General features: G+C 37.6%; 2 protein-coding genes across 2 annotated transcripts in view; both read right to left on the bottom strand.

The window, feature by feature from the left end:
* Window positions 1-17,215, bottom strand: part of LOC114512112 (membrane cofactor protein-like) — a 20,216-nt gene extending 3,001 nt beyond the window's left edge. Inside the window, exons 1-5 of the mRNA XM_036015745.1 lie at window positions 16,993-17,215; window positions 10,437-10,625; window positions 9,692-9,794; window positions 4,128-4,213; window positions 3,096-3,293 (exon numbers count right to left, since the gene is read on the bottom strand). Coding sequence (XP_035871638.1) covers window positions 3,096-3,293; window positions 4,128-4,213; window positions 9,692-9,794; window positions 10,437-10,625; window positions 16,993-17,215 — 799 coding nt within the window. The remainder of the gene's footprint in view (window positions 1-3,095; window positions 3,294-4,127; window positions 4,214-9,691; window positions 9,795-10,436; window positions 10,626-16,992) is intronic.
* A 37,296-nt stretch (window positions 17,216-54,511) lies between these two features.
* Window positions 54,512-71,326, bottom strand: LOC114512111 (membrane cofactor protein-like). The gene is made up of 5 exons (XM_036014971.1): window positions 70,996-71,326; window positions 70,252-70,354; window positions 62,691-62,776; window positions 61,658-61,855; window positions 54,512-56,254 (listed from the first exon to the last, which is right to left on the bottom strand). The coding sequence occupies exons 1-5, from the start codon at window positions 71,219-71,221 to the stop codon at window positions 56,046-56,048; spliced, it is 822 nt and encodes a 273-aa protein (XP_035870864.1). The 5' UTR covers window positions 71,222-71,326; the 3' UTR covers window positions 54,512-56,045.
* Window positions 71,327-72,089: the final 763 nt, after the last annotated feature.

The raw sequence follows: 72,089 nt of genomic DNA, 5'->3' as shown, positions 1-72,089 counted from the left end.
ACTGAGCAACTTTGCATGTACTTTTTGCTATCCATATATTTACTTTGACAAAATAAGTGTAGTCAAATATTTTTCTCATTTAAAAAAATTGGGTTGTTTTTTAATGATTGTGTTTTGAGAGATTTTTCCATATTTTCATACATATTAATTATCAGGTATGTGCTTTGGCAATATTTTCTTTCAATCTTTGGTTCATTTTTAAAAATCCTTATAACAATATCTTTTGAGAGCAGAAGCTTTCAGTTCTTTAAAGGATCACAATTTTGCACTTAAGAAATCTTTGGCCAAGTCATGAATATGATCTTATTTTCAAGTAAAAGTGTTATAATTTTGACTTTAGGTTAAGTCTAAGATCTATTTTTAGTGCATGCTTGAACATGGTGCTAACATGGGTTGTGGTAGTCTTTCATGGCATATTGATGTTCAATTGTGCCTGACCTTTACCTTTTATTTCACTGAATTTGTTTGTACATGTGTGATAAAATCAGTTGGGCCCATATGAAAGGGGCTATTCTAGATTCTCTATTCTGTTGATTCTTTTCTATTATATGCATTGTAGTGTGTTGTATAAGGCTTGACATCAGATAGAATGAATCTTTTATTTTTTTCAAAATTATTTTGACTCTTCTAATGCTTTTATTTTTCCATATAAATTTTAGAATCAGTTTATCAATTTGTATAAAACGTATGCTGGAGCTTTTATTGGAATTATACTCAATTTATAGATCAGTTACAAGGAATCAATATCTTTATTATATTGATTCTTGTAACCCATTAATGATGAATTGCTCACTATTGACATCTTCTTTAATTTTGTAAGTGTTTAGTTGTCCTAACCATTCAAATATTGCATAAGTGTTGTTAGATTCATTTGTATCTACTTTATGTAGTTCAGAGTTATAAATGATACTTTTTACATTTCTAATCATTTATTGCTAGTTATATACATACCGTTGATTTCTGTACATTGAGCCTGTGTCTTGCAACCTTGGTAAGACTTTGTTCACTCTTTCATATTTTCCACACAGACAATCATGTCATAACCAAATAAGTCCATTTTATTTCTCCCTTTCCCTTATGTATGCTTATTTCTATATCTTGCCTTATTGTACTCAATAGAACCTTCAGTACATAATGGTGGATAGAGTGGTAGGAGTAGACATCCTTGTCTCATTCCTACCTCAGTTGCAAAAGAAATATTTTGTCAAGTGTATTGTCTGTGTGATTCTTGTAGGTGCCTTTTATGAGGTTGAGGTAGCTAAATTCCTTCTATTCCTAGTTTGCTTAGAAGCTTTACCATGAGAGATGATGAATTCTGTCAAATTCTGTTATGAAGATTATGTGTTTTTTCTTCTTTAGAGTCTCTTTAGAAGGTAAATTATACTGATTAAGTTTTGAACTTGCATTCATGGAAAAACTCTTACTTGATTATGATCCATTCTAATTTTTCTATATGACAGAATTTGATTTGTTTAATGGTTTTGGTTCTATGTTCATAGTGGATATTGTTTTTAATTTTCCTGCAATGTTTTGCTTGGTTTTGGTATCAGGGTAATGCTGTCCTTATGGGATGAAGTGAGAACTATTTCCTCTTACAGTATTTTATTGAAGAGTTTATGTAGAGCTGTTATTATTTATTCCTTAAATGTTTAGTAGAATTCCTAGTGATGACATGGGCCCTGCATTTCTCTTTGTGAAAAGGCTTGTATGTCAGATTTGTTGGCAGAAAGTTGTACGTTATTCCTTTATTGTCCTTTAAGTGTGCAGAATATTTAGTGATGTTCTCTTCTTCATTGTTGATATTGGTGGTCTGTATCTTCTGTGTTTTTTCTCAGACTCACTACGGGTTTATCCATCTTACTGCTCTTCTCCAAGAACCAGGTGTTGGCTTTCAATGATTCTCCCTACATTTTTCTTTTTTCAATTTTATTGATTTCTGCTTTGATTATTTTCTTCTGTTTCCTAGGTCTGAGTTCAATTTGCTCTTCTTTCTTAGTTTCTTAAAGTTGAAAGCTTAGATGATCAAATCTGAAACTTTTCTCTTGTCCTAATATAAGTATTTCATGCTGTGAATATCTGTCTTAGCAATGCTATTGCTGTACTCCAAAAACTTTTAAAATGTTGATATATTCTGTTTTCATTTTTATTCAATTCAGAACATTCTAATTTTCCTTGTGACTACTTTTATTGTGGTTTAGTTAGAAGTGTTGTGCATAGTTTTTAAATATTTGGGGGTTTCACAGATATCTGTTTTGACTTCTACATTCATTCCATTGTAAAGATACTCTACTGTGAATAATTACAATTTTTGAAATAAAGAAATTTAAAAATATATTGCCTAGCATATGGTACTGAAGATTGTTCCATATGCACTTGAAAAGAGAAAATATTTTGCTGTTTTTCACTGGTTCCTTTTGTTCAAGAGTCAAATACCCTCCAATGTCTCCCTGTTGTTGGCCATGCTTAAATATCTTTAACATTGTTGTTTAAGTATAGGCAAATTTTTGAGATATTATGGGTTTGTTTCAGACTATAGCAATAAGTGAGAATCCAAGTAAAGCCAGTCACAATTGTTTTTCTGGTTACGGTATTGTTTTCAACTTGCAAAAAATGTGATGTGTGTAAAGCACAATAAGGCAAAGCACAATTAAACAAGATATGCCTACATGTGTGGTCCAGAGTTTATCAATCTTGTTGGTGATAGGGTTAGTCTTTTACAATTTATTCTCCCTTTTCCTTTAGCCAGATCTCACAAGTATAAAGAGCTGTCCTACTTGTTTTATAATAACATAAAACTTTCTTAAAGCCAATGTATGATTTTTGATGTTTTTGAACCAGAAAATTATAAGTCACGCATATACATAGTAATTAACAATGTCTAAACGGGAATACCAAAGCACATGTGGGGTGAAGAGTGGGAAATTCTGCAACTAGAATTATTTTTATTCTACTTGACACATATTCAATTAAATTAGAAGCCAATTTAACAGGGAAAACAAGCAAAATGTCTTTTTAAAAAACTTGTTTACCAAAAAATTGGTAAAATTTTCTATACTATTTATGAATGAGATGGAAATAAATGGAACTATTTTTACCTTTACATGCAGGAGGGTCACTGCTCCACTGGTTATGCCCAGTACAGACAAGCCTGCTCTCTCCAACAAGGGAATATTCATCTGGTCCTTTTGAAGGATTGCAAGCATAAATTACTATTTCATTATATTCAAATGTGTCCTTGTGGCTATTGGTGTATATTCCATTTGCTATTTTTCCAGGTGGTTGACACAAAATTTCTTAAGGAAAAAAATGGACATAAAAGGTAAAATGAGAAAAATTAAATGTGTATTAGTAATGTCCTATGAACTACCTTCAATAAATTCAATAATATAGGATTTTTACAATCTAGTTGTGAATCCAATATCTGGTTAAAAGAGAGTTTCTTTGAGAAAATGTACCATCTCAACTTAAACCACTAATAGAGAAATAAAATTTTAGAATAAAACCTGTTTTTTTAAATACCCATATAAGATACCTAAATAAAATACCTGTATTTATCTGTACGGCCATGCTAAGTTTTTTTTTTCTCATCAAAACAGATGCTGACAATTTAATGAGAATATATACTTCTGATTAAGAAAAACTCAGTGCTAGTTGAGAAATGCTAACATCCCTTCTTAAACCAATAATTTACAGGTAGGCCAAGACTTTATTGTCTCTTTTTCACTGTCATCCAGAAGAGTGTACAGTGACATTTTCCAGTGGCTTCACACTGTTTGATGATGCAGTGGAGAGAATCTGGAGGTCTTCCTTTAAGTCAGGTACTGAAGAGATTCAAGAATGTAAAGCAGTGGCATTCTTTTCCATGTTTGTTTTGGAAATTTTGATTTTACACAAAAAATATGTTGCATATGTTAACATGTATTGAGTTTACTGTTTTTAAAAATGAATTAGTAAGTGATTATTTAGAAAACTTCTCTTTTAATTCCAATATAAAGAATATCAGTAGCACTAACCGACCTGCAGAAGAGCTCCGTGTGGGTCTTTGTTCATTGTAAGGCATAAAGGAGTCCCCAGGGGACAGAGTTTGAGCACTGCTGCTCTAAATTCTCAAGACAGCATATACTTACTTTCACACTGTGGGGGATTTCCACTCCATTCCACAGTAGTTCCAGAAAGCACACAGTGGAGAATTTTTTTCCCAATTAAGTAATAACTAAATGAGAAAAGAAATGATTGTTTTCTTTCTCAGTTAACAAGAATACATAATACCGAAGAACTTTTTATGGGGTTGATTTTCTGCACTACAGTAGCTCCAGGAAGAAGTTTCTTAAGTGGCATTTATAGGACGTGCTAACCACATCTGCAGTTTTTTTTTAATATTTTATTTATTTATAATTAGAGAGGGAAGGGAGGGAGAAAGAGAGAGAGAGAAACATCAATGTGCAGTTGCTGGGGGCCATGGCCTGCAACCCAGGCATGTGACCTGACTGGGAATTGAACCTGAGACGCTTTGGTTTGCAGCCCGCACTCAGTCCACTCAGCTATGCCAGCCAGGGCCACATCTGCAATTTAATGAACTAAAGAGATTCTTCACATGAACACATATTGGCCTGGAGCAAAATGTCTGTAGAAATCTGTCATGCCTGACAGACTGGGGCTTGCTGCCTCTGGCAGTCAGATCACACGTCCACTTCTATGTCCTTGCTCACGCCATTCTGCTCAGTCAGGACAACAACTGAGAGGAGAGATCTGGCCCAAGAGCTCATCTTTCTGGATTTGAGTCCCAGCTCCAAGACTGACTTGTTTTTTGAGCTTAGGCAAGTCCCTTAATCTTTCTCGATCTTAAATTCCTCACCTGTGGAAATGGTATATATATTGTGGGGTTGTTTTGAGTAGTAGGTAAATTAACATTTGGAACACAGTGAGTGCTAGGCAAGTTTTGGGTATTATGCATATTCTTCGGTTTGGAGTATCTTCTTAAGAATGGCTCAGGAAGACCCCTACCTGATGAAACTTTTTATTTGACAGTCTAAGAGAAAACAGGTCAGTGCCCTTGTCTAAATAGCCAGGTATTGCATGCTTTAAATATCCTCGCAACACAGCAGTGTGCCTCTTGTGGCACACTGGTTGAAAATGCTGGTCTGTGTATGTTAATTGCTGTGTCTGTGTTTTGGTGCTTCACAAGATGCCTCACAGGCTCTCTCTATATTACTAGTGATGGGATAGTCTCACTTGATCAAATTAAAAAATAGTCAGTAAAACTGCCTGTACTTGCTTCCGGCTGAATTTTCCCCCAAGGCTCATCATCGATTCTATATTATAATATATTAGGAGAGAATTCTGGGATCATGGCAGGATAGGAAGCACCAAAAATATGTCTTCCCAGCTAGACAATAACTCCACTGTTAGAAGCTGCCTGATGTAACTATTTGGGAACTGTGGAGTCTGCTGAAGGCTTGCAACTTCCAGGAAAGACCTGGACAGGCGAACTGCATTAATATTGGTCACTTTCAGTTCTTAGCACAGTGGTAACTGCCCATCCCACTCTCACAGCAGGCAGCTGTGCCTGTGTTTCTGGAGCAGCTTATGAGCAGCCCGAGGGACCCAGGGCAGGCAAAATGGACTGTGTCCTTGGGGATCTGTGCTCTTATATTGCCTGCTGTTTCTGATCACAGAGAAGCAGACAGAGAGGTGGGCAGACACTGTTGTCCCCTCCCCCAAGTTGCAAGCCCCATAGTTCCTTCTTACATTTTTCACTTTTTCCCCTTTCAGGAGACAGACATTAAAAACTGTAACATTTGAAACCACAGCACAGGCCTAGAAAAATCTCAGTTTACATGTTGGGCTGAATCTGAGCACAGAGGCACTTTCAACTATCAAAAAATTAATAAACAAGCAAGGAAACAAGAAACCCTAGGATATGGTGAGAATCTGATACCCAGAGTTACCCCCATTATTAGATCCTAATGTCCAGTTCAACCAAAAATATTATAAGGCATATAGAGAAAAAGGAAAGTATGGCCCATTCAAAGGAAAAGTAAATCAACAAAAATGTATTTCTGCAAAAAGATATAAGAGGACATGTAGTATAAAAAGACTTTAAGATAGTCATTGAAACTGCGTGGACTTCTTTTGGAGGCCATCTTGGTGACAAACCTGCATTTTCCAGTGCCACAGTCTTCGTTTTCTTCATGAGACAGCTGAGTGGCCATTGCAGAGATGTGGATATTTGTGAATACCCAGACGGGCAAGACTATCTATCACTCTCAAGGTGGGGGGCCCAGTGATACTATTGAGAATCTCAAATCCAAAAACAAAAAGAAGGAGTGCATCCTCCTGACTAACAGCATCTGATGTTTGTATGCAAAAGCCTGGGGGTGGGGGGCACCACACTCTGTCAGACTACAGTTCCAGAAATAGCCTACCCAGCACTGGGAGCCTCACCTGTGGGGTGGCATCAATGAGCTCCTCCTGCTCCCCAGGAATACACCAGCCAGAAGTGCTACAAGTGTTGTGCTTGACTGCGCCTTTCTGCTGTCAATGATGGCAATAAGAAGTCAGGCCATCCCAACAATTTGTGTCCAAGAAGAAGTTGAAAAGAGGGCTCTCCACAGCCTACTCCAATGTAAACAGAGGGGTCTCTGCCAGAGATTCATGGTCCTGGGGCCTCAGTAAAATTTGAGAAAAATAAATGTCTTAAGGATGCTCAAAGAACTACAGGAAGAAATGTATAAAGTGAGGAAAACAATGTGTAAACAAAATGGAAATATAAATTCAGAGGTAGAAATGCTAAAAATAACACCTTTCCAAAAAATTCTGGAGTCCAAGGTTCAGCTAAAATAAAAAATTCCATAGATGAATTAAATACAGTTTTGCGTAGGAAGAAGGAAGAATCAGCAAACTTGAAGATGGACAATGAAAATTATTTCATCTGAGAAACAAAAATGAGAGAAGACTGAAGTGAAGGGAACCTAAGGGACCTGGGGGACCTGTGGGACACCAGTAAGCAGACCAACATTTATGCACTATGGGAATCCCTGAAGGAAAAGACAAAGAGAAAGGCACTCAGAGAATTTTAAAGAAATAATGACTGAAAGCTTCCCAAACTTGATAAAAGGCATGACTATACATGTCCAAAAAGCTCATCAAACTCCAAGTAAAATGAAATCAAAGACCCACAGTAAGACCCATAATAATCAAACTTTCCAAAGGCAGTGATGAAGAGAGAATTCTGAAAGCTGCAAGGGAGCAGTGAATCATCAGGTACAAAGGATCCTAAATATGATTATCAGCAGATATCTCATCAGACACCTGGGAGTCAGAAGACATTGAACTAAGAGACTCAAAAGAGCCCTGGCTGGTGTAGCTCAGTGGATTGAGTGCGGACTGTGAACCAAAGTGTCGCAGATTGGATTCCCAGCCAGGGTACATGCCTGGGTTGCAGACCATAACCCCCAGCAACTGCACATCGATGTTTCTCTCTCTTTCTATCTCCATCCCTTCCTTCTCTAAAAATAAATAAATAAAATCTTTTTTTTTTAAAGGAGACTCAAAAGGGATTGGAAAATATGGTCAACCAAAAATCTTCTACACAGCAAAACTGTGTTTCAAGAGTGAGAGAAATACTAAGACTGTCCCAAAAATAAAAAGTTAAGAGAATCTGTTATAATTACAACTCACTTGCAAAAAATGCTCCAGAGTGTCTTAAAAGGTGAAATTAAAGGACACTAGAGAATAACTCATGCTGAATAGGCCAACATCTCCCTATAGGTACATACACGAGTAACTACTAAAGCTAGCATTATTGTGACAACGGTTTATAAACATGTATTATTTTCTATGTGATTAAGAACCTAATCTTACAATGAAAATAAATAATGAAGAAGAAGCCAGTATTGCAATTATTATAGAGGAATGAGATGGAGCTGATGGAATCCATTGTTGTAATTTTTTGAAGTTAAGTTGGTATAAATTCAAAGTGCAGTGTTATAACTCTAGGATATTAAATGTAATCCCTATGGGCACCACAGACAAGATCACTATACAATATACACAAAAAGAAATGAGAAAGGAATTCCAACATTTCATTATAAAAATCAACTAATAAAAAACAGGGATACACAAAATGAAGGGCAAAATAAAAAGCTTTCAGAACAAATAGCTCCCTTCTTGTCAGGAATTACTTTAAATTTCAATGGATTATACTCTATAATCAAAAGGCAGATATGGGTAGAATGGATAAAAAACAGAAGATCCAACTTATGCTGTCTACAGGCAACTAATTTGAGATTCAAGGACATGAACAAGTTGAAAGTGAAAGAATGGAAAAAGATGTTCCGTGCAAATTATAACCAAAAGAGGGCAGGATGGCTATACTAATTCATACAGAACAGAATTTGAATTGAAAAAGGGTATAAGACACAAGAAGCACATCATATTTTAATAACTTTTATGTACTTTAAGAAGATATAATAATTATAAACATTTATGCACCTACTGACAAACTTTCAATATATATAGCAAAAACTGACAACTGAAGGAAGAAATATACATTTTTATGTAACAGGCCTATCTCCAATAATAGTTAGAGACTTTAATATCAAAATCACAATAATAGATAACACAAGACTGAAAATAAGGAAAGAGGACTTCAACAACACAGTTAATCAGCTAGATTTCACAGTCATAAAGCACCATAGAACAGAATACACATTCTCCTCATGTGCACTTGGGACATCTTCCAGGATAGACCATAGGATGAGTCACAAATTAACATTAACTATCCAAAAGGATTGAAACAGATAGAAATCATATCAAGCAGCTTCTCTGACCACATAGGATAAAGTTGTTCAACATAAACCTTCACATCCGGAAGCTTTTCTGAAAGAACAGATTCATTGAGTAGCCACACGCTAGTCAGGGAAAAACACAAACAAAAACAAAACAAACCAGGTCCTGGGACATGTGGTCTGAACTACCAGCAGCAGGGACAGATGCAGAAGGCAAACATTTCTGCCATCCTGGGTTTAATGGGGTTCTTTTTATAGTTTTAAGGAGAAAGATATAAATTATTTTGAAGGAATTCACACTTGCTGTAGATAAGGGGGTGCAGAAGAGGAATAAGTGGGGTAGTTCTGGGACAGGTGCAGAGTCTGTAGAGGAAGAAATGATGGGAGCCCTTTGAGTGTTGCATGGCAATAATCTGAAAAGTTCATGTGCAAGCAGGATGTGGTGAAATCTGGTGGTCAGCAACTCCTTTTGAAATAAAAGCTGTAGCAGCTCTTCTATTAACACTATTCTGAAATAGCTCTGGAAGTTGATTCGAAGTTTCAACATACATTCCAGAAAGGGAGCAGTCTTAGTTTCTGCCCTTGGCTCACTCCCTGTCTCTCCTACCCACCCTCAAGCCTTCTGTAATTTAATTTGGGACCATGTCACTATGATTACTACATTTTTAATGCCTACAATAGACTTATTATTACATATAGTATTATATGACTTTGCTTTCCTTTCATTTAAATTTCTATGTATTACACACTGATCTCCACAAAGAGCCCAAGAGTTGATTGGCTGTAAATACAACTTGTCACACAGAAAGCAAGATGAAATCAACATTATGGAAGTGCTTAGGAGAGAACCAAACAGAAATAAAACTGGTAACATTTACCTTATCTCTCTAGGAGTAACTTACCCGTCATTACAAACATAGTGAGCCTGTGAACCAAACTCGTGAGTTCCATTTACATAGACCACTTTACCATTTGTGGGATCTCCTAGATCTAGGCATAATTTTTCTAAAAAAAAAATTCAAATTTGTTGTTTTACACCACTGTCAAAACAGATTTGAATCAAAACAAAAAGTCTACATTGTTTTATTTAACTCATGGAAATAGTTTCTTATTTGCTTTTATTAAATTTATTGGGGTGACATTGGTTACTAAGTTTATATAGGTTTCAAGTGTACATTTCTATGGTACATGATTTGCATATTACATTGTGCGCCCACCACCTAAAGTCAAATCATTTATGTCGCCAGGTATTTGGTCCTCTTTACCCTTTACTACCTTCCCCCACCAACCCCTTTTCTCTGATAACCACCAAATTGTTGCCTGTGTCTATAAGTTTCAGTTTTATATCCCACATATGAGTGAAGTTATATGATTCTTAGCATTTTCTAACTGACTTATTTTTGCTTAGCATGTTATTCTCAAGTTCCACCCATGTTGTCACAAATGGCTGAACTTAAGAATCACATTTCTCCAGACAATCGATAGCCAAATTAAAAATGTCCTGGAGATTTTCAAAGCCTGAAAAAATACATTGCTATTTAAAATCTAACTTCACACAAGAAAACCATCATTTCAGTAGAGAACTATGAAGTCTAATATATGTGGAAGTCTCTAGATCAATAAAAGTAAACGGTTTTGTGTCCTTACTTGCACAAGCCTCATGGAGAGGTTCCCATGTGTTATCAGACCGACAAACAGAAGACAAGTATAGAGGAAAAGAAATATGCATGTATCCTGGGCGACACCGATATTCTACATGGTCCCCGGGTTGATAAACATCATTAGGATGACCTTGGAGCATCATAGATACATATGTTGGTGGAGCACCACAGGCATCTGGACATAACAGAATGAGAACATGAAAGTAAAGCATTTTCTCCTTTTCACCCAGCCTTGGATTATAGCCTGGCAGCAGGCAGGTAGGACAGAATAAAGAGAAAGGTCGTTGGCAAGGTTTTAAGTGATTGTTGTGCGCTTTTACAGGATGATGTGCCACACCTGATTTAAATAACATTCCATCAGCTTTTAGTTTCTCAGAGAGTAAGGTGAATATTCATTCAACAGTAAATTGAAGAGACAGCAGCAATATTTTTGGTTTTAAAAGATATTTATAAGTATGCAACCTTCACCGTTGTTTTCTGAATTCATTTCACACTTGCCTCTCTCCTAAGAAGACTTCTGTAGTATATAGCCCCCGATCAGATTACCCTTCCACAGTTTGAAACACAAACTGATGATGATAACAACTTGTCACTTCAGGCACAGACTTCTCTTGGAATGCCAGTGCCTGAGGTCAGAGACAATAGGCCTTCTTTTCCTACTATACTCTGCACCTAGTGGGTGCTCAAGAAATGCTGTCATAAGCACTGACTGTTAAATAATCATTGCACATTTCATAGATCAAAATCTGGACTAAACTATTTCGAAATGTAAGACTTCATATGTTTCGTATCAGTGAACTGAGCACTTTGTAAGTGAATAGATGCCAATTAAAGATCAACATTTATAACTTTAACATTATTTTAAATATAATTTATTCTTCCCTCACTAATCAATGGGTCATACTTGGCCTGAAAAATTCTCTGAGACCGCTGTTTGGTCATATCATTATGCCATTAGAATTTTTTATTTCTTATTTTTTTCAGTAGTAGTTTTTTCCTCCCTAGAATACTGTTGCTTCTACTTTAGCAATTCTTCTTCTAAATTGTCTGTGGGCTTGAAAGCCTAACAAATGTGATAAAACTATTGCGTAAAATAATGTACTGAAGACGCATAGAGTCCTAAAGGGCTAGAAGAATGCAGAGGCCTCTCCTACCAGGTTAAGGACCTAAGGAGAAAGCAGGTAGATCTGTGTTGATCCCTGAGAAACTTTTCTGATTCCCTGGATTGGTCTTATATCAGGTTGATATTAAACTTTAAAAGACACATATTTGCACTTCTAACAAATAACAAAATTTATGTGACATTTAAATTGAAATCACTGGAGTAACATTGGTTAATAACATTCCATACATTTCAGGTGTGCAACATTGGAATAGCACATCTGTATACTCTACTGTGGAGTTTAGTCTCCTTCCCTCGCCTCCCTTTAACTTCTTCAGTGTGCCCCCACCATCACTCTTCCCTTCCAGTTACTGCCATTTTGTTGTCTGTAAGTGTTCTTTTTGTTTGCTTTGTTTGTTCATTTGTTGCTTTTTGTTTCATATCCCACATAGGAGTGAAATCACAGTTTTTGTCTTTTTCTGGCTTCTTACTTCCTTAGCATAATACTCTCAAGATCCATCCATGTTGTTTCAAATGACAATATTTAATCTTTTTATGTGGCTGAGTAGTATTCCATTGCATATATATACGACATCTTCTTTATTCACTCACCCATTAAAGGACAGGTAGGTTGTTTCCATGTCTTGGTTACTGTGAATAATGCTGCAATGAACATAAGGTACCCTATATCTTAATAAATGTTTTCAAACTATTCTGGTAGATGACGACATGAGGGATTGCTGGTTCATATGTTAGCTCTATTCCTAATTTTTTTGATGAACCTTCATACTGTTTTTTATAGTAGCTGCACCAATTTACATTCTCACCAGAAGTACATGAGGTTTCCTCTTTCTCCATAACCTCTCCAATACTTGTTATTTCTTGTCTTATTGATAATAAACATTCTAAGAGGTGTGAGGTGGTATCTCACTGTGGCTTTGATTTGCATCTCTCTTATACCTAGTGATGTCGAGTATCTTTTAATATATTGGAGGCCATCTTGGAAAATTGTCCAGGTCCTCTGCCCATTTTCTAAGCAGATTTTGTTGTTGAGCTGTATGATTTCTTCATATATTTTGGAAATCAGCACCTTGTCAGAGGTATCTTTTGCAAATATTTTTTCCCATTCAGTTGGTTGCCTTTTTGTATTATTAACAGTTTCTTTTGCTGTGAAGATGGTTTTAAATTAGGTATAGTCCCATTTATTTAACTCTTTGTTTCCACTTCCTATGCCTTTAGAGTCACGTTTACAGAAATCCCTCTGAGACAAAAGTTGATAAATTGAATAGTTATCTTCTCTTCTGTGTATTTTATTGTTGCAGGTCTTATATTCAAGTCTTTAATCCATTTGAAATTAATTCTTGTGTATCATGTCACATAGAAGTCTAGTTTTATCCTTTTGCATGTGGCTTTTCAGTTTTACCTGTATGTTTCTTAAATTATATTTTATTGATTATGCTCTTACACTTGTCCCAATTTTTGCCTCCTCCAACCAGCTCTCCCCACTCCCTCAGGCAATCTCACACTATTGTCCACGTACACGGGTCATGCATATATGTTCTTTCTTTACATCTCTGTGAGCATTCTGTAAGTACCCATTTGCACTTCTTTTACTCATGTCTCCAACCCTCCATCCATCTGACACCCATCAACCTGCTCTCTGTATGTGATCCTGTTTCTGTTCTGCTTCTTTTTTATTTTGTTTTTTTAGAATCAATTGTTGATAAATATGTACGTATTGCCATTTTATTGTTCATATTTTTTAATCTTCTTCTTTTTGAAGAAGATGCTTTAATATTTCCTATAATACTGGTTTGGTGGTGATGCACTCTTTTAGATTTTTCTTGTCTGGGAATCTCTTTATCTGCCCTTCAATTCTATATGATAGCTTTACTTGGTAGAGTAATCTTGACTGTAGGCCCTTGCTTTTCATCACTTTGATATTTCTTGCCAATCCCTTCTAGCCTTAACATTTCTTCGAGAAGTCAGCTGACTGCCTTATGGGGGCTCCTTTATAAATAACTAACTGGTTTTCTCTCGCTGCTTTTAATTTTCTCTCTGTCTTTAACCTTTGGCATTTTAATTATGATGTGTTCTGATGTGGGCCTCTTTGGGTTCACCTTGTTTGTGTGTCTCTGTGCTTCCCGGGCTTGTATGTCTATTTCCTTCACCAAGTTAGGGATGTTTTCTGTCATTATTTTTTCAAATAGGTTTCCAATTTCTGTCTCTCTTCTCCTTGTAGCTCCTCCATGGTATGAATTGTAGGTATGCTTGAAGTTGTCCCAGAGTCTCCTTAAACTATCCTCATTTTTTTCAATCCATTTTTCTTCTTGTGTTCTGATTAATTGTTTTTTGCTTCCTTACCTTTCACATCACTGATCTGATTCTTGATCCCTGATTTGATTCTTGACTCATCCACTCTACTGTGGATTCCCTGTACATTGTTCTTTATTTAATTAGTGTATGCTTCATTTCTGACTGGAATATTTTTATGGTGTTGAGATTCTCATTAAGTTCCTTGAGTATCCTTATAACCAGTATTTTGAAGTCTGCATCTAGTAGGTTGTTTGTCTACATTCTGTTTATTCTTTTTCTGGAGTTTTGTTCTTTTTTTTTTCATTTGAACCTTGTTTCTTTGTCTTCTCATTTCAGCAGCCTCCCTGTGTTTTTTCCTATGTATCAGGTAGAGCTGCTGCATCTACCAGGCTTGGCAGAGTGGCCTAATGTAGAAGGTGTCCTGTAGAATGCAGTGGCACAACCTCCCTTATTACCCAAGCTGGGTACTTGAGGTGCAACCACTGTGTGAGATGTGTGCATCCTCTTGTTGTAATTGAGCCTTGATTGGTGTTATTATGTCCAAGGTCAGCTACCATCTCTGTTCTGTTCGAGGTCAAACAGTATGAACTACAAAGTGTTCTGCTGATGGCTGTCACTTGTGCTGGGCTTGGAGGTGCCCAGGCAAGGCCAAGCTGTGAACCAAGGCTGGGCTGGGGCACTTTAGTAAGAGGTATGGGTCTTGTTGAAACCAGATGATGTTTGTTTGAGAGAATTTAGGAAAATCTGGCACATGGGCCAAGATAAGCCATTTGTATGGTAAAGCCACTGGAAACAGTTTGGGTAGGCCCAGATGTTGGTTGTGGCAAGGTCTTAGGGAATCACCAGGGTGGGGCAAACTGTGTGAGCCAGGTTGATGGAATGTCAGATACAGTGCCTGCCTGCTGGCTCTGTGGCTGTTGGTGGGAAGGGCTCAAAAAAGGAACAGTGGTCTCTGCTAGCATTCCTGTCTGGGAGAAAGCTGTCCCTCAGCACTTACCCTGATGCCACACATTTCACTTCTTCTGTGTATGTCTCTGGTGACCTTCAATCTGCTGCTTCTGTGCTGGAGCTCAGAGGGAGTGAGTATGAGTAATCTGTGTGTGGGCCCTTTAAGAGGAACTGCCAGGGAGTCCTGCAATTTCTGTTATTCACAGCCTCCATCCCTGCTAGTTTTACAACCAGAAGTTGTGGAGATTACTCTTCCTGGCACTGAAACCCTGAGTTGGGAAGCCTCGTGTGGGGCTGGGACCCTTCACTCCTGAGATATCTCTCCTGATTTTTGTCTGGCACATTAGGGCATGGGACCAGCCAATTCTTTGTCTCTGTTTCTCCTACCGTCTCAATGGTTATTCGGTAGTTTAGTTGTAATTTTGATGTGGTTGAGGCAAGCTGTGTTTACCTATACTGCCATCTTGACCAGAAGTACCAGTGCCATTTATTGAAGAGACTCTTCTTTCACCAGAGGGTCCCATTGGGGGTAACACCTCAAATGCAGCAGGAGAATGTTCCCACATCGAGGGACAGCAAGCACAGAAGCCCTTCTCATGGCCTGCCTCATGAGCAGAAAAGTCTCCCCTATCTGAAGGGTATAAGACCAGTCACTTGTTCAATGCTGTCAGAGACCCATGCTCCTTCCCTCCAGAGCACCTGTCTGGGGTTATAACATATCAATATTATGGTTTGGTTACTGTTTGCCAGTCCCAATAAATTTCAGAAAATGTTGATTGATTGCCTACTGTGTGCCTGGCTCTGGAATCAAACAGTGAGCAAAAAAACAGTCACTGTTTATATCTGAGTGTGTGTGTGTATAAACAGACAAATAGTGAAACAAGGATCATAAAAATAGGAATGACTTGCTATTATTCATCAGTGTATCCTCAGAACCAGCAAAGAACCTGGTACATAAAAAAAGCAAATATTCATTGAATAAATTATGCTAAGGACAGAATGCAGCATGCAAACTGTACGTGTAGTGGGGTCTCAAAATAGCTTGGGTATAGACACACATATGCACATAAAGACAGAAATACACCAAAGCATTCAATGATTGTCCTTTGACTCTATACATTTTATACAATAAGCATATACATGTATATATACTTGTATCTATTCATTCCAATGAACATTCCATTTAATGAAACACGATTTAAACTTAGTGAATGGCTTTCAGCTTTAGTTTATGAGCTTAAGGGGAAAACCCTATTGATGATATTTATAGGTCATTTCTTATGACTCTGATTTCTCACTAGGTTTGACTACCAGTATTTTTTAGCCTGCTTCAAATCTCCCCTTCATTAGGACCCAACATAGTTAAAAAAAGAAAAGAAAGAAAGAAAAGAAAAGGAAAAGAAAAAAACATTGCCCCAAAGACATTCAGTAATAGAATAATATTGTCTGTATTGGTTGGTCATAGGAACATGATTCCGTGTGGGGGTCTGCATGGGGGGGTGGGGGCAGGAACAGCTTGCACACTAATTACCAATATGATTTGGGGGCAGCAAGCAGCCTGCTATCATTATGCACAAAAAGCACTGCCAGTCCTTCCTAATCCCCCTAAATCCCAGGGGGGACCTCTCACTCAAGGACTCCCTGTAAAACATGTGCTCCCCAATACCCATACGAAGTAAGCCAGGGAGCTTCCTTGCCCCACACCCTGCACCACTGGACACTTCTGTAAAGCATAAATAACACCCGGCAACACCTGACCTGGGATTCCCCCGCACAACTCAGTGGGGCACAACACCCCACTCACCAAGGCATTTCCCTGCCTAAGGAACACAGCACAAACCTTCCCCATGGGCACAGCAGAGGCCCTAGCAACCTCCGCACACAACTGAACACTCAAGTGGAAGCCCTTACCTTCAGCACTGGGTCAGTGCTGCCCATCATGATTGATTGGCTTGGTCCCCAAACACCTGCAAGCTTTTACACAGTTTGGCCCCCTGAAAAACATGGACTGTACCCTGTGCCCACGAGGCTCAGTGCCTACCACCAAGCAACCCTCACTGCGGGCACTACAGGGTACTCACTGTCTGAATTGCCATAGCACAACCTTGAGCACTGTGGGTAAGCATTCTACCTCCACTCCGCACCATGCGGGTTGACCATGTGCTCGGCCTCCTACCTGGCCTACTAAGCAAAGTTCCCTCTGTGCTCGGTTCCCGACATCCTGCTCCCCAACCCACTTCTGTTTGGTCCCTGACGCACACCCTTTCCCTTCTCCTACCAGAACTTATAGGTAGCAGGAGGACTAGGGCCACCAAAAGGATCCCAAGAAAGCACGAAGATGAAAAGAGACTCTGGAGGTGGCGGATAGGTGCCTTGTGCAGCTTGTAACACACCCTCATTTTTCGGGACCCCAGGGTGAAACTTGAGGGACAGTGAGTATTTACCTTTTTGAGTGGATGCTCCAGACGCAACAATAACCAAGCTCAAGAGTCCAGTGATGTATTGCTCGTGGGCGTGGCCTGGGCTGTGTTTTACGTGGTTAGGTGGGACCAATCAGCGGCTGACAGGCCAGGCTTCTGCGCGTGGGCAGTGTGTTAGGTGTGGTTGGAACCCCTCCTGCTGGCAGCTCAGACTCCGCCCACGTTGGAGTTTGTTCTGACGGTCACCTAGGGGGATGAACATTCGAGATTTCCCGGAAATGGAGGTTCACTGCCACCTCCCAGTAAGGCAGGGTGGAAAGGAAACAAGAACTGGCGGAGTTATCATGGCGGCTTTTCTGGAACACTGGATGGGAGAATAAAGAGCATCGACCTGAAAATAGAAACCCAGAGCCCAGACAGTGGGTCCCCTAAGGGCCAGCATCCCTAAGGTTCTCCTTTTGTCCTGGGGCTTCCAAACTGGCACTTGTGCCAGGGCCCTTGCTCTAATTCGGCATTAGTCAAGCATAATTAGGGACAATACTTGAGATTTTCATGGTTGAAGTCCTGCCAGATTTCAAGATTACAAACATGGTTTGGCCACTGCACTCCCAGTCCCAATGGAAATTTTACCCCTACTACGTTGAGAGGACCCCTGGTAAGTTGAATTATTAAACACTGTGCCATTAAGTGAATTGGGCCTCAATCTATGGGGCCCATACTGTTCTGGAACTAAGTATAACTGAAGACGGAATACAAGTGCTTGAAAAACGTAAGGACAAGGGTTTATTCAGTGTCAAATTCCTCGATGCGAGTAAGGCCATGATTGGTGGGATGAATAGGAATTGATAAGGAGGGGAACTTTTGTAGTGAAACAATCTCAATTCTGGAACATTAAGAATGAGCAAGATTTATTTGTAGATGTAAATCTTTAAGACCAGTAAAAGGGAAAAAGTGCAACATGAGGGATGTTAAAGAGCACACAGAAGGACCTGACATCTTTTTCCTTAGTTGACAAAGAATCAAAATGTCGAGTTGTGAGTAAACATATTGGGAGCAGCCCCACTCTCAAATTTTGTTTTTGCTATAATTTGTTGTTGAAAGTTTTAAAATGGTCATGACTTTTAAACCCCCATTCTTATCTAGAGTTTATCCCAAAGAAATCATCAGAGCTGTGAGCAAAGATGCAGAATTTTGGAAAAATATAAACCCTCCTAAGTGTCTAGTAACAGTATTAAGGAATTTATGGGATGGCATTCTATGCAGCAGGAAGTGTAAACATATCATTGTGAGGAACACTGATATTTTCATAAGTGGATAAATCTCCTAATCAGCTTGTGGCTTTTGGCATTTTGTAAATAGAATGCATATTAATACACATGAGAAAGATTAGTTGGAAATATACCCAAATTAACTAATACTTGATAGGATTATGCATATTTAAGTTCCTCTGTTTTTCAGTTTTCTGTATTGACATGTTACATCTGGAATCAGGTAAAGAAAAAAGATGTAATAACCCAACTCCTATATCAACATCTGTTTTGTTCATAGACTGGTGTAGACAGAATCCATATCACACAGGGTTAAGAAACGAGAGGTGGGTAAGGAAATGGAAGCTCTCAGTACAAACTTCAAATGCCAGAAAGGACTCCTCCTGACTAATTGGGCTCAAATTCATAACCAGAGTCGGTCAGCCATTGTTTACAGAACCCCTCATGCACTCTTCATTGCAGGGAAAATGCACAGACTGGGCTGCCAAGCCTTCTGCACAGTGTTCCTGCCATCTGAGTTGACCCTTCTAAGAGAGCTCCAATAAGACTGAGACTTTCCCAGTCTAACTGGAGCTGCGCATCTATATCTCCTTTCACATCTTCACCAAAGTGGCTAAACTCTGGCCAGTCAAGACAGTGTGTTTTAGACCAATAAGACTGTGTGGATGTGGAGTCCTCATTTGCTTGAGAACATGCCAAATCAGGGTCAACTTCTTTAAAATAAAACTTAGTGTTGGCTGATTCTTTGCATTCTAAGTTGGTACATATTTAAGTTATCCTTTTCAGAGGTGGGAGTAGCAGCATGAATGGACCTGTGAGTGCTCTCAGAGGACTTGCACTGCCCTGGTGAATGACCCACTAGATTTGTGAAAACCTGAAAGTGAATGGCTGGACAGAGGATAGTTAAGCCATCTTTTAGATGTTGGTCCTGGGAGCTATGCCTGTCCATTTGCACCTGGTAAGCACTCACTAGCTAGTTGACTTTCATATTTAGCTTTTGCCAGCAAAAGCAATATTGTGGCATGCCATAACCAACACAGCAATTCTGAAACCATTCCAAAACATAAAGGAGAACATTTCTCAGCAAAAACACATTCATTTTATTCCCTCTTGGCTTTAAAAAGAAAATGTATTACAAACCACATTCCATACGTAGATTTGAAAGGTAAAAATTTTTATTTCTCATAATAATGGTGAAGACAGAATTTCATGTTAATAGCATAGACTTAAAAATCACTAACATTTGATATTTATTCACCCAAAGGCAAACAAAACAGAGTAGAATGTTAATAATAACCAATTCTGCCACAATAAGTTTTATTAAAAAAAAAGAATAGCTTTGGATATCAATTGGTTCAGTCCTTGATTTTCTGATGTAAAATGTAAAGCATGAGGTAACAGAAATGTACAATAAAACAAGCTAGTGTAGGTAATATGGTATTTTACCACAGTTAATATGTGTATGTAGAATAGTATATACAGTTATCATAGATAACTAATGTGATAGAAAAAATCGCATAGATTTCTCTTTTAAAATTTATTTTTGGTTATATTTCTTCCCATTACCATTTGTCCCCCTTATACTCTCCTCCCCCATCAATCACCACACTGTTGTCCATGACCATGGGTCCTTTCCCCTTTTGCTCTGTCTCTCCACGTTCTAAAGCCCCCGATCCCACAGCTGTCAGCCTGCTCTCTCTCTCTATGAGTCTGTCTCTATTTTGCTTGTTAGTTCAAGTTGTTCATTAGATTCCACATGAGTGAAATCATGTGGTATTTGTCTTTCTCTGACTGGCTTATTTCACTTACAATAATTCTCCAGGTCCATCCATGCTGTCACAAAGGGTAAAAGTTTCTTCTTTTTATACCTGCATAGTAGTAGTATTCCATTGTGTAAATGTCCCCTAGTTATTTTATCCACTCATCCACTGATGGATATTTGGGCTGCTTCTATATCTTGTCAAGTGTAAATAATGCTGCAGTGAACATAGGGGTGCTTTTGTTCTTTTGAATTAGTGTTTTGGGTCTCTTTGGATACATTCCCAGAAGTAGAATTGCTGGGTCATAAGGCAGTTCCATTTTTAATTTTTTGAAGTATCTCCATACTGCTTTCCACAGTGACTGCACCAATCTTCCTTCCCACCAAGAATGCAAAATAGGTTCCCCTTTCTCTACATCCTTGGCAGCACTTGTTGATATTTGTTGATTTATTGACGATGGCCATTCTGACAAGTGTGAGGTGATATCTCATTGTGCTTTTAATTTGCATTTTTCTGATGATTAGTGATGCTGAGAATCTTTCCATATGTGAATGGGCCATCTGTATGCCCTCCTTGGAGAAGTGTCCCTTCAGGTACTTTACCCATTCCTTAATTAAATATTTTTTGGTGTTGAGTTTTATAAATTCCTTATAAATTTTGGATATTAGGCCCTTACAGATGTATTGACAAATATGTGCTCCTGTTCGGTAGGTTTATTTTGTTGATGATTTCCTTTGCTGTAAAAAAAAAAAACTTTTTAGTTCAATGTAGTCCCATCTGTTAATTTTTTCTTTTGTTTCCCTTGCCTGAGGAGATGTGCAGATAAAATAATGCTATGAGCAGTGTTCGAGATTTTACTGCCTATGGTTTCTTCTAGATTTTTATGGTTTTAATTTAACTTTTAAGTCTTTAATCTTGAATTCATTCTTGTGTATGGTATAAGAAGGTGGTCTATTTCCTTTTTCTGCATGTATCTGTCCAATTTTCCCAATACCATTTATTGATTAAACTATCTTTAGCCTACTGCATGTGCTTGGTTCCTCCATCAAATATTAATTGACCATAAAGGTATGGGTTTATTTCTGAGTTCTCTACACTTTTCCTTTGATATATGTGTGTGTTTTTATGCCAGAACCATGCTATTTTGCTTACTGTGGCATTATAATACATTTTGATATTAGGTAGCATGATTTCTCCAACCTTGTTTTTCTTTCTCAAGATTATAGTTCTATCTGGGGCGTTTTGGGATTCCATATGAATTTTAAAATATTTGTTCTAGTTATGTGACATACATCTTTGACATCTTGATAGGAATTATGTTGAATCTATAATTGTTTTGGGTAGTATGGATATTTTAATGATGTTAATTTGTCCTATTCATGAACATAATATGTGCTTCCACTTATTTGTATCTTCTTCAATTTCTTTCTTTAGTGTCTTATAATTTTCTGAATACAAGCCTTTTACATCTTTGGTTAGATTTATTCCTAGGCATTATATTCTTTTTGAAGCAATTGTGAATGGGATTGTTTTCTTAATTTCCCTTTCCGATAGCTAATTATTGGCATATAAAAATTCAACTCATTTCTGGTTATTAACTTCATATCCTGCTACTTTCCTGAGTTCATTTATCAGGTCTTGGTGGACTTTTTAGAGTTCTGTATGTACAATAGCATGCCATCTGCAAATAAACATAGTTTTACTTCTTTGTTTCCAATTCGAATGCCTTTTATTTCTTCTTGTCTGATTGCTATGGCCAGGTCTCCTAGTACTATGTTGAACAAGAGAAGTAAAAGCAGACATCCCTATCTTGTTCTTAATCTCAAGGGGAATGCTTTTTGTTTTTGCTCATTGAGTATTTTGCTGGCTGTGGGTTTGTCATATACGGCCTTAATCATGTTTAGTTATGTTCTCTCAATTCCCATTTTGCTAAGAGTTTTATCATAAATAGTTGCTGGACTCTATCAAATGCTTTTTCTGCATCTATTGATATGAATGTGTGGCTTTTATCCTTCATTTTGTTTATGTGGTGAATCATTTGTATTGATTTGAGAATGCTGTACCAATCTTGCATTTGCAGAAGAAATCCCACCTGATCATGGTGTATGATCTTTTGGATGCATTGATGCACTTGGTTTTTTAATATTTTGTTGAGGATTTTAGCACCTATGTGCATCAGAGATATTGGCCTATAATTTTCCTCGTTTGTAGTGTCTTTTTCTGGCTTTGGAATTAGGATAACACAGGCCTTGTAAAATAAGATGGGAGTCTTTCCTCCCCTTGAATTGTATGAAATAGTTTGAGAAGGAGAGGTCTTAGTTCTTCTTTCAATGCTTGGTGAAATTTACCTGTGAAACCATCTGGTCCAGGGCTTTTGTTTGTTGGTATTTTTTGATTACTGTTTCAATTTCTGTATGTGTAATCTGTCTATGCAGATTCTCTGGTTCTTCCTGATTTAGTTTTAGAAGACTATATGTTTCCAGGAATTTATTCATTTCATCCAGGTTGTCCAATTTGTTGGCATACAGTTGTTTGTAATATTTTCTTATAATCCTTTGTATTTCTTTGGTGTCAGTTGCTATTTCTCTTTCTTCATTTCTCATTTTATTTATCTGGGTCTTCTCTCTTTTTTTCTTAATGAGTCTGGTTAAGGGTTTGTTGATCTTGTTCATCTTTTCATAGAATCTGCTCTTGGATTCTTTGATCTTTTATAATTTTTTTAGGCAATTTGTTTATTTCTACTTTGATCTTTATTATTTCCTCTCTTCCACTCACTTTTGGCTTTGTTTCTTGTTCTTTTTCAAGTTTTTTAAAGTGTAAAATCAGATTCTTTATCTGTGCTTTTTCTTGTTTCTTAAGAGAGGCCTGTAATTCTATGAATTTCTCTTTTAGTATTGCTCTCCCAGTGTTCCACAGATTTTGGGCTGTTGCATTCTCATTTTGCATTTATTTCAAGGTATGTTTTTATTTCTTCCTTGATCTTATTGGTAACCCATTCATTGTTTAATAACATGTTATTTAGCTTCCTTGTCTTTGTGTATTTTTCAGTTTTATTCTTGTCATTATTTCTAGTTTCATAGCATTATGGTTAGAGAAGATGTTTGATGTGATTTCAGCCTTCTTAAATTTCTTCAGATGTGTTTTGTGTCCTCACGTGTTGTCTATCCTAGAAAAAGTTCCATGACCACCTCAAAAGAATGTATATTCTGCTGCTTTGGAGTGAAATGCTCTGAAGATATCAATTAAATCCATTTGTTCTAGTGTGTCATTTTAGACTGATGTCTCCTTGTTGATTTACTGTTTGGAAGATCTATCCACTTGAAGTCAATGGGGTGTGAAAATTCCCAACTATGACTGTATTTCTGTTGAACTCTCCCTTTATGTCCATCATGATTTGATTTACATATTTAGATACTCCTATTTTGGGTGCATAAATGTTTACTAGGGTTATATCCTCCTGTTGGATTGTTTCCTTTATCATTATGTAGTGTCTTTTTTTTTTTTGGCTCTTATTATAGCCTTGGTTTTAAAGTTTATTTTGTTGGACATACATATTGGTACTGCAGGTCTTTTCCCCTTAACATTTGTAAGACATATCTTTCTCCATTTGGCCCTTTACATTGAGACTGTTTGTTTCTTTCGTTCTGAGGTGGTTCTCTTGGAGAAAGCATATGTATGGATCTTGTTTTCTTAATCTGTTCAGCTACCCTCTGTCTTTTGATTGGAGCATTTAAGCCATTTACATTTAAAGTGATTACTGATAGATACATATTTGTTGCCATTTTATTTTTAACTATTTTTCCTCCTCCTCTCCCCCTTCCAATTCCCCTGTATCCCCTCTTTCTCCCCACCCTGCTCCTCTCTGTGACTGGCCCTGAGCAACTTGTTTGGAGCTATCAGCAATCCACAGCTTGTGGCTTCCTGCTGGGCCTGGGTATGTGCATGAAGAACCAGGATGCACAACCAAGGTTGGCTTTTACCAGCACTGGGCCCAGGGGAGGGACAGCTAGAGTCCCAGAGCTTCCAGAGGTCTGCCTCTGTCTGTAGGCTTTCTATTAGGCTTGATCTCTGAAATGGCCTCCAGCTGCACACCTCAGCAGTCTGGCTTAACCTGCGCAGAACGGGGTGAGAGGGATTCTTGAGGATGGGGCTATTGCATCCCTTCAGCCTGATGCCACCTGGAGGGGAGTTCTCTGCACTAGAACAATGGCTTGTACAATATGGGGAATGAATCAGCACAGGGATCCTGGCTCCTCACACTCAAGTTCTTTCCCCAGAGCCACCAATCCCAGAATCCCCTCATGGGGTTCTAGTCAACTTTGCTCTCCCTCTGCCAGAGTCCAGGGTTAAGTAGCTACAAATGAAATCTTGTTCAATGGCCCTTTAAGAGGCTCTCTCCATCTCCAGTTATCTCTCCCTGGGAGACAGAAACCTGACTGCTTTTCACAGCTGGGTTCTTTTCTTGGCTTAGATCCTCTAGTATGGCCCCCTGCTTGGGGATTAGACCTCACACTTCTCAGGGGGACCCCCCACAGCCACTGAAATATCCCCCTGAAACTTTAGCTGTTGCCCATGGGAGCCCAGCAGCCTTCTAGCACCTCCACACTTCCTACCAGCCTCATTGTGGTGGTGTGGTTTCTTCCTTAAGTTCTTAGTTACTAGGTTTCTCTCCCGTGTTCAGTTGGTTATTCAGGATGATTTTTCTGTAATGTAGTTGTAATTCCAGCTTGGTGCTGGGAGGAGGTGAGTGTAGCTTACACCTACTCTGCACCATCTGGGATCTCATGGATTTCTTTTAATTAAAAAGTCATGGGCATTAGATATTTGTTAATCATATTGCTCATTGACCTACTCAATTCTGGAAGAAAAAACAGAAAATTTTTCTTGTGATGGAGAATTTTAATTCTACAAAAGCACAATTACCAAGCATTTAATTTCTAATCCTTCTTTAAAAATCACGTGTTCTGAAACCCTCAAAATAAGAGAGTTCCAACTAAGCACAAATATTGAGCATTTTTTATATATTTGTAGGCTATTTGCCTTTCTTTTTTGGTGACCTGGCTGTATGTCATTTGCCCATCTTTAGGAGGAGGTAGGGAAAGACTGGTTTTTGAATTTTTACCTCTTTAAAAGAGTTAAAATAAGCCAACTACCTTTTTTCTGTGATATAAATTACAATTTTTTCCCTTAGTTTGAGTTTGCTTAGGCTTGGTCTTTTTTTCCTATCTTGTATGAATTCAAATTGAAATTCAAATTGACGTCCAGCTCCCTTTTTATATTTAGCCAGATAAATGTGGCAGGATATACTATAAAGACCACTATTAGAACTATAATTACACGGAAGTTAACAGTGTGCATGTTATATGCTGTTGGGTTGCCTCTGAATCTTGTAGACTTTGTGAATGAGAGATGTCCACAATGTCCAGGCCTCAACAAATCTACTCAGCTCCTGTAGACTCCTACCTGTGACTTCTTTTATGGGGTCAGTACATCACATATTTTGTCTTTTTATTTTTCCTAGCATTTATTATCTTTTCCATGGAACCTGGCCTTCTCATGAGGTGCTCAAAGTAGGACAGCTTCAGTTTTGTCTTTTTTTTTCCAGCAATGTTGTAGGCTTAATCTATTCCAGGATCCACTGGTTTGTCTTTCTAGTGCTTTAGGGTATCTTTAGAGCTCTCCTCCAACACCATATTGTAAATGAATCAATTATTTTTCTTCTTTACTATCCAACATTCACATCCATACATAGTAATTGGGAAACACACACAAATCTATTTTTAAAATGTAGAGATGATGATATTTTCTAGAAATGTTTAGTGTAGCCTGTAATATTACACCAAATACAAGTTTATTAATTTGATAAAGTCTTAAAGCTCATGCATTGTTAGTTATTTTTTTTATTTTGAATCTAAAAATTATTTATTTAAATTTTTGTATGATTTTTTTAGTAAAAAGTGCTTTTGAAATAGGTCTTAGGAAATATATAGTTTAATTTTCTCTAGATCTTTCTCTGGAACAGTCTTGAGCCATTGCCTCTATAATCATTTAATGCCCTGTTAATAATTATAAATTACTTCTTTCCTCTTGAAATGAGAACTATATGTGGGGTCTAGAAGAAGTAAGGCCTGCTTTAGTGTGGTTGGTAGGGTAATAATATGGGTGTAATAATTTATAGTTCTATTTTATTTTTTCCATTTATTTTATTTTGTTGTTCAAGTATTAAATTTGAACATTTCACCTAAAATGTCATATGGTGTGCTTGAGTGTGATGTTTTTATGTTATGAAATTACATGCTTATGATTTTGTAATAAATGACTTTGTATTAAAAGGGGGGCGTTATTTGTGCCAGACACTGTATTTTACTCCAATCTGTCTAAAAGGAGTAGGTTCTGCTCTATAAAAAATATATTTAAGAAAGATGTATGTGTAAAGAATTAAAACATTAAAACATGAACAGCAGTTATTAATAGGTAGTACAATTAAGTGTCTTATTTTTATATTTTCCTCCTGCATTTTTCCAAATTCTCTTTAATAAGCCCATCCAATGCTAAAAATAATTGAAAATAAGAGAAAAATGACAAACTTGTAAACAGAAATCCTAGGCAACACCTTTTCCCTTTGAGTAATTGAGAGTACGTATTTATCCTAAGTGCAGTCTTTCCTCCGACCAGATGGTGTGTGCTTTCAGCACAAAGAAGGAAGATGGAGTGACAGTGTCCGAACTAAGAGGATGGAGCTTCCTGAGGTATTGGGAGAGCTTCAGCATCTTCAAGTGCACATGTCTGTACCTCTGTGAAGTCACTTCAATGGTTTTATGAGTCTTGGATCTTTTTCTGTTGAAATGAATTGGCTCCTTTCCAACAATCATTTTAATTAGAGGTGTTCTCTAGCTTTAAGTACTTTGTCAAGGAAGGACACTGAGATAACAGGATTTTTAAATTTAGATGGCAGCATGGTCAACAGCTGAACTACCAAGAATTAATATGCTGATAATCACAGTGCTGGCATTACACACAGATTACAAGTTCAGAAGAAATGTTCTTTGCCCTCTGTTGTGGTTGCTGTGTAGGGCACAAGACAGTAAGCCATAAATTGAGATACTGACTAGATAAGCGAGAGATTAATGATTAACTGAACTTCCCCCATTGCTTCTCTTGTCGAAAGTGTTTTCAGAGTTGAGCAACTAAATAAAAAGAGCCTTATTCCAGAAAACCTACAGGTCTACTATAACACACAAGATCTCTCCTTTCTTTACCATGGTTGTAGCAGGGGAAAGTGAACAGGGTCTGGTAGTGTAGAGGCGTGTCAGTTTTAAAGGGCATGTCCTACTTCCTTATCACAGTCAAGATAGAAAGGAGGTATTGTGTAGTCTAAGGCATCCAGATGCTTCCTTGGCCATGCTGAAGCCTCTCCTCTTCTTAAGGCCAGGAACACTGGTCTTCCACCAATGGAAAGACCCCTGATGATGTCCATCAGTTCACCTGGCACTCCCAGTAATCAGTTACATGATCCCTAATCATTGTTTTCTGTCTCACTTAGAGGACTTCCCATATTATCTTACACATACATCATCATTGAGAATTCTCATGTCCTTCAAAATATGACTGTCTTTGCGGTCTGTTTCTTTTGGACATATCTTGAATCTTGTTTTCAAGGCCATGCTTTCCACAGACATGGAGAATGCTTTGTTGGGTGTGGGTCCTGCCTAGCTAGGTTGTATCATGTGGTTACCTGTGTTCAAGTGGAAAGGAGTGTTGGACAGAAGGCACACTCAAGCATCATGCAAGAACTACTAGCAACAGTTTTCTTTCTTTGTTGTGTCTTTATCTGGTTTTGGGATTAGGATGATGCTGGCTTCATAAAAAGTTTGGGAATCTTCTGTCTTCTTGGATTTATTTGCACTAATCTGTGAAGGATAGGGGTTAGCTCTTCCTTAAATGCATTGTAAAATTCTCCTGTGAAACCATCCAGTCAGGGCTTTTGTGTGCTGGGAGTTTTTTGATTACTGCTTTGATTTCATCAACTGTTATTGGTCTGTTCAGGCTTTCTGCTTCTTCTTTATTGAGTTTTGGAAGATTATAATTTTCTACAAATTTGTCCATTTCACCTAGGTTTTCAGATTTCTTGGCATATAGTTCTTCATAGTAATTTCTTACAATCCTTTGTATTCCTGTGGCATCAGTTGTAATCTCTCCTCTTTCATTTCTGATTGTGTTTATTTGGGTCCTCTCTCCTTTTTTCATGATGAGTCTGCTAAAACCCTTGTCAATTTTGTTTATCTTTTCAAATCTTGACAGCTACATTAAAAAAAAAAAAAGAACTTGACCACCAACTTATACCATACACAAAAATAAATTCAAGGTGGATAAAAGACTTAAATATAAGTTGTGACACCATCAAAGTCCTAGAGGAGAACATAGGCAGGAAAATCTCAGGTATTCCACACAGCAATATTTTTACTGATATGTCCCTTAGAGCAAGGGACATGAAGAAAAGAACAAATGGGATCTCATCAAAATAAAAAGCTTCTGCATGGCTAAAGAAAATAGCATTAAAATGAAAAGAGAACCAACTGTATGGGAAAACATATTTGCCAATGATACCTCAGACAAAGGTGGGATCTCCAAAATATATAAAGAACACTTATGACTCCACTCCAGGAAGACAAACAACCCAACTAAAAAAATTGGCAAAAGACCTGAACAGACACTTCTCCAAGGAGGACATACAGAGTCCCCAGAGACATATGAAAAGATGCTCAGGATCACTAGCTATCAGAGAGATGCAAATTAAAACCACAGTGAGATACTACTTCACAATGGTGAGAATGGCCATCATAAACAAATCAGCAAACAACAAGTGTTGGAGAGGATGTGGAGAGAAGGGAACCCTAGTGCACTGTTAGTGGGAATGAAGACTAATGCAGCCACTGTGGAAAACAGTACGGAATTTACTCAAAAAACTAGAAATGGAACTGCCTTTTGATCTGGCAGTTCCACTGCTGGGATTATACCCTAAGAACCTGAAACACCAGTTCAAAAGAACCTATGCCCCTCAATGTTCATAGCAGCGTGATTTACAACAGCCAAGTGCCTGAAGCAGCCTAAGTGCCTGCCCATCAGTAAATGAATGGATCAAAAAACTGTGGTACATTTACACAACAGAATAGTATGCAGCAGAAAGAAAAAAGGAGCTCCTACCCCTTGTGACAGCATGGTTGGAGCTACAGAGCATTATACTAAGTGAAATCAGCCAGGTGGGGAAAGAAAAATACCGTATGATCTCACCTTTAAGTGGAACCTAATCAACAAAACAAACAAGCAAGCAAAATATAACCAGAAATTAAAATTAAGAACAAATTGGCAGTAACCAGAGAGGACATGGGAGGGGATAATGGGGGTAAAATGGGGAAAGGTTTTCAGGAACAACTATAAAGGTCACATGGACAAAACCAAGGGGGGTAGGATCAGGGGAGGGAGGTGGGGATGGCTGGGGTGGGGGGAAAATGCAGACAACTGCACTTGAACAATAATTAAAAAAAAAGAACTACTAGCAATATGCCCTGGCTGGTGTGGCTCAGTGGATTGAGCACTAGCCTGCCAACTGAAGGGTTGTGGGTTGGATTCCCAGTCAGGGCACATGCCTGGGTTGCAGGCCAGGTCCCTAGTAGGGAGTGTATGAGAGGCAATCAACATTAATGTTTCTTTTTCTCTCTTTCTCCTCCCCTTCCCCTCTGTCTAAAAATAAATAAAATCTTTTTAAAAAAGAACTACTGGCAATATATCTCTTCTGTAGAAATAAATGCTGATGAGTTCTTAAGCCTGAGAAAAATCAAATTTCTGAATAATTTAGGTGAAACAGAAAGTGGTAAGTCTAGAATCTGATAATACCACAATACATTTAATTAGCATTACCTCACATGGTTAACAAAAGTTTTTTCTTCCCTGTGATCAGAACTTTTAAAAAAAATTTTATTTATTTTTAGAGAGAAGGGAAGGGAGGAAGAAAGAGAGGGAGAGAAACATCAATGTGCGGCTGCCTCCCACGTGACCGCTACGGGGGACCTGACCCACAATTCAGGCATGTGCCCTGATGGGGAATCTAACCAGCGACCATTTGCTTCACACCCTGCCCTCAATCCCCAAGTTACACCAGCCAGGGCAGAACTTTTATGATCTATTTTCTTAGCAAACTTGCCAATATGCAATATACTATTACTAATTATGGTCTTCATACTATACTTTTATATTACATTTCAGTACTTGCTTAATTTATAACCAGAAGTTTGTACATTTTCACAACTTTCACCCAATTTCCCCAACCCCAGGCTCTGGCAACTACTAATCTGACTTCTTTTTCTTTTATCTGTTTGTTTTTTTCAGATTCCACCTGCATGTGAGGTCAACAGTATTTGCCCTTTTCTGTATGACTCATTTCACTTACTATAATGCCCTCAAGGTCCATCCATGTTGTTACAAATGACACATTTTCTTCATTTTTATGGCCGAATTGTACTCCACCATATTTATAAATAACATTTAATAAATATAGTTATATATCATTGACAACAGGCTATTTCCATGTCTTGTTTATTGTAATAAAAATGCTGCAATAACCAGGAAGGTGTAGATATCTCTTCCATGTAGTGATTTCATTTCTTTTAGATATATTCCCAGGACTGAAATTAATGAAAAATATGGTAGGTGTATGTTTTAATTTTGTGAAGAATCTCTATACTTTTTTTCTATAGTAACAATATGAATTTACAGCAGAGCTTAACATTTTAACAGATCAAAAGATGCACTGACACACTGGATTGTGGAAACCATTTAGCATGCCTGCTCTGCTGAAGCGGCTGGTTTATTCTAAGCACTGCATACAGCAGTAACCTGTGTTTCCCTACAAGGCAAGGTAAAGAAATAGCATCAGAGATGAACATCAATAAGTACAGAAATTAAATTCCAAAAGCACGTTTAGAAAATGGACAATTAAAAAAAACTAAAATTCAAAGACTTGAGTCTCTGAACCAGAAATAAATGATTCTTTTAAAACAATTTCAAGTGTTAATTAGACTTACTGTTTGTTCTATCCCTGTATTATATATTTTATTCCCTCCAAACCAAGAAATAGAAGTGTTGCATAGAAAGTACTTAATAAATGTTTTCTCATTTTAATTTAGTTCCAGTGGAAAAGACTGTAGAGAAACATGAGCTTTCCTAATATCACAATTTAAAATCTGGCTCTAAGATGAAACTTTTTAGAAGGTAGCAATTTTACCAGTATTCAATTTGGGTAGTGCCTCATTCACCCCTATTGTCAAGAAAATCATGAGTTCTAGTAAGAGATCCTCCCAAAGAACTAAAGTTTATGTTGCCCTTTAATTGTAAAAGTAGGCATCTTTCTAAAATCTATCATTCTAGTCCAGTGCTGTCCAGGAAATATAATGAGTCATATGGATAACTGAAATTTTCTTGAAGCCACAAAAAGTAAAATAAACAAGAATATTAATTTCAATATATTTTACTTAAGCCAGTATACATGTATTTAACATTTTTATACTAACTCTTTGAAATCTGGTATGTACTTTATACTTATAGCACATCTTATATTTGAAATCCTCAGTAGGATTATTAATTACTAAATTGGAACTATTAACTATAATAACTATTAGATTAGAAAATGTCATTGTAGTCCCTGCCTCAGTCAACTGACCATGACAGACAGACAAAGACTAAAATTGGCGCAGCCAGTTATCTGCAGTATGCTTGTCACAGCAACCACGTCCGGGATGCCTGCCCAGTGCCAGAGAGGACCAGTTAGCCCTGGATTCCTGGTACTCCTCTCTGTGGGCAGGCCACCACTGTGAGCCACCACTGTCACAGGACCCACTTGTGGTCGAGCAGCTTCCTAAAAACTACTGTGGGGGTGATGTCATGGTTAGGCCCGTCCCTGAATTCTCCAAGACCACTCTATTTTTCTGTGTTTTAAAGTCAATTCATTTTATTTTCTGTAGTAGTAGCAGCTTTTTCTTCAAATGCATTTAAAAGTTGGAATCCAATACATAAGAGAGATAAGTAAGCATTAATATAAATTTAATGTTTCTTTGATAAAACAAACATTTGAAGACAATGAAAATCTAAAACTAAATTTTTAATTACAATTATTTTACATTAACTTCAGGATTCAATAAATTAACTGCAAGGGTTTCAGACACCCTGAAGCTCACAACAGTCTGAAAAGTGGTTGGATTCAGCCTCAAGGAGTCCTGAGAAAACAAGACAGAGAGGGCTGGGAGGCCCAGAACGCCCTTCTAGTAGGAACATTTGCCTTTCCTTTTGGCCTTGGGATCAAAGATATCATTTTGTTTCTTTACCGAGAAATTGCCCTTTCCACTGGGCTTTATAGAATCTGCTTCCAAACTCTTGATTGTAACCTAGGGTAGTTCCCCACGTTATAAGTGATGGGATATATATCTCTTAACTTGTGGCCATTTTTCATCAAGTAATTTAAATATGTTTAATAATCTTAAAAATGACTACTCATGCTACTTTTCTGTTTTAATATTTTATTTATTGGTGAGAGAGAGAGAGGAGAGAGAGAAACATGGATTTGTTGTTTCACTTATTCGTGCATTCATTGGTTGATTCTTGTATGTGCCCTGAATAGAGAGAGATTGAGCCCACAATTTGGTGTATCAGGATGGTGCTCTAACCAACTGAGCTACTCAGCCAAGGCCTATTGTTCTACTTTAGTGTGAAGGTTGTAGAAGGGTAACTGTATTCCAAATCATCATAAGTATAAATTTACATCAATCCATTTGGTACCGAGTTTTAACATCAATGTTTGATTACTTGTGCCTGGTAACCTGCTTGAGAGTTACCCCTAGAAAAACAGGAGTGTCTGTGTATATTTTAGAGTCTTATAAATTAGTTTTTAAGGCAATGGCTGCCAATTTTTTTGAGAGGGGAGATTATGGACATTAAACAGTACAAAAAGTATAATAAAAATATTTACTTTTCCTAAAGGAAAGCAGGTAAAGCTAAATATTACCCCATATCTTCTCTAGAACATATGTATAAGGCAAAGAGTCTTTAAAAAATCCAATGATCTAAAACAGGAGACAAATTTGCTTATAAACTTCATTGTATTCAGATTTCAAATATATCGGCACATCAGTAATAGCCTTCCCTCTGGCTACTCAAAGTATAGCCCAGGCCCAGCAGCATCATCACTTGGAGCTCATTAGAAATGCAGTCTCAGATCAGTGATGACACTGAACCTTTAATCTGGGGGTACAATGACTCAGATAATTCCTCCCCTTTAAAAGAGTCATTAACTGGTAGCTAGAGTGTTTCATTCATACTTATTTAAAGAACCATTAAGTATTCTGATGCACTGATGTTTTAAACAAAGAAAGAAAGCAAGGAACACAAAACTATTTTGTTTTGCTTTTTTAAGAAGGTATTTCTACATGAACCTTTTGAATTGTAAAAACATTCCACCAAGATCATTTCCTACTCAGACTGCTGTGTACATTTAATTTTAAAAATATTTCATGTGTTCTAAATTTAAGATTCAAATAAAGGCATTATGGATATTTTAAAAAGATAAGCAATGATGAATATAAAAGTAAAACATATTGTAAGACCCAAAAATCAAAAAGTCTTAAAAATGTTGCTTCGATTTCAAAGCTATCTCCAAAGTGACAGGCAAAAACAAATTGTTGAAAATAAAATTTTTCAATTTTGGTGTAAGCTCCAGTAGTTATTGTAAATCTTTCAGTACATTGAAAATTATTTCATTAAAATGTAGGTGCAATGTTTACAGATCCCATTTCCCTTAGAAGATATATATTTGTAAATATTTTCTATTCTAAATTCCCATTTTCCAATTTTGTAGATAAAAAGCCAGATAAAGTTAATGAGGTGCCTTGGTAATTCAACCCTCGCAGCAACTTTAAGTTGAACCCTTCAGTGTTACTGAAACTTAGTAAATTAAGAAAATATGAGAGGAAAGTCAATTAGTGTTGCTTTAATTCCCCAGTTTCATTTGGATAAATAACAACTCTAAATGAAAAGAATTCAATTTGAGTATTTGAATAAGACATCTGCATAGCTTCTTACATCTACTTAAGTTGTACAGACAAATGAAAGCTTTCATGCTACTAATTCCAGTGAGTAGAACTGTCAAAGCCTCCACAGTGAAGTATTTGAAATTTAGTTTCGGCAACCTCACTGTAGGGAATAGAGTCCATCAAGGTTAGGGAAGGCCCTATAGTGATCCATGATATTCTGCAGAACTTAAATCTCAAACCACTCAGAATTTTTTCTTACAGTCATAACAGCTAAAGCAACTCTGTGCAGATTACCACATGTTAGAATGATATTAAAAGTGGAGGAAAATATTTTTAGTAAGGAAACACAATTCTGATAGCACACTCACGCAGGCACGTGATTAAACACGGCAGCATATGATACAGAGTGTAATCCAAAGCTGCACAAAAGCATGTCAGTAGTGAGAAGCACCAATACGTTCCAGAAAACATGTTTATTTTACTCTCTCTTCCTCACGTAAAGATATTTGTACAGACAGGTGCCAACTACTGCAATGCAAAGAACTACAAGAAACCAGAAAACAAGGGACATGTAACTCTAAAAAGTAATTACCAAGGGTCAAAATCTAGCAGAAGAAACTAATGTTAGTCATATTTCAGTGGTCAGAATGTTATATTTTTAAAGCACATATACATTAATATTCTACGTAGACACTTTACTGTCTAAATGCAATTCCCTGGAATCATTTAAAAAGTCCATAGGAAGCCAGAGAGTAATCCTTGTGTAATTTTTATAATACTACTCAAAGCATATTTGGGATGCAAGTTCATATGATTAATCGCTTTGAAAGCACACACATGTATTATTTAGGATTTCTTGATAACTGGACATACAGAATACAAAATATATACAATCACCAACACAAGGTGGAATATCATGTAAAAGGTCAGGCACTTCTAGACTAGTTTCCTTAATTTCAAGCTATAAAAACTACCAAAACTAAAAATATCATTAAAAATACACTTCTTCACATTAATATTTTGATTTAAGTAGCATCCAAGTTTTGGACACTTACGTACAGTAAGAACAATCACACCAATAAGTCCTCCACCTGAGAAACAAACAAAACCAGTTTGAAGATAATTGAGCACGTGTGGGTCTCCAGATAGTATATGCATTTAAATATTGATCAGGTTATCCATTAGCTACAGCAAAGAAAAAGTTTATCTCTTTAGTTTAGTGCATATAACTGCTAGTGCATCCAGGTCATTTTGATCACAGAACCCTCTATCTGGTTCCAGGCTTAGGGTCAACTTGGGAAACTCTTAATTAGAACTTTGCTTGTCATTGTTTTGTGCTGTAGTCACCACACCAGGTTATAAAAATTAGAATTCACTAGGTTCGAGAAAAATTATTTTGGAGAACATATTATCCCATTAGAGTTGGTTTAGTTCAGTCTTCAGTCTGTCATTCTTATGATTTTGTTAGAAATTTCATTTATATGGTTCCCCAAAAGTGAGTCTGTGGAATAAGTCATAAATGAAGTTCTATTAATTGATTACACAGACACAGTTTGCATTCTTTACAAATCGTATGTCATTTTACCATTAATACTTCCTCATGTACCCCCACTCCCCAAATGAAGACAATCACAGTCTTACCAAGAACATTCTAAGAATGAAATGAAACACCAGGGCACATGCATAAATTATGATTAGAAACTTCAACATGCAGTTTTTTTTTTCTCTTTCTATCCAGGGAGAAATAAATAATACTACAAAATCTTAAATCTTAGAAACATTGGCCAGTACTACCTCTGTTTCCAAACTGCCATTATTTTCATTACATTTCTATAAGTCAAAGTATACAATGTCATGTTTACCTCTAGTTTTGTCATTCCATAAAATTGTCAAGTGTGTAGCATCTTAGGATGGCCCTGGGTTCACGGGCACAATGACAGTTTGGCCACAGTGTTCAGAGGGAAAACAGACCAAGCCTAAGGTGCATTTCACAAAATGATAAACCTTACTAAACTAGTCTAATCTACAGAAAAGTAATACATATTTCTCTTCACTTACTAATCAAAACTCCTCATCTTTCACTTAACTGTCACAACTATACCTTATCATTTCCTTTAACATGTATTGTGTGAACCTTGTGAGCCTACACAGTGTGTACCAGCTGATATCACAGGGAGAGCAAGTTAGCTTTTATATATTTTAATCTACAAATAAACACAACATTGAGAAAGTTACCTCACCTTATTAGGAATCCTTATTGAAGGCATCTCTTAAAAACTGTATTATCTACATGTGTGTACACATATTACTGCTTACATATGTCATGGTATCTGCACTACAAAAATGACTACAAATGTCAATTTTCACTCATTTCTGACAGGTTGTTACTTCTCTAACTACAGATAATTGAAATATGATATTTCTGTATAGAACTCTAAGATCTCATAATGTGGGGTTATTTATAAACAAAATAATACCTAAACTGTTCTTGTCATTTCTTGATTCATTAGTGAGAGGGGAATATCCTAGAAAAAAGAAAAAAATGAAAATAATTCACAAAAAGAAGTAAATATAAAACTTATAGACCTTTAAAGGTTTTGATTTGTTCACTTTGTACAAAATCTTTTAGAATTTCTTTTTTCTTTTCTTTTTTTAAGATTTTATTTATTTATTTTTAGAGGGAGAAGGGAGGGAGAAAGAGAGAGAGAGAAACATCGATGTGGGGTATGGGGGCCGTGGCCTGCAACCCAGGCATGTGTCTTGACTGGGAATCGACTCTGCGATGCTCTGGTTTGCAGCCAGCGCTCAGTCCACTGAGCTATGCCAGCCAGGGCAGAATTTCTTTTTTCTTATATAAATTATATTAATGTTTCTCACTTAAAGTGCTATTACAGATTTATATTCAATGTCATCAGCATTCTTCCTCCACCCTAGTAACATTTCTTGTGTCAATATTCTGCGGTACAGCATGCAAATTTATCATTAGTGTATTGTCAGTATTAGCCTATGGATTCAATGTGATTCTACTTAAAAAATACAGGAGGGCTTAATACATGATTTAGAGGGCATTAGGCAATACAGAGAAATTTCAACATAACCAGGCCCATTTATGAAAACCCCCAGCTAACATCATACTCAATGCTGAAACTGAATGTTTTTCCCTTAAGATCAGGAATAAGGCAGGATAACTGTGTGTCATTTTTACTCAACATAATGTTGAAAGTCATAACCCGAGCAGTTAGGCAAGAAAAAAAAAAGCAAATTGGGAAGAAAGAAATAAAATGACCTCTGTTTTAGGTGATATGATTTTTTTAAGTAGAAACATGTAAAAGTTACACACATACACATGCACACACACTCACCTGTTGGAACTAACAAGTTTGTAGCCTGCAAAGTTGCAGGTTACTCAATCAACAATTCAGTTGCATTTCTATACACTAACAAGGAACAAACCAAGAAGGAAATTGAGCAAACTCCTCCTCTACAATAGCATCAGAAAAGAGTAAAATACTTAGGAAGAAAGTTAACCAAGGAGGTGGAAGACTCCTACCATGGAAACTACAAAATGTTGCTAAAAGAAATAGAAGACAATATAAATAAATGAAAAGATATCCTGTGTTCATGCACTGGAAGACCTGAGATCATTAACATGTTAATACTACACAAAGCAACCTACAGATCATATGCAACCCCTATCACCATCTGGAATATGCATTTTATATAAATAGAAAAATCCAACATATAATTCATATGGAATCTTAAAGGATTTGGGATAGCCAAGGCAATCTTGAAATGGAAGAGCAAAGTTGGGAGAGCTCACATTTTCTCTTTTTAAAACTTACTCAGAAGCTACAATAATGAAAACACAGTGGTATGGGCATAAATACAGACGGATCAATGGAATAGAATACAGAGCTCAGAAATAAACCTTCACATACATGGTCAAATGATTGTCTGCAAGGGTACTAAGAGCATTTAATTGGGAAAGGGCAATCTTTTCAACAAGGTTCTTGAAATATCGACACACAGAAGAATGGAGTTTGATTCCTATATACAAAAATGAATTCAAAATGGATCAAAGAACTAAATATAAGAGCTAAAACTATGAAACTCTTAGAAAAAAAAACATAGAGGACAAACCTCATGATTTTTGGTCTGGTAATGACTTCTTGGATGTGACACCATCAGCACAGGTGACAAAGATAAAAATAGATAAACTGGACTTCATCAAAACTAAAAATGTTTACTAATGGTCACAATCTATAGATTGAAAAGGCAATTCATAGAATGGAAGGAAACATCTGCAAATAAAGCATCTGATAAGGGGTTACCATCCAAAATATATAATGAACTCCTAAAAGTAGCAAAAAAAAAACCAAAATCAAAAGTGTACAAAAGACTAGAATAGCCATTTTTTTCCACAGGAGATATACAAAACACCAATAAACACATGAAAATATAATCTCTAATCATTAGAAAGTGCAAGTAAAACCAACAATGAGATACTACTTCTTAGACATTATGAAGGATGGTTAGTATCAAAAAACAGAAAATAACAAGCATTGGAAAAGAGGTGGGGAGACTGGAACCTTTGTGCCTCACTGGTGGGAATGTAAAATTGGTGCAGCTGCTGTGGAAGACACTGTGGATATTGCTCAAAAAGTAAACACACAACTAGCACATAACCCAGCATTTCTATTCCTGGGCATACACCCCCCACAAAGTTGAAAACAGGCCTTGAACAGAACAGGTACTCAAATGCCAATACTCAGACAAGCATATTCGAAATAGCCAAAAGTTGGAAACAACCCAAGTGCCTATAGTCAAGTGAATGGATAAAAAATGTGGTATATACTAACAGTGGAATATTATTTAATCATAAAAGGAATAAAGTTCTGATACATGGTGCAAGGTAGATGAACCTTGAAGATGTTATGCTAAGTGAAATAAGCCAAAATAGTTAAATTCATAGATAATTGAAGAACAATTGCCAGGATTGGGGGAAGGGGAAAATGGAGAATTATTTTTTAATGGGTAATATTTTAATTTGAGATGAAAAGGTTTTGGAGCTATAGAAGTGATGGTTGCACAACAAGGTGAATGTAGTTAATGCCACTGATATGTAAACTTAAAATGGTTAAAATGGTAGAAATAAAATAAAATAAAAGTTGATCTGCAAAAATTAGTATAAGAGTGGCTTGACCATTTCTGAAAAGAAAGTGTTCTGCCAGATATTAAGGCATGTCATGGTACTACAGTAAAAAATAAAAGATGTGGTGTTGGCCCAGGCATGGGCAGAGTTCAAATAAACAGAGAAAGAACTGGAACACCTATGAATTTAATGTATGATAAAAACTGGCACTTCCAACAGTTGGAGAGAAGATAATGAATGTATATTCCAATTTCAGATGTAACAATTTGAATGCAGAGAATGCAATCAGAACACATGGCTGAAAATTTTCTGTAATTTCAGCATGGGGTAGACCTAAAACTTTTATAATAAGACACAACTCATATAATCATTACATACACAAAAATTGAACCAACCAACTACCTGTTAATGTGAAACCTATGCACATATAAATGACCACTGATGTTAAAATAGTTAAATAAATGTGGTATATACTAAAGTCCACATTAAAAGGATGGGAGTAAATCTAAATACAATCTCAGTCTAAGGTGTAAATGGAAAATGTGAAAATTTTAGAAAAATATGAAGAGCATAATTCCATTTCTGGTTAACAAAAAGAACACTAAGATATGTGTATCTACACATTTAAGAATGTGAATGTACACAAACAGATAGAAAGACACCTAAACTATGATGGAGGAGTAAGTTGACACACTGTGCCTCCTTGCACAACCAAAATAGAACAACAATAATTTAAGAACAAAAAACAACCAGAAATGACAGAAAATTGAACTGCATGGAAGTCCGGCTACCAAGGAGTTAAAGAAGACATTAACCCAAACTGGTAGGAGGGGCAGAGACTCACCAAGGCAGTGGCTGGAGGACCAGGGCAGGCAAGATGGCAGCTGGTGGACCCAGTGAGGCTGCAGATTGCAGGCCGGGCAGTCCCACACTCATGCGCAGCTAAACCTGAAGAAACACCTGGGGAGCGAGACTGACTGCACAACCCAGGGTTCCAGTGTGGGGAAATAAAGCCTCAAACCACTGATTGAAAACACCTGTGGGGGTTGGGGCAGCAGTGGGAGTAACTCCCAGCCTCACAGGAGAATTTGTTGGAGACACCCACAGGGTCCTAGAACATACAGAAGCCCACCCACCTGGGAATCAGCACCAGAAGTTCCCAATTTGCTTGTGAAGTGACTGAAATCTGGCAGAGAGTGGAACAAGAGCCATTGTTCCTTCTCAGACCACTTCATCACATACAGCGTCACAACACAGCGACATGGGTTACCCCACCCAGGTGAACACCTACGGCTCCACCCCTCACTACATAACAGGTGCGTCAACACACACACACACACAATGGTCCAAATGAAAGAACAGATCAAAGCTTCAGAAAAAATACAACTAAGTGATGAAGAGATAGCCAACCTATCAGATGCACAGTTCAAAACACTGGTAATCAGGATGCTCACAGTATTGGTTGAATTTGGTCACAAATTAGATGAAAAAATGAAGGCTATGCTAAGTGAAATAAAGGAAAATGTACAGGGAACCAATAGTGAAGGGAAGGAAACTGGAGCTCAAATCAACAGAATGGACCAAAAGGAAGAAAGAAACATCGAATCAGAAAAGAATGAAAAAACAAGAATTCAAAAAAATGAGGAGAGACTTAGGAACCTCCAGGACATCTTTAAATGTTCCAATATCTGAATTATGGGGGTACCAGAAGGAGAGGAGGAAGAGCAACAAGTGGAAATCTTATTTGAACAAATAATAAAAGAGAACTTCCCCAATCTGGCAAAGGAAACAGACTTCCAGGAAGTCCAGGAAGCTCAGACAGTCCCAAAGAAGTTGGACCCAAGGAGGAACACCCCAAGGCACATCATAATTACATTACCCAAGATTAAAGAGAAGAAGAGAATCCTAGAAGCAGCAAAAGATAAAAAGACAGTTACCTACAAAGGAATTCCCATCAGACTGTCAGCTGATTTCTCAGAAGAGACCTTACAGGCAAGAAGGGGCTGGAAAGAAGTATTCCAAGTCATGAAAGACAAGGACCTACATCCAAGATTGCTCTATCCAGCAAAGCTTTCATTTAGAATGGAAGAGCAGATAATGTGCTTCTCAGATAAGGTCAAGTTAAAGGAGTTCATCATTGTCGAGCCCTTATTATATGAAATGTTAAAGGGACTTATCTAAGGAAAGGAAGATAAAAAATATGAACAGTAAAATGACAGCAAACTCACAATTATTAACAACCACACCTAAAACATAAACAAAAGCTAACTAAGCAAACCACTAAAACAAGAACAGAAACACAGAAATGGAGATCACATGGAGGGTTACCAGTGGGAAGGGGGAGTTGGAGAGAGAGGGAAAAGGTATAGAGAATAAGATGGTAGGTAGAAAATAGAAAGGGGGAGGGTAACAATAGTATAGGAAATGTAGAAGCTGAAAAACTTATATGTATGACCCATAGACATGAACCAAAGGGGGGAAATGTGGGTTGGAGGGGGGTGTGTAGGGTAGAGGGGAGTGAAGGGGGAAAATGGGACAAGTGTAATAGCATAATCAATAAAAAATGAGTTTAGTATTCAGAATATATAAAGAGCTTTTTACAACTCAATAAAAAGACAACTCAATATAAAAAATGGGCAAAGAACTTGAATAGACATTTTTCCAAAGAAGATATGCAAATAGACAATAAGCACATGGAAAGATGTCAACATCCTTAGTCATTAGAGAAATAAGTTGCCACTTCACAACCAGTAAGATGATCATAATTTTTTTAAAGGGAAATAACACATGTTGATGAGGACATGGGGAACTTGGAACCCTCATACATTGTTAGTGGAATGTAAAATGGTTCCGCCACTGTGGAATACAACTTGGGAGTTCCTCATAAGGTTAAATGTAGAATTATAATATGACCCCACAATTCTAGCCCTTGGTAAATACCCAGAATAACTGAACACAAGGACTCAGACAAGTAAATATATGGGTATGTTCACAGCATCAGGACTTACACTAACCAAGAGGTGGAAACAGCCCAAATGTTCGCCAGCAGATGTATGGATAAACAGATTGTGGAATAAACTTACAATGGACTGTTATTCAGCCAAAGGCGCTGGCACTAAGTGATTGACAGTTATCTCACTGGGACCTCAACAAGCCTAGGTCAGCATCTCTACTTTGGAGAGGAGAGGCTGAGGCAAGGGACGAAAGTGCTTGGTTACAGTCCCATAACCACAAAGTGCAAGAAACCAGACTTGCCCCCAGGACATGCATCTCTGCACCTGAGTTAACCTCTGTTTATGCTGAAGAAGCAAACGAGGAACAAGGAAGATGGTGACAAGGTAGAAGAGAGTGGATTCTACTCCCCCCTACACATGGGAGAAAAGCCTAGCCTATCTATGGAGGAACAGAGGAAACAGCCAACAGTACCCCAGCGTATATGAAAATAGGAGACCAAAAATTGTAGTGGACATTGAAAAACCAGATGGTAAGGAGAGTGCTTCAGGATAATAAGGTCCCAAGGACTGGTGCAGGCACCAGGGTGGCTGCAGCTGCAGCCCCAGGCCTGGGGACTGCTGGGTCTGCCACAGGATTCTTGGTAGAGAGCTGGGTCAACAGCACCCTCCCCGGCCAAACAAGGTTTGAGCAGCACCAGGAGAGACCTGGTTGCTTGAAGTCGCAGAGAGGGGAATAAGGACTAAGTGGCAAACACACAGGGGCTATGAGCACCCACCGGGGTCTGTGGATGCCAGCTGGGGAGGGAATAGTCCTGGGTCTGACTGGAGAATTGGGCTGTGCGAGAGGCCAGGCTGCTGTGCAGAGTGGCAGGCATGTGTAGGAGGAATTTCTCAAAAAGAAAAAGTGAAAAAAGAGACACTGTTTGGGGAATTGGCCTACAGCAGTGGCTCCAGCCACCTCCTCAACCAGCCGGGCAGTACTCCGGAGGTGAAGGCCTGGCTGAGTGCATGCGCATGACACAACCTCTTCGGAAGGCCTGGAGGTACCAGGCTAGCCTTGGGGAGAGTGCCTTGGAGGCTGACTAAGTGCAGATCAAGAAGGGAGAAAATAGAAACCAATCACCCTTCTGCCTATGGCAGCCAACAAGAGCAGCAAAACCGCTTTGGCCAGTTTGAAACCAGCAAGAGGACCCCCCTTTTTTAAAGTAATTCTTGATTTTTTTAATCTTGATTTTTTTTATCTCTCAATTCCTTTTTCATCTATTTCCTTCTGGTAAAGAGGAAATAGATGAAATTTTATTCGATGAAAATTTTATAGAGGAAATAGATGAGGAAATTTTATCTCTTCTTCCTTCCTTCTTCTTCTTCTTCTTCTTCTTTTTTTTAAATACCCACAAGTGAGACCAAAACACCTGGAACTATGAAAAGACCAGAGTGGGACCCAAAGATGGGGCATCCCAACAGCTGACACAGTGAGACAAATTTCACTTGCTATTACAGAGAACCTGTAAGTTTTTGCATATTTGTATTATTATTTTTCATTGTTCTTACAACTTTTATTTTAATAGTATTTTTGTATTCCCCTTCTTTCTGTTTAGCCTTCATTGCTTGGCTGGTTAAATTGTTTATCATTTGACAGATCTCTCCTGTTCTCTCTTTCATAGTGTATTGCTAATTTACTGTCCTTCACTTCACTTGTGTTCCATTAGCACACTACTCAAGGTTCTATACTCCCTATTCTTGTTATCCAGATCACATAGATTCTGTCATATGATTGTTGCTCTAATGTTATTGTAAATAGTAGCTGCTCCATACAATTGTAAATACTATACAACACCCGTCCCAGAACTTAGCCCACTTCACAATTTCCTGAACTTTATTACTGTAGTGGCTAACTCTATTCTCTCACACACTACACCTATTTACTATCCTTTACTCTCACCTTACCTCAGAATTTGACCTCCCACAACCTCACTGCTTTATAGATCCAACTCAAAATCCTTCCCTCCCCAACAAGAGTCTTATCTTCTTTCCATCCTTTCTAAAAAGTGGCTAGTTGGGTGGAATATCACAGTTAACACTATACATAGCCAAAGAATCTCCTATCTCTTCTCTACTGGCTGCTACTGTAAATATCATAGAATACTCTCTTGCTGTCTTAAACTATTTTGTCTTCCTCCTCCAACTGCTCATAAAAAAGAGTAGGTGGAAGCTGTGAACACCAGAATACCCACTGGAAGATGAAACCCAACAACAGAGGAACCACCAACAGAGAACAACAGAAGATGAAGGAGGGTGTGGAAGCCACACTAACCTCAATCCAGGATCTATTTGGAAATACAACTAAATAGTAGAGAAATTACCCAGAACAAACAACTAAACAAGAACAAGATAGAATCCACAAAACCTTGTACGCATGGAAAAATCAGATTCAACACAATCTGCCCACACCAACACAACAAAATACAAGAGGTGGTAGACAAAGTGACCTTCAGTTAACCAGGTGGAGGGAAGGACCCACCAAAGAAAGACCCAACAACAATCAAAACACAAAGACAAACACAGTGCCAACTTAAATGACAGCCCAAGACCAGTGAGCTTGGGAGATCAAGAAAACTGCACCACTGAAACTCACTGCTATTCTACTAAAGAAGTTCACACCACAAACCCAGGGAGCCAGAACAGATCAATTTAAGAAGCTGAAGCTATCATGAAGAGTCTCATAAACAATAGGAAGACAAAGAAACAATCCCCAAATGAAAGGAAAGGAGGAAGCCGCAGAAAGAATGCTAAATGAAATAGAGGTAACTCAACTATCAGATATTGAGTTCAAAGCAATGGTTATCAGGAAACTCAATGAGCTCACAGTGAATTACCAGAAACTACAGGGAAACTACAATGAACTCACTGAAAACTATATCAACATGAAAAACGAAATAGAAACTATCAACAATGGCCAAGAGGAAATGAAGAATACAATTTATGAACTGAAGAACACAGTAGAAGGAATCAACATTAGGGTCAATGAAGTGGAAGATTGGATCAGTGAGCAGGAGGACAGAGTAGACAACACACAGAAAGAGAAATAAAAGGAAAAGAGGCTCAGAAAGAATGAAGGATTAAGAGAAATGCAGGACAATATGAAATGTAATAATATCCATATAATAGGGATACCAGAAGGAGAAGAAGAAGAAGAGCAAGGGATAGAAAATCTATTTGAAAAAGGAGTGATGGGAAACTTCCCTAATTTGATGAGGGAAAAAGTCACACAAACCCAGGAAATGCAGAGTCCCAATCAAGAGGAACCCAAAGAGGCCCACTTCAAGACACATCATAATTAAAATGGCAAAATTCCAAGACAAAGAGAATCTTAAAGGCAGCATGGGAGAAAAAAGAAGTAACATACAAGGGAGCCCTGATAAGGTTAGCAGCTGACTTCTCAATGGAAATGCTACAAGCCAGAAGAGAATGGCAAGAAATATTCTAAGTAATGAGAACCAGAGGCCTCCAACCAAGGCTACTTTACCCAGCAAGGCTCTCAATCAAGATAGAAGGCCAAATAAGGAGATTCCCAGACAAAAGAAGTCTAAAAGAATACACCTCGGCCAAACCAGCTTTGCAAGAGATGCTAAAAGGCCTGCTTTAAGGAAAGGAAGGAAAAGAGAGAGAGAGAGAGAGAGAGAGAGGGAGGAACACAGGTACAAAAATGGCAATGAATAAGTACCTATCAATAATAACCTTAAATGTAAATGGATTAAATGCTCCAATCAAAAGACATAGAATAGCTGAATGGATAAAAAAGCATGACCCACACATACGCTGCCCACAAGAGATCCACCTCAGGACAAAAGACCTACACACACTGAAAGTGAAGGGCTAGGGACAAATTTTCCAAGCAAATGGGCAGGAAGAAAAAGCCTGGGTAGCAATACTCATATCAGACAAAACAGACTTCAAAAAGAGGGCCATAAAGAGAGACCCTGAAGGTCACTTCATAATATTCAAGGGAAGAATCCACCAAGAAGACATAAACATTGTAAATATATATGTATCCAACATAGGAGTACCCAAATACATAAAGAAAATCTTAGAGGACTTCAAGAAAGATATTGACAGCAACACAATTATAGTAGGGGATTTTAACACCCCACTGTCAAAAATGGACAGATCTTCCAAACAAAATATTAACAAAGATGTTGTGGCATTGAACAATGCCCTAGATCAAATGGACCTAACTGGTATATATATAGAGCCCTTCAACCTAAAGAAGCTAAATACACATTCTTTTCAAATGCACATGGAATATTTTCAAACATAGACCACATGATAGGACACAAAGCAAGCCTCAACAAATTCAAGAAAACTTGAAATCATATCAAACATTTTCTCTGACCACAAGGGACTGAAACTAGAAACAACCCCTAAGGAAAAAACCTGAAAATACTCAAAATCATGGAGATTGAACAGCATGCTATTAGACAATGAATAGGTCAAAAATGAAATTAGGGAAGAAATCAAAAGATTCTGGAAACAAATGAAAATGAACTCACAACAACCCAAAACTTATGAGACACAGCAAAGGCAGTCCTGAGAGGGAAGTTCATACTGATGCAGGCCTACCAAAAAAAGAAATATTTCAAACAACCTAACCCTACGTCTATAAGAACTCGAGGAACAACAAAGACAGGCCAGAGCAAGTAGAAGGAAGGAAATAACCAAGATCAGAGCAGACTTAAATGACATAGAGACTAAAAGCACAATTCTAAGGATCAATGAAGCCAAGAGCTGGTTCTTTGAAAAGGTAAACAAAATTGACAAGCCTTTAAGCTGGCTCATAAGAAAAAAAGAGAGAGCACCCAAATAAACACAATGAGAAATGAAAGAGGAGAGATTGCAACTGATACCACAGAAATACAAAGGATTGTAAGAAATTACTATGAAGAACTGTATGCCAAGAAATTTGAAAACCTAGGTGAAATGGACAAATTTCTAGAAAAATATAATCTTCCAAAACTGAATGAAGAAGAAGCAGAAATCCTGAACAGATCAATAACAGCAGATGAAATTGAAGCAGTAATCAAAAAACTCCCAAAACACAAAAGCCCTGGACCGGCTTTTTTCACAGGAGAATTCTACACAGTATTTAAGGAAGAACTAACCACTATACTTCACAGACTATTCCAAAAAATCTAAAATGATGGAAGACTCCCAAACTCTTTTTATGAAGCCAGCATCATCCTAATACACAAAACAGATATAGACACAACAAAGAAAGAAAACTTCAGGCCAATATTGCTGATGAACATAGATGCTAAAATCCTCAACAAACTGCATGCAACAATACATTAAAAAGATCATTCACCATGACCAAGTGGGATTCATCCCAGGGACACAAGTATGGTACAATATTTGCAAATCAGTAAATGTAATACATCACATAAACAAAGGAAAGACAAAAATCACATGATCATATAAATAGATACGAAAAAAGCATTTGATAAGGCACAACACCCATTTATAATAAAAACACTCAGCAAAGTGGGAATAGAGGGAGCATTCCTCAATATAATAAAGGCCATATATGAGAGACCTTCAGCCAACATCATACTCAATGGGCAAAAACTAAAATCTTTTCCATTAAGATCAGGAACAAGACAAGGTTGTCCACTTTCACCACTTCTATTCAACATAGTACTGGAAGTTTTAGTCACAGTGATCAGACAAGAAAAGGAAATAAAATGCATCCAAACTGGAAAGGAGGAAACAAAACTGTCACTGTTTGCAGATGACATGATAGTGTACCTAGGAAATCCTATAGATTTGGCCAAAAAACTGCTGGAGCTAATAAATGAATTTGGCAAAACAGTGGCATACAAAGTCAATATCCAGAAATCAAAGGCATTTTTGTACACCAACAATGAAACAGCAGAAGCAGAAATGAAGAAAAAAAAATCCCATTTGGTATAGCAACAAGAAAAACAAAATACCTTGGAATAAATCTAACCAACAAGGTAAAAGACCTGTACTCAGAAAACTACACAACACTGAAGAAAGAAATCAAGGAAGACACAAACAAATGGAAACATATACCATGTTCATGGATCAGAAGAATTAACATCATCAAAATGTCCATACTATCCAAGGCAATTTACAGATTCAATGCAATACCTAGTAAAGTACGAATGGCATATTTCACAGACATAGAACAAACACTTCAAAATTTATATGGAACCATAAATGACCCCGAATAGCTGCTGCAATTTTGATAAAGAAGAGAAATGTAGGAGGAATCACAATACCTGATACCAGACTGTATTACAAGGCCACTGTAATCAAAACAGCTTGGTACTGGCATAAAAACAGGCACATGGACTAATGGAACAGAACAGAGATCTCAGAAATAAATCCAAGTCTCTATGTTCAATTAATATTCAACAAAGGGAGTAATAACATAAAATGGAGTAAAAATATCCTCTTCAACAAATGGTGTTGGGAGAGCTGGACAGCTACATGCCAAAAAGTGAAACTTGAGCACCAACTTACACTATACACAAAAATAAATTCAACATAGATAAAAGATTTAAATATAAGTTGTGACAACATTAAAGTCCTAGAGGAGAACATAGGCAGGAAAATCTCAGATATTTCATGCAGCAACATTTTCACTGATATGTCCCCTAGAGCAGGGACATAAAGGAAAGAATAAACAAATGGGATCTCATCAAAATAAAAAGCTTCTGCATGGCTGAAAGAAAACAGTATTAAAATAAAAAGAGAACCAACTGTATGGGAAAACATATTTGCCAATGATACCTCAGACAAGGGTTTAATCTCCAAAATATACAAAGAACTCACATGACTCCACCCTAAGAAGACAAGCAACCCAATTAAAAAATGGGCAAAGGAGCCCTGGTTGGCATAGCTCAGTGGATTGAGCTCCTGATGTGAATCAAAGCATCACAGGTTTGATTCCCAGTCAGGGCACATGCCTTGGTTGCAGGCCATGGCCCCCAGCAACTGCACATGCACATTGATGTTTCTCTCTCTCTCTTTCTCCCTCCCTTCCCTCTCTAAAAATAAATAAATCTTACCAAAAAAATGGGCAAAGGACTTGAACAGACACTTCTCCAAGGAGGACATACAGAGGGCCCAGAGATGCATGAAAAGATATTCAGCATCATTAGCTATCAGAGAGAAGCAAATTAAAACCACAGTGAGATACCACTTCACACTGGTGAGAATGGCCATCATAAACAAAACAACAAACAAGTGTTGGAGAGGATGTGGAGAAAAGGGAATGCTAGTACACTGTTGGTGGGATTGCAGACTGGTACAACCACTATGGAAAACAGTACGGGATTTTCTCAGAAAACTGAAAATGGATCTGCCTTTTGACCCAGCAATTCCACTGATAGGGTTATATCCTAAGAACCCTGAAACACCAATCCAAAAGAACCTATGCACCCCAATGTTCATAGCAGCACAATTCACAATAGCCAGGTGTTGGAAGCAACCTAGGTACCCATCAGTAAATGAATGGATCAAAAAACTATGGTACATTTATACAATGGAATTCTATGCAGCAGAAAGAAAGAAGGAGCTCCTACCCTTTGCAACAGCGTGGATGGAACTGGAAAGCATTATGCTAAACAAAATAAGCCAGGCAGTGAAAGACAAATACCATATGATCTCACCTTTAACAGGAACCTAAACAACAAAACAAACAAACAAGCAAAATATAACCAAAGACACTGAAATTGAGAACAGGCTGACAGTGACCAGAGGGAAGAGGGAAGGAAATTTCAGGGGAAAAGGGGAAGGGTTTACAGGAACATGTATAAAGGACACATGGACAAAAACAAGGAGGAGTGGAAATGGGAGGGAGGTGGGAGAGCTGGTGGGGTGGGCTGGGATGGGAGTAAAAGACAGAAAACTGTACTTGAACAATTGAAATTAAAACAACAAAAGCACTGATAAATGAAACAATGTGGATGAACCTTGAAGACATGCTAAGCAGAAAAATTCAGAAGCAAAAAGCCACCTTACATTATTTCATTTGTGTGAAATACCCAGAATATATAAATCCAAAAGGAAAGGACAGAAATAAGGGTTGCACAATGGGGGAAACTGCCCGTGGGTGAGGATTTGGTTGACTTTGGAGAATGGAAATGTTTTGAAACTAGACAGAAGAGATGTTAGCACAACATCGTGAATGTACAAATTGAAATTGAATTGTTCTCTTTAAAATAGTTGATGCTATGTTGTAGGAATTTGCCTCATTAAATTATTATTTGTTTAAATAAAAAAAGACATCTAAATTATTAAGTGATTAACTTAAGTAATGACTTCCAGCAAGATGGAGGAATAGGTGGACTCACCGTACCTCCTTGCACAACCAAGATTAGAACAACAATAATTTACAGACAGAATAATACCCAGAACTGACAGAGGATTTATCTGAATGGAAGTTGGACAGCCAGAAGTTGAAGTAGACCCATACATCCAGACTGGTAGGAGAACACGAGCTGGGCAGGCGCGGGGCCGGTGCGGGTCAGTGGTGCACAGAGGTCGGGGAAAATTTGGTGCGAAATCAGTGCAACAGCCATCTGGGGCGCAAGAACGCAGCGGTGATCCCTGAGTACGCAAGCAGCAGCTGGGGGAACCAGTGGGGCAGCGATTGTGGACCAAGGCAGAACTCGCAGCCTGGGAGCCCAGAGAAGGGTCTGAGCCCAGGAAAACGGAACTGCCACCATTGTTCCCTCCCGCCCCCGCTCCTGCCCCCGCCCCTGCCCCCACATATAACGTCACAATCTAGCGACTGGGGTGCCCAGCCCCGGTGAACACCTAAGGCTCCGCCCCTCACCATAACAAGAGCAACCAGACTGGGGGGGGGGGAAGGAGAGACAGAGAAATATATGTTTCCAAAAGAACAAATCAGTCCCCCAGGACTCATCCTTTTGAGCGACCAAGAAAGAGCCAATCTATCAGATGCACAGTTCAAAACACTGGTGATCAGAAAGCTCACGGAATTGATTGATTTTGGGTGCAATTTAAATGAAAGGATGCAGGTTACCATAAAAGAGATGCAGGAAGATATACAGAGGAGAGCCAATAGTGAAAGGAAGGAATCTGAGTCTCAAAACAATACAGTGGACCAGAAGGAAGATAGAATCAACCAAGCAGGAAAGCATGATGAAATAAGAATTCAAAAAATCGAGGAAAAGCTTAAGAGCATCCAGGACACCTTTAAATGTTCCAACATCACAATTATAGGGATACGAGAAGGGGAAGGGGAAAAGCAACAAATTGAGCATGTATTTGAACAAATAATAAAGGAGAACTTCCCCAATCTGGCAAAGGGAACAGTCTTCCAAGAAATCCAAGAAGCTCAGAGAGCCCCAAAGAAGTTGGACCCAAGGAGGAACACACCAAGGCACATCATAATTACATTAGGCAAGGTAAAAATGAAGGAGAGAATCCTAGAAGCAGCAAGAGATAAGGGGACAGTCACCTACAAAGGAGTTCCCATCAGGCTGTCAGCTGATTTCTCCAAAGAGACCTTACAGGCAAGAAGGGGCTGGAAAGAAATATTCCAAGTCATGAAAGACAAGGACCTACAACCCAGATTGCTCTATCCAGCAAAGCTCTCATTTAGAATGGAAGGGAAGATAAAGTGCTTTTCAGATAAGGTCAAGTTAAAGGAGTTCATCATCACCAAGCCCTTATTTTATGAAATGCTAAAGGGACTTATCTAAGAAAAGAAGATAAAGAAAAGACATGTATAGTAAAAGGACAGCAAACTCACAATTATTAATAACCACACCTAAAGCAAAACCAAAAGAAACTAAATAAACAACTAGAACAGGAACAGAACCACAGAAATGGAGGGCACATGGAGGGTTAGCAGCAGGGGATGGGAGGAGGAGAGAGGGGGAAAAGGTATAGAGAATAAGTAGCATAGAATGTAGGTTGAAAATAGATAGGGGGAGGGCAAGAATAGTACGGGAAATGTAGAAGCTAAAGAACTCATAAGTATGACACATGGACATGAACTAAAGGGGGGAAATGTGGGTGGGAGAGGGGGTACAGGGTGGAGGGGAGGGAAGGGGGGAAATGGGACAACTGTAATAGCATAATCAATATAATATATTAAAAAATTAAAAACTGGTAATACAAAAAAATAAAGATAGTAACAAAAAAACCTTAAGTAATGAATTAGAGAAACAGAAGGAGACTAATCTTTTACTCCATATACTTTTGTAATACTTAAAATTTTACAAATTTATATTTGTATACTATTCCTTACATAATTAGAAGTTATAAAAAACAATCTATATCCAAACATATAAAATCTTAAGAGAAAGGTGATTAATAAAAATAAGGCAGAGATAAAAACCTAAATATGATTCACTTCCTGTTAAGGGGTTTAATTTATAGTAAGTTGACAAATCAACAAAAAATATTTTAAAAACATGATAGAAAAATAAGCAAAGAACATGAATAAGTAAATGTGGGTGAAAAAAAGTTCACCTTTGTTTATATATAATGAAACAAACACAAATTTACACGCAGCATTATTTTTTACTCATCGCCTTATGAAATTCTTAACAATGTAAATAGGATAAAGAGTTATTTCACCTGGTTGGCTTGAACCAGGAGGTGTATCTGGAACAGTAATAAGCTTGATACCTCAAAAAATAAATTTGATTACATTAACCATCTTTATCTATACAAAATTAGGAATTTAATTTGACTTTATATTTTTAAGATTATTTCTCTAAATGAACAATATACACACTTTCCTATCTTTACAATTCTACTATGGAAAGTTACTATATGGATTTTGTGTAAGAATGTTTACTGTAGCTTTATATTTTAGAATGGAAATCCTAGAAATTAACTAATAGAAAATCATAAAAATAATATATTCCCAAAACATATGTATCTTTAAAAAAAGTGCCATCCAATCACTATCATACTACATAATTCATATGTTTTGTTTTTCACCTAGTATTTCACATTTTTTCATGTTAGGGCATATATATCTACCTTGTAATATTTCATATGTTGCTAGTGATTTTTTATATAGTTTCCTCTAACTGATGATAAAAAATGATTGAAAGTCCCATGGGGAATTTTGATATTTAAGAAAAAAATCCCTATAGATTATCTTCTTTATAAACAGTTCCTCACAATCCTGTCTCCTTCGAAACACTAAACAGTATCGGTGTTATATAAGTCCTTTATGCAATACTTATGGTTAACTCTTTCAACAGACCATATCAACTGTACTTGAACAACAATAAAAAAGTTTAAAAGAATAAATAACTCAAATCATAAGTGAAGATTTTTACTAAATTGCAAAAAACCCTGGATAATTATACAGTTATTTTACATTTTGAAATTAAAAAAAGTTAAAAAATAAAAGAGCCTATCAACACAGTATCCCACAGTGCATATACCCACTAGGACCATGTGAGTAAACACAGATGGGTAATGAGTATAAACTTCACATGCAATCTTAATATATCAGTCCACAAAAAAAACATCTTTCCCCCCTCCAAAACCTCACAGCACTCAGCTAAGGTACTCAAAGATGCTACCAGATTCCAGGTGTAGAAGAATTACAAAAAGGTGTTCTAATTACCATGTTAACAGGCGTAATTCCCTTTAATCCTTTAAAATATTAGGAGAATAGGAAATATACCAACAAATTAGAAGCCAGTAATGAAAATTTGTTTTGCGTTCAACACCCTCATGTTTAACAGGAAACCAAATCCACAGAAATGATATTATTGGAATAAGTGGAGCTAAATTAGGACCTTGTGTGAGGTCTGCCCAGGCTAAAGCTCTTCCCACAACACTAGTTCCCCCTTGTCCACATGGGATACATTCTACAAACCCCACTGATGCCTGGAAACCTGGATAGTGCTGAACCATATATACATTATATTTTTACTGTACATACATAACCATAATAAAGTTTAATGTATAAATTAGGCAAGGTAAGAGATTAACAACTACTACTAATAAAATGGAACAATTATAACAATTTCCTGTAATAAAAACAATGTGAATGTGGTCTCTCCCTCTGAAAATATCTTATTGTACTGCAATCTCCCTTTTTCTAGTGATGATGTGAGATGGTACAATGCCTATGTGATGAGAAGAAGTGAGGTGAATACACTGAACCGGGGCATGAGTCCCTGGGTGGGAAAGAGTGGGACAGTGTGAGATTTCATCATGTTGCTTGGAATGGCAAATAATTTAAAACTTACGAGTTACTTATTCCTAGAATTTCCATTTAATATTTTCTGACCCTGGTTGTGGGTAACTGAAACCACAGAAAGTGAAACTGTGTGTGTGTGGTGACTACTGCATTGTTCTTGTCTCCTGCTTCTGCTGAAACCAGAGAGGAGCCAGAGACAGCACCTCCAAAATCAGGAAGACTGTTCTGTCCACCATACCAAAATGATCTCCCAAGGCTTAAGCAGAGCAGCTCATCAGAAGTCCATGCAAGAGGTCCTCCATTACATTTCAATAACAAAAGAATTTTTTTGCCTTTCAGTTGCTATGAAATTTACTTTCTATTCCTAAATAAAAATGCCCAGTAAAGAGAAAAAGAATAATTATATGAGGAAGGGAAAGGTGGGGGTCTTGTTCTAGAGACAGCAGAAGCTTCCCAGTTTAGATATTAATTACTACATATTGTACTAGGAACAAAACTGGCTGTAGTCCAGGAAATAAAACATCATCTTGGATCATGAAGATAACCTGTAAAGTTATCAGCAGATTGTTTTTAAAATAACAGATTAATAAAGTTAATGACATAGAAAATAGGTGTATTGAAAAACAAAGCCATGGGCCTTCCTCGTTACTAGTATTATAACTGGAGTGATGCTGTAAGTCATAAATGAACTTCCTTAAGAGCTTCCTGCATGACAGGCACTTTGCTAAGAGCTCCAAGTGCATCCCACTTTAACTCTACTGTCACCCAGTGAGGAAGGCATTAACTCACTTTACAGACGAGAAAACACATTTGAGGTTTATATAACTTGTTCCCACGTTTGTCCCAATGTCTGCAAACTGTGGCAAATAGTTGTAGAATGACTAAGTGTAACAACTACAATGGCTGTGAATGTGTTCTTTTCTCCTTTCATTACTAAAAATGATGGATGAGTGTAAATTACCAGATACTTAAAGGATTTTTAATGTCACCTGGCAGTTAAAGAATTTTGAAAAATACAAGCAGAAAGTACTAAACCTGAGACACTGGAAACTGTAGGTTTTGAATTGAGAGGTGTTGTATTGAGAGGTGTTGACACTGGAAAAAAATAACAAAGACAGGATCAACCATTAGGTAAAAATTTTCATGCTTCAATTTACTATGAAAAATGATTGCTATACATTTTTACACATAAGAAATGCTGAAGAACAGACACCTATGTGATGTATGTAGTGTGCTGAGAACCTACAAAAGCACAAATTTTATGTCATACACCTGTCACAGAAATGAATATGAGATAGCATTAATTACAAAAACTGCTTCTTTTCAATTATTCAGTGTCACTGATATTTAATATCTGATAAATAAAATCTAGAAATAAAAGACACCCTTTGTACCTTTAACACATGTTGGCATTTGAGGCTCCCAAGTACTGTTAGGTCCACAGGCGATAGTGTTACTGCCCTCAAGGTAAAAACCCTTCAGGCATTCAAGTACAACCATTGACTTGTAGGAAAATTTTTTTCCAAATCCTGACACCAGTCTTCCATTTGCAAGCACTGGATATTGACATTTGACCACTGAAAAGCAAATAAGTTCTAGAATTAATGGAAAGCTGTTTTAACGTAGGAATGAAAAAACTAGTGCAAAATAGTAATTTCCCCTGGGGACAAAGAGAGAAGGAATGGAAGGCAGAATGTTAATTTTAAAATATTAAGACTTTATTTGTCATTTTTATCATGTTTCCCACCTAGAACAGACTGTCATGATAGATTATTGGTTTCCTATATGTTTTCCCATTACTGACAAGTTTTGAGGAAGTCCTGACTACCACATACAATTTTCGGGTAAGTTCAAAACAACTTTGGATGCTCTTTAGCTCTAGGGATTTTTTAAAATAAATTTTATGCTGACACTGATTCAGTACCTTGATCTTTTAGAGAGGCAGGAAGGAAAGAGGCTTATAAAAAGGTAATATTTGAGCTCAAATGTTGAAAACAAGGTAGCCATGCAAAGATACACAGAGAGAAAGTCATCAGGTATCAACATACAAGAACTGGGGTGTTCAAGAAATAGAAAAGCCACTGGAGTTAGGACTGTGCTCCAAATATTTTGCACTGAACTCAGAGATCAAAAACATTTTCTATCGTAATCCCACAGGCCTAAAATAAAGTTAAAGCTTAATGTTAGCCCTTGTACCCATGTATTCTGGTATTTACCATTCTGCTCTACTTCTGAGCAAGTAAAATGCTGGGCACCACCCTCTAGACTGATTTCAGGATCCAACAATGGGTATGGCAAAATTAGGAAAAAAGTTACAAACGAACAAAAGAAAATGCTGGGCTGGGCATTAAGTACAAGAGAACATGTTATGAGAGTAAATCTGAGCAACACATAATGGTCTATAATGAGCTGCCCTTTAAGCCAGAAGAGGGCTCTTCCTCCTTGCACATGGACCTGAGTTTCCATCAAGGATCTTTTCTCTTCAACTTGTAGAGCTTCCTTTAGCAGTTCTTGCAATTAAGTTAGGGTAGTGACCATTCTCTTCCCTTCTGTCTCAAAAGGTTGCTGTTTGTTTTTTGTTTTTAATTTGGCCTTCAGTTTTAAAAGATTTCTCCTTGACAGAGATTTCTGTTCCCTGTTTTATTGTTATTTTTTCAACACATTATCAAATAGTATTGTCTTCTTGTGTCCACACTGAGAAGAAGGCAGCTGTCATTCTTACTTAGAGGGATGGGGCAATGTAATAAGTCTCTTTTGTCTCATTGGCTGCTTTTCTTTTTATCTTTTGTTTTCAGAAGTTTAACCAGGATGTGTTTAGTTTAGTGGGGGGTTCTTGATAAATTAAAAAAATTTGTTTATCCTGCTACAGTCACTGAATTTCCTGGACTTGTGCATTGTTGCTTTGGACATAATGTGGATACTTTTTGAACATTATTTATTCAAATAGTTCCATACTGTTGTCTTCCCTCTTTCTGAAGCCCCATTAACATGCATGTTTGACTGCTTGCTCCTCTTCCCCAGGTTGTAAGTCTCTCTCTCTCTCTTTACATTTTCAAATCAGGTTGGATATCTATTGCTCTCACTTCATGTTCACTGACCATTTCTGTGTTGTGCTAAACTGCCGTTAGTCACGGTAATGATTTTAAGTTAGGTTTACTGTATATAATTGACACTCAGTAAAACCATTTTAAGTGTATAGCTTGTATGAGGTTCAGTAAATGCAAACACTGATCATATAATTTCCAACACAATGGACATAAAAGAGTTCTGTCATTCTCTAACATTTCCTCGTGCCACTTTGTAATCAACTCTCCCCACAAGCACCTCCAACCACCTTCCCCAACCAGCCAACCATTGATCTGTGTCATTAGACTGTTTCTTTTCCAGAGTGTCATAATGGGATTACAACTTCTGAGTGCTGCTAGTTTCACTTAGCATAATGCATTTGAAAATCATTGCTTGTGTCATTGTGTGGATTAGAAGAAGTTTATTGCTTTTTATTGAGGAATGTTAAGCCATTACATGGATGTACCACAGCTGTTCATTCATTCACCAGCTGAGAAGCATGTGGATGTTTCCAATGTGGGGTGATTACAACTAATGCTGCTATGAATATTCTTATATAGGTTTCTATGTGAACATAGTTTAATTTACTTGGATTGCTGCATTGTATGGAAACTTTATAAGAAATTGCTAAACAGTGTTCCAAAATGGACCTACCACTTTGCATTCTTAACAACTATACATGGGAGTCCCAATTGCTCCATACCTTTGCCAGAAGATGTTATTTTTATTTTCTTTCTTGTTTTTATTTCCAGCCATTTTAGTAGGTGTTTAGTGATATCTCATTGTAGTTTTAAATTATATTTCTGTATTTATTAATTCTACTGAGCAACTTTGCATGTACTTTTTGCTATCCATATATTTACTTTGACAAAATAAGTGTAGTCAAATATTTTTCTCATTTAAAAAAATTGGGTTGTTTTTTAATGATTGTGTTTTGAGAGATTTTTCCATATTTTCATACATATTAATTATCAGGTATGTGCTTTGGCAATATTTTCTTTCAATCTTTGGTTCATTTTTAAAAATCCTTATAACAATATCTTTTGAGAGCAGAAGCTTTCAGTTCTTTAAAGGATCACAATTTTGCACTTAAGAAATCTTTGGCCAAGTCATGAATATGATCTTATTTTCAAGTAAAAGTGTTATAATTTTGACTTTAGGTTAAGTCTAAGATCTATTTTTAGTGCATGCTTGAATATGGTGCTAACATGGGTTGTGGTAGTCTTTCATGGCATATTGATGTTCAATTGTGCCTGACCTTTACCTTTTATTTCACTGAATTTGTTTGTACATGTGTGATAAAATCAGTTGGGCCCATATGAAAGGGGCTATTCTAGATTCTCTATTCTGTTGATTCTTTTCTATTATATGCATTGTAGTGTGTTGTATAAGGCTTGACATCAGATAGAATGAATCTTTTATTTTTTTCAAAATTATTTTGACTCTTCTAATGCTTTTATTTTTCCATATAAATTTTAGAATCAGTTTATCAATTTGTATAAAACGTATGCTGGAGCTTTTATTGGAATTATACTCAATTTATAGATCAGTTACAAGGAATCAATATCTTTATTATATTGATTCTTGTAACCCATGAACGATGAATTGCTCACTATTGACATCTTCTTTAATTTTGTAAGTGTTTAGTTGTCCTAACCATTCAAATATTGCATAAGTGTTGTTAGATTCATTTGTATCTACTTTATGTAGTTCAGAGTTATAAATGATACTTTTTACATTTCTAATCATTTATTGCTAGTTATATACATACCGTTGATTTCTGTACATTGAGCCTGTGTCTTGCAACCTTGGTAAGACTTTGTTCACTCTTTCATATTTTCCACACAGACAATCATGTCATAACCGAATAAGTCCATTTTATTTCTCCCTTTCCCTTATGTATGCTTATTTCTATATCTTGCCTTATTGTACTCAATAGAACCTTAAGTACATAATGGTGGATAGAGTGGTAGGAGTAGACATCCTTGTCTCATTCCTACCTCAGTTGCAAAAGAAATATTTTGTCAAGTGTATTGTCTGTGTGATTCTTGTAGGTGCCTTTTATGAGGTTGAGGTAGTTAAATTCCTTCTATTCCTAGTTTGCTAAGAACCTTTACCATGAGAGATGATGAATTCTGTCAAATTCTGTTATGAAGATTATGTGTTTTTTCTTCTTTAGAGTCTCTTTAGAAGGTAAATTATACTGATTAAGTTTTGAACTTGCATTCATGGAAAAACTCTTACTTGATTATGATCCATTCTAATTTTTCTATATGACAGAATTTGATTTGTTTAATGGTTTTGGTTCTATGTTCATAGTGGATATTGTTTTTAATTTTCCTGCAATGTTTTGCTTGGTTTTGGTATCAGGGTAATGCTGTCCTTATGGGATGAAGTGAGAACTATTTCCTCTTACAGTATTTTATTGAAGAGTTTATGTAGAGCTGTTATTATTTATTCCTTAAATGTTTAGTAGAATTCCTAGTGATGACATGGGCCCTGCATTTCTCTTTGTGAAAAGGCTTGTATGTCAGATTTGTTGGCAGAAAGTTGTACGTTATTCCTTTATTGTCCTTTAAGTGTGCAGAATATTTAGTGATGTTCTCTTCTTCATTGTTGATACTGGTGGTTTGTATCTTCTGTGTTTTTTCTCAGACTCACTACGGGTTTATCCATCTTACTGCTCTTCTCCAAGAACCAGGTGTTGGCTTTCAATGATTCTCCCTACATTTTTTTTTTCAATTTTATTGATTTCTGCTTTGATTATTTTCTTCTGTTTCCTAGATCTGAGTTCAATTTGCTCTTCTTTCTTAGTTTCTTAAAGTTGAAGGCTTAGATGATCAAATCTGAAACTTTTCTCTTGTCCTAATATAAGTATTTCATGCTGTGAATATCTGTCTTAGCAATGCTATTGCTGTACTCCAAAAACTTTTAAAATGTTGATATATTCTGTTTTCATTTTTATTCAATTCAACACATTCTAATTTTCCTTGTGACTACTTTTATTGTGGTTTAGTTAGAAGTGTTGTGCATAGTTTTTAAATATTTGGGGGTTTCACAGATATCTCTTTTGACTTCTACATTCATTCCATTGTAAAGATACTCTACTGTGAATAATTTCAATTTCTGAAATAAAAAAAAATTTAAAACATATTTCCTAGAATATGGTACTAAAGATTGTTCCATATGCACTTGAAAACAGAAAATATTTTGCTGTTTTTCACTGGTTCCTTTTGTTCAAGAGTCAAATACCCTCCAATGTCTCCCTGTTGTTGGCCATGCTTAAATATCTTTAACATTGTTGTTTAAGTATAGGCAAATTTTTGAGATATTATGGGTTTGTTTCAGACAATAGCAATAAGTGAGAATCCAAGTAAAGCAAGTCACAATTGTTTTTCTGGTTATGGCATTGCCTTCAATTTGCAAAAAATGTGATGTGTGCAAAGCACAATAAGGCAAAGCACAGTTAAACAAGATATGCCTATATGTGTGGTCCAGAGTTTATCAATCTTGTTGGTGAGAGGGTTAGTCTTTTACAATTTATTCTCCCTTTTCCTTTAGCCAGATCTCACAAGTATAAAGAGCTGTCCTACTTGTCTTATAATAACATAAAACTTTCTTAAAGCCAATGTATGATTTTTGATGTTTTTGAACCAGAAAATTTTAATTCACGCATATACATAGTAATTAACAATGTCTAAACGGGAATACCAAAGCACATGTGGGGTGAAGAGTGGGAAATTCTACAACTAGAATTATTTTTATTCTACTTGACACATATTCAATTAAATTAGAAGCCAATTTAACAGGGAAAACAAGCAAAATGTCTTTTTAAAAAACTTGTTTACCAAAAAATTGGTAAAATTTTCTATACTATTTATGAATGAGATGGAAATAAATGGAACTATTTTTACCTTTACATTCAGGAGGGCCACTGCTCCACTGGTTATGCCCAGTACAGACAAGCCTGCTCTCTCCAACAAGGGAATATTCATCTGGTCCTTTTGAAGGATTGCAAGCATAAATTACTACTTCATTATATTCAAATGTGTCCTTGTGGCTATTGGTGTATATTCCATTTGCTATTTGTCCAGGTGGTTGACACAAAATTTCTTAAGGAAAAAAAACAGACATAAAAGGTAAAATGAGAAAAATTAAATGTGTATTAGTAATGTCCTATGAACTACCTTCAATAAATTCAATAATATAGGATTTTTACAATCTAGTTGTGAATCCAATATCTGGTTAAAAGAGAGTTTCTTTGAGAAAATGTACCATCTCAACTTAAACCACTAATAGAGAAATAAAATTTTAGAATAAAACCTGTTTTTTTAAATACCCATATAAGATACCTAAATAAAATACCTGTATTTATCTGTACGGCCATGCTAAGTTTTTTTTTTCTCATCAAAACAGATGCTGACAATTTAATGAGAATATATACTTCTAATTAAGAAAAACTCAGTGCTAGTTGAGAAATGCTAACATCCCTTCTTAAACCAATAATTTACAGGTAGGCCAAGACTTTATTGTCTCTTTTTCACTGTCATCCAGAAGAGTATACAGTGACATTTTCCAGTGGCTTCACACTGTTTGATGATGCAGTGGAGAGAATCTGGAGGTCTTCCTTTAAGTCAGGTACTGAAGAGATTCAAGAATGTAAAGCAGTGGCATTCTTTTCCATGTTTGTTTTGGAAATTTTGATTTTACACAAAAAATATGTTGCATATGTTAACATGTATTGAGTTTACTGTTTTTAAAAATGAATTAGTAAGTGATTATTTAGAAAACTTCTCTTTTAATTCCAATATAAAGAATATCAGTAGCACTAACCGACCTGCAGAAGAGCTCCGTGTGGGTCTTTGTTCATTGTAAGGCATAAAGGAGTCCCCAGGGGACAGAATTTGAGCACTGCTGCTCTAAATTCTCAAGACAGCATATACTTACTTTCACACTGTGGGGGATTTCCACTCCATTCCATAGTAGTTCCAGAAAGCACACAGTGGAGAATTTTTGTCCCAATTAAGTAATAACTAAATGAGAAAAGAAATGATTGTTTCTTTCTCAGTTAACAAGAATACATAATACCAAAGAACTTTTTATGGGGTTGATTTTCTGCACTACAGTAGCTCCAGGAAGAAGTTTCTCAAGTGGCATTTATAGGACGTGCTAACCACATCTGCAGTTTTTTTTTAAAGATTTTATTTATTTATAATTAGAGAGGGAAGGGAGGGAGAAAGAGAGAGAGAGAAACATCAATGTGCAGTTGCTGGGGGCCATGGCCTGCAACCCAGGCATGTGACCTGACTGGGAATTGAACCTGAGACGCTTTGGTTTGCAGCCCGCGCTCAGTCCACTCAGCTATGCCAGCCAGGGCCACATCTGCAATTTAATGAACTAAAGAGATTCTTCACATGAACACATATTGGCCTGGAGCAAAATGTCTGTAGAAATCTGTCATGCCTGACAGACTGGGGCTTGCTGCCTCTGGCAGTCAGATCACACGTTCACTTCTATGTCCTTGCTCACGCCATTCTGCTCAGTCAGGACAACACTGAGAGGAGAGATCTGGCCCAAGAGCTCATCTTTCTGGATTTGAGTCCCAGCTCCAAGACTGACTTGTTTTTTGAGCTTAGGCAAGTCCCTTAATGTTTCTCGATCTTAAATTCCTCACCTATGGAAATGGTATATATATTGTGGGGTTGTTTTGAGTAGTAGGTAAATTAACATTTGGAACACAGTGAGTGCTAGGCAAGTTTTGGGTATTATGCATATTCTTCAGTTTGGAGTATCTTCTTAAGAATGGCTCAGGAAGACCCCTACCTGATGAAACTTTTTATTTGACAGTCTAAGAGAAAACAGGTCAGTGCCCTTGTCTAAATAGCCAGGTATAGCATGCTTTAAAAATCCTCGCAACACAGCAGTGTGCCTCTTGCGGCACACTGGTTGAAAATGCTGGTCTGTGTATGTTAATTGCTGTGTCTGTGTTTTGGTGCTTCACAAGATGCCTCACAGGCTCTCTCTATATTACTAGTGATGGGATAGTCTCACTTGATCAAATTAAAAAATAGTCAGTAAAACTGCCTGTACTTGCTTCCGGCTGAATTTTCCCCCAAGGCTCATCATCGGTTCTATATTATAATATATTAGGAGAGAATTCTGGGATCATGGCAGGATAGGAAGCACCAAAAATATGTCTTCCCAGCTAGACAATAACTCCACTGTTAGAAGCTGCCTGATGTAACTGTTTGGGAACTGTGGAGTCTGCTGAAGGCTTGCAACTTCCAGGAAAGACCTGGACAGGCGAACTGCATTAATATTGGTCACTTTCAGTTCTTAGCACAGTGGTAACTGCCCATCCCACTCTCACAGCAGGCAGCTGTGCCTGTGTTTCTGGAGCAGCTTATGAGCAGCCCGAGGGACCCAGGGCAGGCAAAATGGACCGTGTCCTTGGGGATCTGTGCTCTTATATTGCCTGCTGTTTCTGATCACAGAGAAGCAGACAGAGAGGTGGGCAGACACTGTTGTCCCCTCCCCCAAGTTGCAAGCCCCATAGTTCCTTCTTACATTTTTCACTTTTTCCCCTTTCAGGAGACAGACATTAAAAACTGTAACATTTGAAACCACAGCACAGGCCTAGAAAAATCTGTTTACATGTTGGGCTGAATCTGAGCACAGAGGCACTTTCAACTATCAAAAAATTAATAAACAAGCAAAGTAACAAGAAACCCTAGGATATGGTGAGAATCTGATACCCAGAGTTACCCCCATTATTAGGTCCTAATGTCCAGTTCAACCAAAAATATTATAAGGCATATAGAGAAAAAGGAAAGTATGGCCCATTCAAAGGAAAAGTAAATCAACAAAAATGTATTTCTGCAAAAAGATATAAGAGGACATGTAGTATAAAAAGACTTTAAGATAGTCATTGAAACTGCATGGACTTCTTTTGGAGGCCATCTTGGTGACAAACCTGCATTTTCCAGTGCCACAGTCTTCGTTTTCTTCATGAGACAGCTGAGTGGCCATTGCAGAGATGTGGATATTTGTGAATACCCAGACGGGCAAGACTATCTATCACTCTCAAGGTGGGGGGCCCAGTGATACTATTGAGAATCTCAAATCCAAAAACAAAAAGAAGGAGTGCATCCTCCTGACTAACAGCATCTGATGTTTGTATGCAAAAGCCTGGGGGTGGGGGGCACCACACTCTGTCAGACTACAGTTCCAGAAATAGCCTACCCAGCACTGGGAGCCTCACCTGTGGGGTGGCATCAGTGAGCTCCTCCTGCTCCCCAGGAATACACCAGCCAGAAGTGCTACAAGTGTTGTGCTTGCCTGCGCCTTTCTGCTGTCAATGACGGCAATAAGAAGTCAGGCCATCCCAACAATTTGTGTCCAAGAAGAAGTTGAAAAGAGGGCTCTCCACAGCCTACTCCAATGTAAACAGAGGGGTCTCTGCCAGAGATTCATGGTCCTGGGGCCTCAGTAAAATTTGAGAAAAATAAATGTCTTAAGGATGCTCAAAGAACTACAGGAAGAAATGTATAAAGTGAGGAAAACAATGTGTAAACAAAATGGAAATATAAATTCAGAGGTAGAAATGCTAAAAATAACACCTTTCCAAAAAATTCTGGAGTCCAAGGTTCAGCTAAAATAAAAAATTCCATAGATGAATTAAATACAGTTTTGCGTAGGAAGAAGGAAGAATCAGCAAACCTGAAGATGGACAATGAAAATTATTTCATCTGAGAAACAAAAATGAGAGAAGACTGAAGTGAAGGGAACCTAAGGGACCTGTGGGACACCAGTAAGCAGACCAACATTTATGCACTATGGGAATCCCTGAAGGAAAAGACAAAGAGAAAGGCACTCAGAGAATTTTAAAGAAATAATGACTGAAAGCTTCCCAAACTTGATAAAAGGCATGACTATACATGTCCAAAAAGCTCATCAAACTCCAAGTAAAATGAAATCAAAGACCCACAGTAAGACGCATAATAATCAAACTTTCCAAAGGCAGCGATGAAGAGAGAATTCTGAAAGCTGCAAGGGAGCAGTGAATCATCAGGTACAAAGGATCCTAAATATGATTATCAGCAGATATCTCATCAGACACCTGGGGGCCAGAAGACATTGAACTAAGAGACTCAAAATGGCCCTGGCTGGCGTAGCTCAGTGCATTGAGTGCAGGCTGTGCACCAAAGTGTCGCAGGTTCGATTCCCAGCCAGGGTACATACCTGGGTTGCAGGCCATAACCCCCAGCAACTGGACATTGATGTTTCTCTCTCTTTCTATCTCCATCCCTTCCTTCTCTAAAAATAAATAAATAAAATCTTTTTTTTTTAAAGGAGACTCAAAAGGGATCGGAAAATATGGTCAACCAAAAATCTTCTACACAGCAAAACTGTGTTTCAAGAGTGAGAGAAATACTAAGACTGTCCCAGAAATAAAAAGTTAAGAGAATCTGTTATTACAACTCACTTGCAAAAAATGCTCCTGAGTGTCTTAAAAGGTGAAATTAAAGGACACTAGAGAATAACTCATGCTGAATAGGCCAACATCTCCCTATAGGTACATACACAAGTAACTACTAAAGCTAGCATTATTGTGACAACGGCTTATAAACACATATTATTTTCTATGTGATTAAGAAACTAAACTTACAATGAAAATAAATAATGAAGAAGAAGCCAGTATTGCAATTATTATAGAGGAATGAGATGGAGTTGATGGAATCCATTGTTGTAATTTTTTGAAGTTGGTATAAATTCAAAGTGCAGTGTTATAACTCTAGGATATTAAATGTAATCCTTATGGGCACCACAGACAAGATCACTATACAATATACACAAAAAGAAATGAGAAAGGAATTCCAACATTTCATTATAAAAATCAACTAATAAAAAACAGAAATGCACAAAATGAAGGGCAAAATAAAAAGCTTTCAGAAAACAAATAGCTCCCTTCTTGTCAGGAATTACTTTAAATTTCAGTGGATTATACACTACAACCAAAAGGCAGATATGGGTAGAATGGATAGAAAAACAAAAGATCCAAATTATGCTGTCTACAGGCAACTAACTTGAGATTCAAGGATATGTACAAGTTGAAAGTGAAAGAATGGAAAAGGATGTTCCGTGCAAATTATAACCAAAAGAGGGCAGAATGGCTATACTAATTCATGTTTGGAACCACCCTGCCTGGTGTCAGAAGCTGTAACCCCTGCCAAGGCTAAGGCTAAGGCTAAGGGAGTGGCCTTGGACCATAAACCAGCAAGGAGACAAAACCTTATCTCCCTGGCAGGAGCGCTGCTTCTGCTGCTTCATTCATAACTGAACCCCAAAGCTTGGTCGGTTAGCCAAAGACAGGTAAGATTCCCCAAGGTGGGGACTATCTAAGACAGGCATGATCACGTGGGAGGCCCCCAGTAGAAGGACTTTGGGGGCTACATCAAAAGCGGGTGATGGACCCTCGCTCCTTGGCTTTAAAATAGCCTGAGTCCTCATCATCTGGGAGAAAATCTCCTTATCTCTTGGTTGCCTTAGTTCCCTTGCTCCACCTAAGCCTGAAACAATGACAGGGTGGTACAGCTCTGTGCTGAAAAGAGTGGATTCCTTGGGTGATCAGGCCTAAGAAAGAATATGTAAATTACTGTGAAACCTGCTTTGTTTAGAATGCTCTCAGTTGAATGAGAAAGGTCTAAGGAAGAAGAAAGTTTGTTCCTTAAAGTTTCACAGCTCTTTGACCCTGACTCAAAATAGGCCCTCAGACTTCCTTGTTATCTACTGTTTGATCCTTACTTCCTAGCAATGAGTAATGAGCTTTTACCTGAATTCTTATGCAAACAAAAGCAATAAAAAGCCGAAGCTGCACCCTCCAGGAGAGTGGGTGGCCAAGGCACTCCCCACGTGAGGGGTGGCCCTGCTGTTCCTATTCCGCCACAGGACCTGGTTGTCTTTGTGTATGTTTTTTTGATGAGCCGTCTTCAGCAGTCCGTAATCACTGCTGGCCAGTGACGCACGCATCAAATTCAGACAGAACAGACTTTGAATTGAAAAAGGGTATAAGACACAAGAAGCACATCATATTTTAATAAGTTTTATGTACTTTAAGAAGATATAATAATTATAAACATTTATGCACCTACTGACAAACTTTCAAAATATATATAGCAAAAACTGACAACTGAAGGAAGAAATACACATTTTTATGTAACAGGCCTATCTCCAATAATAGTTAGAGACTTTAATATCAAAATCACAATAATAGATAACACAAGACTGAAAATAAGGAAAGAGGACTTCAACAACACAGTTAATCAGCTAGATTTCACAGTCATAAAGCACCATAGAACAGAATACACATTCTCCTCATGTGCACTTGGGACATCTTCCAGGATAGACCATAGGATGAGTCACAAATTAACATTAACTATCCAAAAGGATTGAAACAGATAGAAATCATATCAAGCAGCTTCTCTGACCACATAGGATAAAGTTGTTCAACATAAACCTTCACATCCTGAAGCTTTTCTGAAAGAACAGATTCATTGAGTAGCCACACGCTAGTCAGGGAAAAACACAAACAAAAACAAAACAAACCAGGTCCTGGGACATGTGGTCTGAACTACCAGCAGCAGGGACAGATGCAGAAGGCAAACATTTCTGCCATCCTGGGTTTAATGGGGTTCTTTTTATAGTTTTAAGGAGAAAGATATAAATTATTTTGAAGGAATTCACACTTGCTGTAGATAAGGGGGTGCAGAAGAGGAATAAGTGGGGTAGTTCTGGGACAGGTGCAGAGTCTGTAGAGGAAGAAATGATGGGAGCCCTTTGAGTGTTGGATGGCAATAATCTGAAAAGTTCACGTGCAAGCAGGATGTGGTGAAATCTGGTGGTCAGCAACTCCTTTTGAAATAAAAGCTGTAGCAGCTCTTCTATTAACACTATTCTGAAATAGCTCTGGAAGTTGATTCAAAGTTTCAACATACATTCCAGAAAGGGAGCAGTCTTAGTTTCTGCCCTTGGCTCACTCCCTGTCTCTCCTATCCACTCTCAAGCTGTTACAGGGTGCAGCCAAGAGGGGGGACCCCAAATGGGCATTTGAAATGGGGTCCAGAACTTAAGGTGTCCAGGAGATTTTGGGATGTCTCCATCCCCCCCTACCCAGGGTGTGGGTTGGGGGAAGGGACAAATGGAGCAGGGCTATTGAGAGCTGTTTAGCATACCAAAAACCTTGCAGCTAAGCTCTGGCATGGTCATTTGGCATATCTATAACCTTTGACTGGTTGCATAGATATGTTAAGTAGCTGTGATCAGCTCTAAGCCAGGGGAATGGAAGTAACTTCCCCACCCAGATGTAACTGGGGGGGCAGGTCCCCTGAGTTACAGCACCTGCCTGGGAGCTCAGAGAGGATTGGCTCCAGGACATGGGGCCACGCCTGCCCAGACTCAGGATGGCAGCCCAGTAAAGCTGGAAGGATACAAGTTCTGGCATGTGAAGCCGAGTGTGGGAGGAGTCGGAAATGAGGCTGCAGAGGAAGATTGGCCGCGGGGATTTAAAACCAGATTTGGCGGCCATTGAGGAGGAGAACCATGCTGCTTTAGGGAGGAGAGCCATGTGCAGCCCTGAGGAGGAGAAGCACGCAGACTTGATGGAGTGTAGACTCCTGCAGCCCTGAGAGAGGGAGAAGCACGCGGCAGCCCTGAGGGAGAGAACCACACGTCTTTAGCAGAGTGGAGACTCCCGCATCCCAGAGATGGGGGAACCACGCGGCCTGGCAGAGTGGGGAACCCCCCTGAAGCTTTAGAAGGGGGAACCACCACCTGGTTTTAGCAGAGATCCCAGCGACTGAGCTGAGGGTGCCAGGAATGCAGGGAGGTCTCCCAGTCGAGATCGAGTACTAACTGGGAAGAACCAGAGGACTACCTGAACCATGTACTTCTATTTCCTTTCCTGAGATACGGTACTCTGGACTGGGCAAAGGGGGAAGGAAGGAAGGACTGTGTGTTTGTGGGTGTTTTAAGGGACTTAGGGATTTTGGTAAAGACATTAGGTCACTACTTTAAGTTTGTATAGCATTAAATAAAAGTTTCCTTTCCTTTTCACAAATCTCTGGCATTGAGAGATGTCTTTCCTCTGGCGGCAGACATAACAGACCCGGGGCCTTCTTTCAATAATAGTATATCATCCCAGGCCCCCCTTGTTGTGTTCTGTAACAAAGCCTTCTGTAATTTAATTTGGAACCATGTCACTATGATTACTAGATTTTTAACGCCTACAACAGACTTATTATTACACATAGTATTATATGACTTTGCTTTCCTTTCATTTAAAGTTCTATGTATTACACACTGATCTCCACAAAGAACCCAAGAGTTGATTGGCTGTAAATACAACTTGTCACACAGAAAGCAAGATGAAATCAACATTATGGAAATGCTTAGGAGAGAACCAAACAAATAAAACTAGTAACATTTACCTTATCTCTCTAGAGCAACTTACCCGTCATTACAAACATAGTGAGCCTGTGAACCAAACTGGTAAGTTCCATTTACATAGACCACTTGACCATTTGTGGGATCTCCTAGTTGTGGGCATGGTTTTTCTAAAAAAAAATTTCAAATTTGTTGTTTTACACCACTGTCAAAACAGATTTGAATCAAAATAAAAAGTCTACATTGCTTTATTAAATTCATGGAAATAGTTTCTTTCTTATTTGTCTTTATTAAATTTATTGGGGTGACATTGGTTACTAAGTTTATATAGGTTTCAAGTGTACATTTCTATGGTACATGATTTGCATATTACATTGTGTGCCCACCACCTAAAGTCAAATCATTTATGTCACCAGGTATTTTCTCCTCTTTACCCTTTACTACCTTCCCCCACCAACCCCTTTTCTCTGATAACCACCAAAATGTTGCCTGTGTCTATAAGTTTCAGTTTTATATCCCACATATGAGTGAAGTTATATGATTCTTAGCATTTTCTGACTTATTTTGCTTAGCATGTTATTCTTAAGTTCCACCCATATTGTCACAAATGGCTGAACTTAAGAATCACATTTCTCCAGACAATCGATAGCCAAATTAAAAATGTCCTGGAGATTTTCAAAGCCTGAAAAAATACATTACTATCTAAAATCTAACTTCACACAAGAAAACCATCATTTCAGTAGAGAACTATGAAGTCTAATATATGTGGAAGTCTCTAGATCAATAAAAGTAAATGCTTTTGTGTCCTTACTTGTACAAGCTTCCTGGAGAGGTTCCCATGTGTTATCAGGCCGGCAAACAGAAGACACGGGAAGACTAGGAACAATACGCATGTATCCTGGACGACACTGATATTGTACACTGTCCCCAGCTTGATAAACGTCCTTAGAACCACCTTGGAGCATCATAGATACATATCTTGGTGGAGCACCACAGGCATCTAGGTATAACAGAATGAGAACATGAAAGTAAAGCATTTTCTCCTTTTCACCCAGCCTTGGATTATAGCCTGGCAGCAGGCAGGTAGGACAGAATAAAGGGAAAGATCGTTGGCAAGGTTTTAAGTGATTGTTGTGTGCATTTACAGGATGATGTGCCACACCTGATTTAAGCAACATTCCATCAGCTTTTAGTTTCTCAGAGAGTAAAGTGAATATTCATTCAACAGTAAATTGAAGAGACAGCAGCAATATTTTTGGTTTTAAAAGATATTTATAAGTATGCAACCTTCACTGTTGTTTTCTCAATTCATTTCACACTTACCTCTCTCCTAAGAAGACTTCTGTAGTATATAGCCCCCGATCAGATTACCCTTCCACAGTTTGAAACACAAACTGATGATGATAACAACTTGTCACTTCAGGCACAGACTTCTCTTGGAATGCCAGTGCCTGAGGTCAGGGACAATAGGCCTTCTTTTCCTACTATACTCTGCACCTAGTGGGTGCTCAAGAAATGCTGTCATAAGCACTGACTGTTAAATAATCATTGCACATTTCATAGATCAAAATCTGGACTAAACTATTTCGAAATGTAAGACTTCATATGTTTCGTATCAGTGAACTGAGCACTTTGTAAGTGAATAGATGCCAATTAAAGATCAATATTTATAACTTTAACATTATTTTAAATATAATTTATTCTTCCCTCACTAATCAATGGGTCATGCTTGGCCTGAAAAATTCTCTGAGGCAGCTGTTTGGTCATATCATTATGTCATTAGAATTTTTTATTTCTTATTTTTTTCAGTAGTAGTTTTTTCCTCCCTAGAATACTGTTGCTTCTACTTTAGCAATTCTTCTTCCTCTAAATTGTCTGTGGGCTTGAAAGCCTAACAAATGTGAT

The sequence above is a fragment of the Phyllostomus discolor genome, chromosome 14 (genome assembly GCF_004126475.2).
Source record: "Phyllostomus discolor isolate MPI-MPIP mPhyDis1 chromosome 14, mPhyDis1.pri.v3, whole genome shotgun sequence".
NCBI lineage: Eukaryota > Metazoa > Chordata > Mammalia > Chiroptera > Phyllostomidae > Phyllostomus > Phyllostomus discolor.
This window is presented reverse-complemented; position numbering and strand designations above follow the sequence as displayed.

Coding starts and splice junctions, on each gene's coding strand:
- LOC114512111 (XM_036014971.1), bottom strand. CDS start 71,221: ATGCTTTACTTTCATGTTCTCATTCTGTTATACCTAGATGCCTGTGGT. Junction 70,355..70,995: donor TCTCCAGGAAGCTTGTACAA/GTAAGGACACAA, acceptor ATTTTTTTTTAG/AAAAACCATGCCCACAACTA. Junction 56,255..61,657: donor TGGCCCTCCTGAATGTAAAG/GTAAAAATAGTT, acceptor TTTGCTTTTCAG/TGGTCAAATGTCAATATCCA.